We start from the raw sequence: 72,089 nt of genomic DNA, 5'->3' as shown, positions 1-72,089 counted from the left end.
ATGTCAAGCAAGAAATTGCTGCAGCTAAGGTTAAAGAGTTTTGTTACCTGCTTTCTCCTCTAGGGTTTTGATAGTTTTTGTCTCACATTTAGGTCTTCCATCCACTTTGAGTTTATTTTTCACACACAGAGTTTCTAAATAGTAAAGCCAATAACCAGATTGAAGTCTTCCAAATATCAAAAGTCATGCTCTTAGCCATCTCATTATAAGATTAGGGAAGTTCCAAATATCTGACTAAACCAGAGTTCAAAACTTGTTAAGGTTAATTTATCTCCCTACCAGAGCAAAATTTCTCTGTCTTTGTAATTGGTTCCCCATCAATCCCCATCATAACATTCATTCTGAATTTTTTTCATATACCTATCCACATTTATTCATTCGCTCATCACTCTATATTTTTTGAGCATCTATCACACTGTTCTAGCCCTTAAGTTTCATGGTAGTAAGGCAGACATGGTTTCTGTCTCATGGAACTTTATTGTGGGAGATAACAAAGAATAAACATGTAAGCAAATATGTAGTACCAGACAGTGATGAAGTTAATGAGCAAATAGTCTTATACAGTAAACTGGGATATTGAAGGTTGATTTTGGCTAAGTGGTAAAGATAGACCTTCAGAGATGACATTTGAGCTGCAACCTGAATGGGAAGACTATTCCAGCCCTAAGGAAGAATAAGTGCAAAGACCCCACATTTGAAGGTTGTTTGGTGTATTTAATGCAGAAAAAAGAATTGGGTTTTGGGTGGAGCCTCATGAAGAAGCTGAGTTTCAGAAAGGAGAGAGCTATTCAGTAAAAGAATTCCAGAAATCTCCAGAAGGTTCTTCTCTTAGAAACTGCATTTTTAACACCACCCCCCTGCATATACACACATAATTGATACTTGTGTGCACTAAAATTAGAAACCTAAGAAAGCAGAACACTGAAGAAACAGATGTAATATCCTCAAGGGAATAAGCTGTATTTCTTATGACTACCTGAGGTAGTGATGAATATCACCACTGCAAATATACACTAACTTCTCTGTTTTAGCTGAAGATAAAAGGGGTCAGGTTGACTTATTAGTGAGAGTGAAGATTTCACGGTGTAGTATAGTGTGACAAAGCAGCTCTTCTGACTCTTCTTCCATTTTGGAAGCCATCACACTGACTTGGGCTCTCTTCTCAGCTTGGAATGTGTTCTTTGGGGTGGATTTTTGCATTTCCCAGGTATAGGTGTACATTTGTTTCGTTGTTGGTTAGATGTGTGACTCAGTAAGTGAATGAACTAACTTACTGAGATCAGAATCTCAGAATAAGTAATTTCTATCCCCACTCTGGTAAGGTTGGGTGAGGAAGTTAGCCTTATCAACTCTGGTCTTTGGGAACTACCCAGGATTCCCTAATGGTTCATCACTCACTCCAGCCAGCTCTCATAAGGTAGGCAATGACCCTCCATTAATGCCACCTCTATGGCAGGGTACTGTCAGTACACCAGGAACCCAGCATCCTGTCAATGTTTGGGATCAAGTTTGGTTTTGAAAAGAGCACAGAGAACGACATAATTTAAAAATCAAAGAAATTCATTTTAGTAGTAAAAGGTTAACAGCCTTTAGGAGGAACAATTTTTAATCACCCTCGTCTAGACTCTATCACTGAAATCACCAGCCACCGAGTGAAATATGGCCCAACTGCCGCCACCAAACAGCTCCTAAAGACTGTTGTATTTAATCATGTCTGTGCACCACTTATGGATTTTCATTATGATTCCCGATGCTGTTGCGCTGGGTAAAATATTAATATCCATAGTAATGATGCATGAAGCTTGGAGTGTAATTTCTTCACTCTTCTTGTCTGATATTAAATTGTTACCACTTTATCATTTGTGTAGAACTGCACGTTTCAATTAATCTTTCCATATCAGCAGCCCTGATTAATATAGATCATGATTCATAAGCTTATCGTCACCATAGTTTTAACAGATCATTTATAAAGATCTTAAATTTCAGGGTCTGGGAGGTGCAGCTGCTGTGTCCAATGTGCCTCTTTATTCTCTGTTCCAACAGTGCTGCTATACACCGGCTGTCACCTCCTGTTGAATAATTAATTTCAGGAAACCAAATTTACCCAAAGGAAAAAAAAAACTAACAGAATGAGGGGACTGGCAATTGGCAGGGTAATGGACAATGTTTGTTCACCTTTCCATGCCCAGCCCGGATGTTGCCTGCTCTTCATCGGTCAGAACTGCTGCTCTAGGGGATTAACCACAGGTGTGTATGGGCTTCTGTGGGCTGCAGGGGGCAATCCTAGCCAGCACAGCCATCCCAGGACAGTTGTTGAGGTTTGATGCAGCATTGGATAACTTCCCAGGCAGCTGCCACTGCTCACATGAATCTACAGACCTCATCAGACCTGGCATGATGCCTGGGGGCTTACATTGGTCCTGGGATACACAGTTTAAGCTGTGTGCTCTGGGTAGGGTCTGGGTGAGCTGGGGAATTAGTGAGAGGTTTTCAAACATTTTTATCAACACCAGAACCTCTCCGGGCTTGAGCTCTTTCATCAGAAGAGGCTGTTGAGCCTCAGAGTTCTTTGGCCCACAGACACATGGCCCAGCATGGAGAGCCTAGGGAACCATTGCAGGGACTTCTTCACTGACCTACCTCTAGACCAACTTGAGGCCATAACAGGCCCATGCAGAAGGTCCTAGAGAATAGCCCTCTTGTTTGAACAGAACAAAGGAGAGCAGGAAATAAAGCAGAGCTTACTGACTTTCTGGGGTCTGCATCCAAAGCTTAATTCTTATGGCTTGAACTTCTCAAAGGCTGCATGTACATAGGAAAACACCTGGAATCTAAAAACAAACAAGCAAAAATACTGTTTTGGTTAACTGGTCTAGTAACTAAACTGGTAACATTTTGTTAAAATTTTGAATATTTTGTTTCAACCTCAAATCATGTGACTAACCTATTCGGAGTAAACTTGTACTCTTTGTTTTGATCAGATTTGTACATGTTCTCTGTGAAAGGCATTGTGCCAGGTCCTAAGGCTTGGACTTACATTGTATCTTGGGTTCTCCCTGAAGACTCCCCAACAAGAAATGAAGAGCAAGTCATGTATGTGGGAGATGAGCCTAGGAAACATCATTAAGGGAGTAAGGAAGTGAAGGAGAGAAGGGGAGGCAGCCAGTGGTGGCTGCATTACTCAGGAAGTCACCACCTTGAGTAACAAATGGCAACCTCTGGGAGACTGGGAAGAACATGGCTCAGTGGTGGGGCAAGGAAGCCAATCATTTATTTTCCAAGTCCCTATCTGTTATTGGAAGGGCTGATTTCTGAGGTGTGTGAACAAAGTGATTTCTGCAGCCAGAAATAAACACTCTCAGATGGAAAGTACGATGTATTCCTAGTAAGCGGGCTTCACAAGTATAGGTAAGAGCCAAGAGAATATCACCAGGGCCAACAGCATTTTCTACAGCCATCCTCTAAGCCCATGCATTTGTTCACTCATTAACTCAAGAAGTGTTCAGAGATGTTTTCTTATCTACCACTCTCTAGACAAGGGATAGTGGTTACTGGAAAAGTCCACTAAAGCTGCGAAGCTTAAAAATCTTACATGTTTTATTTTGACTAAAGCATACAAATGTACATTTATTCATAATTAATTTGATGTTGGACCACATTCTTTTAATGTACATGAACTACTGGTGCTCTACCTTCCCTTTCTTGTACAAGCCACCCATAGAAATTCATCGCCCCTGATTTCTAGTTTCTGTTAAGCACAGCAAGAACTTAAAGTCATTTTTGGAGCCGTCTAAGTACAGAAACTTTCTAGATGTTTTTGATTTTTCCCTAGTCTTTTATAGTTTTTTTCCCACATCTAATTCAACAGCTATTTTTCAGTGACTTACGCTTACTGAGTCCAAAGCATTCAATTTAATGTTCAAAGAAGCAGCAATTCTTCTTTTTACACTTATCATCAGTTTATGTAACATTTAATTTAATTTCATGGTTACAATATTAAGCACAACTGTCACACACAGATTTATGAACAAAGACAATTAACACTTGGTAAGGTACAGCTTGACTAGAGGATGCCCAAACACATGGGCCTCCTGTTGGTGAGCAATATTATTGCATGCCAGGCACATTTACATAATTAACTCATTTGATCCTCCTAATAACCTAGAGTGGGAGACTGTTATTACACCCCCTTTACAGAAAGTTCTGAGGGATAGTTGGCTCCAGGTTATACAACCAGTAGTAGGTGACAGATCTCAGTTTCTAACCCACAGAGTCTGACTCCAGAGCCCAAGGTCTTAACCACAGTGCCACACTGCCCTGTTTAGAGAGTAGCCTTTAGTGGGTAGCCATGATTTATCTTCCATATGGTGACACTCTTGAAAGTGAGAGGGTCCCTTAACGATAGGGACACTAAAACCACAGAGATTAAACAGCACAGTCCTGGGTGAGCCAGGCTCACCTGGCTAAATAGCCATGAGCTTATTCTGTCATGGGCACTGGCCAAAGGAAATTGTTAGTTCGGGAGGATTTAAGGGGGACTAGTTAAGGGAGTTTCAATGGGTGGGGGTCAAAGGGAGCATAGACATATAAGCTTCATGAGACAGCTTCATCAGGCTTACAAATCAAGTGGAAATAAAGCATGTGTACCTTAGCTATAAGGTACTATAAGTATCTGTAGTAGAAAGGTGTCAAAATACATGTGAATTAAAGAGTTATGAGAGTTCAGAGGAGGGAGAGCATATTTTCAAATCACGAATCCAGGAAGTCTTTATAGAGAACATGGCATTTCAGCTGGCTATTGAATGTGGGTCGGATTTGGAGTTGTAAAGGACAGGACATTCCAGGTGGAAGGAAAAAGCAAAGGCAAAGAGATAAGAAGCCAAGGGTTTAAAAATGTTAAAGGATGCTAAGTAATTGTGTTTGCTTGCTGGAAAGGGAGTTATTGATCACTGTGGGTAGTAGGAGGCAGAACTAGAGGCTGCAACCAGGTTACAAGCTAAGTTTGGATTTACTTGGTAATGAATAGTGAACCGAAGTAAGTTTCTGAACTGGAGAATACAAGAGGCAGCAGATCCTGGCCTGGCCCCTAGGAGTGAAGATTTTGGAGCCAGACTGCCTGGTTTCCCTTCCCTTTCCCTTTCCCCTATGACCTGAGACAAGTCACATCCCAAGGTCTCAAGTGTTGCATTTGTAATATGGAGCTAATAATGGTACCTACCTCTTAGGGTCATGCAGATTAAATTAGTTTATAATCTGTAACTTGCTTAGAATGGTAGAGTAAGGGCTTTGTAAGTATTATCTATTAGTATGACTGAAGTTAAACATTAGGCAGTTTAAACTGGTGGCAGAGAGAAGAGTGGCTGGCAAAGGGAAGAGAGGGAAAAAAGGAATCAGAGTCTGAATGGGTGAGGAAGGCCAGAGAGACAGAAAATGTGTGCTGCTTACAACTGGTAGGGGATTTTGAACCTTCTTCCCCACAGCCACCCTTTCTGCTTGCTCAGCTTCTGGGCTCCCCTGCAGGCCTCCCAGCCAAGAATCTCACACATGGTACATCTCCTAACAGTGTACTCAGCCACCCTGCTGTGCATCTATGACCTCACCACTTCTGAGAAAACAGGAGTGAATGCTGCCATCCTTCTCAGTAAAGATCCTTCTTTCCCAGAGCCTCCACCAGAATTCAACACTGCCAAGAGGTTTCATCTCATAGTGTATTTTACAATTCACAACACATTTATCTATTGAATGTCAACTTTTCCCCATTCACTCTTATGTGTTCAGTGCTTAGTATGGTGCTTGGAAGAAAGGGGCTAGTCTGAGAATGTTTGTGAATGAACAAACAAAATAACTAGTGAATATATGTTATCTCTCTTCTCTGTCAAACAAAATGATCTAGTCCAAAGACTTAGAAAAAAGTCTGATGCATCACAGTTATTCAGTAAATGGTGGCTAGAACTTATTACTCAATTCTACTATACCACTAATCACCGACTGCCTTGCCTAAAAGCTGGTGTGGGGATGGGGGAGGAGGGGAACTGCCTGGGGGTAGAGCCTGGATCCTCTTCCTGGGTGAGTCCCTGATCACTGCAGAGGAAGTACCTGATTCATGTCCATTCAATCAAACTGATTGAGCTTTTAAATACATCTGATCTGCGTTCAATGTTGGTTAACAAATTTGATGATAATTGATGGCCCCATCTCTGCACTGAACCTTTTATTTCTTCATGAGATACCCCTACTTATAATTCTGGCCTCACAGTGTGGAGTGTGACCAGATAGGCCCCAGCATTGGGCCACTCCTTCATCTGCCCCTAAGGATTAATTACCTGGACACACTGCTTTGCTATCACATCATAGCCTTCATTGGGTTAATGAGGTTGTAGAGACAGCCTTATTGGTGATCTACGGTCTCATAGCAGAATGGCCATTATCTTGCAGATAACAGAACAGCATTAAGAATTGGTTTACCTATTTATAAAGTGGGAGAAATTATATCTAATTTATAGGCAATGGGAAATATGCTAATTAGTTACAAGTTTTTCTTGTTTTTTTTTCCAAAAGTAAATAATTTCAAAAGTAACCTTAGTGCAATTGTTATTTAAATTAACTTCCTAAAAAACTCTAGTCTCTCACCTCTTTGGCCACACTCCTTACAGTATGATATTGCAGTTTTCATTAATTAGTATTTTATTAATCCAAAATTGCCAAAGCATGAATGAGTAAAAATTCTGAATCCTAAGGTTTAAGAAGGAAGTATAGCATTTAAATGTAGTTTAAATGTAGACTAAAGGAGCTGGGGGAGAAGAGGGGTGCTAGAGTAAGTGATGTAGGGTATGACTTGGGTTTGGGGAGACTTGGGGTCTTAGTTCTAGCCAACTCCTCTGGGCCTCAGTTTCTTCCTCATGTGAGAATAAGGGACTAGGTTATCTCTAGATTCTCCTTCCTCTGTGATAAGGACAGTAATTCTTGCTTTGCAAGTATGTTGGAAAACTGGAAGGTTTTGGTTTTTTTTAATCCTTGTTTCAATTGATTTTTTTCAGTAAAGTAAGCATTTGTCAGATTTGATTACACTATTGTTTGCTTGATAAATCCATTTTAGATTTATGGAGAAATATTTCTGGGCCTTAACCCAACCTGACACATCAGACACCATAAAACCCACAGCCCACTACTATGAAATGCAAATAGCTACTGATGTTCAAAGCCATGCTCCAGGACACTCATCCCTGTCCATACCTCTGTCCTCTTTGAACACTGCCTGGCTCCATATTTATACTTGCTCTCTCTTTTATGGATTAGAGATAAGATACTGGCTATATTCTGACATTCTGGCCAGAGTCCTAGGAACACTAAAATCCTGCCCTGCCTTTCCACCTTTGCCACAGGGACCGAACAGAAACCACAGTACCTCCTTATTACTAAGGAAGCACCAGTACTACTAAATTCAAGTCTCCTTTATGAAGCTCAGTTGAACTTTTTGGCTGAAAAAATGAGGAAGTAAGTAGGCAGCAAGCTTAAGATGGGCCTTGGATCCTCTATCTAAACAACAGTTTAGATTCAAAGGATAGACTCACAAAGATGGCTGGCTTGCCCAAGGAGGCCCTGCTTGGATCTGAGGAAAGGCTGATGATAGGCATTGGCCTTTGAAGCACAGTAATCCCACCAACCAGGAACAGGGCCCAATCAGATATACTATCTCAGGTTGGCAACTTCTTCTCTTTGATGGAGAAGCTCATAACACAGTGAACCAAAGGGCAGAATGTAAAAGGGAGTTCAAGAGTCCTTCCCCACACATTACCCAATGTTTGCATTTGAGCCTCCACTTTCCCAAATCGATTTTAACTGGTTCTTACCTGTGACTCTCAGAGCCTCCTTCCTGGTTCCACTTCTCACTAGCCCCTTGGTAGGTGCCCTGGTTGGGTCAACCCCATGCACTAAGGTTGTTTTAGCTTTTCATCGATCAGTCATGAGATATGTAACATAAGAGTGAATATTCCTTTGTGCCTAAGAACAGGATTTTAAGGGAGGTTTAATAGCTATATATGACTTTGGGAAAATTTAACCACAATTGAAAATTTGTGTATGCCTCTGTGTGAATGTATGTAAAGAGACTGAATATTTACTTTAAAAAAATGAGAGTATCACTTGACACAAATAAGAATACTATAGCAACTATAAAAGTTTCATGACTGAGAGAACAATTCTCATTTGTTTTCATGCCCTAGGATAAATCAGAACCAATTTATCTACATTCCAGGCAGGTCTGAATTTCTTCACCCTCTCTCCTCCTACTTAAAAGACACCCAACCTCAAGCCCATCAAACTCCAGACCATTTGGGTCTTTTAGAGTTATAATTTTGCTTCTTTATGTCTTTATTGCTCCTTTGATAGAGAAATTGAAAAAAAGAAAAAGATATGAAGGAGAACAACAAAAAGCTATAATTATGAAGATTCAATTTAATTTTAAAGCTTGTGGACAGAAAAGAAGAAGCCAGAAAAGAAGGAACCAAATTAATTTAGCAGGGAAGCATTGCATGAAATATTGTTGAAGTTTAATAACCATGCAAAGACAGATGATATGTGTGGAAAAATTAGTTGTAGGACCTCATAATAGTCTATTAATATTTCCTACAGGCGCAAAACCCTTTCCTGAATAATTGTGACAAAGTAATCTTTTGAAAAAGAGTGAGCTGAAAAAAAGAATCTTCAAAAGGAGACAGTGATGATGAAGGCGCTAGAAGGAGAAGGAGACTCTATGTCAGCCAGGGAATCTGAGGGTGTGTTTGCTATAACTCACCGTGGCCAGACAAGAGAGATAAAGCTCACAGATGAACAGAAGCCATGCGGAGGGCATACGCACACAGGCACATCTGCACCTTAAAGAGCTGGGAAAACAGATAGTGTGGTTCTTAGACATACCTGTCTTTTCATAAGTCTTTACTTAATATTCCTGCCCACAAGGTCAACATTATTGAGCTCCCAGTCAGGCAGATGACAAAAGTGAGATGCACAACAATGGATTGACTTGTTGCAGGGGCCCCCAGAAGATTCAGGCAGAGAGGGAAAAGGGAGGCCTTGCCTCAGGCAGTGTGACGGGCCTGGCAGCCTCCTCCTGGCCCAGAGAAATGGAATCTCCTCTGGCTTTGTCTTTGTAAAATCAGAAGCAGGGTTCAGCCTGTGTAGCAAACTCTGAGCTCCCCAAAGCAAAACACCTGAATTCCTTTATTCTGATCTAACAGAAAGTGTAATTATTCTGTATACTCAAATTCCAGAGATTACTGTTCTAATTGGAATTCAGTAAATACTTGTTGACTGAATTGGAAAAGGAGAAAGGAGAAAAGGAAAGGGACTAATATTTAAATTAGTATTTAATTAAGTGTTTAAACTAATAGCTTATATTTGTTAATAACCTGGAATATTCCAATGCATTAAAATGCATTAATTTCTCTAATCCTCTAAACAAACTTGCAAAGCAGTTGATATCATGCCCATTTTACAGAACAAAAGAGGCTTCCAGCTTTTCATGCACCTGGTAACTGGTAGAACAGAAGTCAAACCAAACATACTGTCTCTAGAAGGTCTTTGTGTAAGGACTGGTGAGGTTTGCTCCCATCCCTTCTCTGCAGAACTTTCTCCTGCCCTTCACTAACTCACAGAGGCTACCTCTATTCCTGGAATCTTGGTCCCAGTTGTTAAATTTACCTCTGGCCAAGGAAATCGCTATTCCTGCCCTATTCCTGCCCTACTGAGCATACTCCTGACTAATCCAGATTCTGCTGCATAGCTACTAATGATCACGGTTATCTAGGACAAGGGCCACCATGATCATCAAGTTCATGCAAGTCTGTCTGTAGAACTGAGAACTCACTTTTTCCACAGTAACAAAATCATGGGACATCCAGGATATGAATACATGAGATGAAATAGTTGAATATCTGGCAGGAAGATTTTTGAAAGGCATAATGGATGGGGTTGGGGACCATTAGGTTATAGCTCCCATCTTTTAGATGGATACTTTGAGGGAACAAAACTGTTCTTCCAGGTTTCCATATGCAGGATAGGTTAATGTTCTATTCTGATTTAAACATACTAAACCAAAATATGCATGCATGGCTGGGACAGTGTACACTTATCAGGGCGTTATTGGGGGGGTGGGGGCACACAGTGATGATGGCTCACATAGTATGGGACTGTGGAAGGTGTTTTACAAAATATGGATTTGTTTGATGTGATCATAGCCAGCACAAAATTTTAGTTTTCACTTCTTTTGCTCCCTATGATGGGCCACACCAAGATCCACCCTGACAAACTTGAGTGCTTCAGTAAGTTATTCTCAGTTCAAAACAGCAGAGAATGGTGGTCATCAGTACTAAGCTTGGAATAGAATAGGATTGTACTGGGGCACCTGGGTGGCACAGTCAGTTAAGCGTCCAACTTCAGCTCAGGTCATAATCTCACAGTTTGTGGGTTCGAGCCCCACATCGGACTCTGTGCCGACTGCTCGGAGCCTGGAGCCTGCAGCCTGCTTCTGATTCTGTGTCTCCCCCTCTCTCTCTCTGCCCCTCCCCTGCTCACATTCTGTCTCTCCCTCAAAAATAAATAAACATTAAAAAAAATCAAATATAAAAACCATACTTGCAGTTCAAGAGTCACCAAAAGCTTCATTTGAGGCTCCTCTTCCCATCCCCCTCTTCTCAGAAATACTAAGGCCCTTGCTAAGAATATACAAAACAAGGTGGGCCCCCATTTCAGAGGTGTTCCTACAAATCAAGAATCCACTGCTTTAGCTCAGGCATAGACAATGAGTTCCCACTATGAATGAGGACTCCCAGAAGCCAGTTGAAATCCCCATGGTGTATGGGGGTGTAATAAAGCTTAAATCCTAGAAGCTTATGATAAAAGCTCAAGAATTTCTCCTAGTGATAAATTTCCCTATATTGTACTTCTTTATAAAAATTTTGGTCATACCGTATCACCATTGAGGAATAGCATATTTGACTAGACTGCTAGTTTCATTTACAGAATTCTAGAGAATTCATTCATTCCACAAACACTGATTAAGCACCTGTATCCTGTGCCTGCTGAAGGTTAAAAAAAATGAGTAATGCACAGTTTCTGGGTTTCAGGGTTATTTACCTGAGGAGCTAAGACTACATTCAGAAAATTAGACCTAAGTAACTAAGATTTTCCAACCCTAAAATTCTTTGTGACCTTATAATACTGTAGAACACACATTAACTTATAAATATAATAAACCTTCCGCTTTTCCTTATTTTTCATTCATTAGTCAATTGGAAAATCCATCAACATTTTTAATTTTTTAATTTTTGTAAAATTGAAGGCCAGATAGTTTGGCATCTGTATTTTACAGACCCCCTACCTAAGTCATAGGTACACAGCCTACCAATATCTCAAGACTCACAAATTTCTGAAGGCACATAAGCACTTAGACTGTGCTCACCTTGATGTGCTAAGTCGCAACCAAGCTGTCATAAACTGATGACACCACCTGGTGGTTGGAGCAGGGAACGGTAACTCTGCACAATTTTAATTCTATCTCTCTTCCCTACTTCCTCCCTCCTCTTACCCAATCTGGAGATTGTGTACATGCAGAATATACTCTTTTCTCTTTCACTGTTCCCTTGGGTTTTTTTGTTAGCTAGTTTGTTTATACATATTCTGATATAAAATATCAGGAAATATTTTTCACACATAGATACCAACATCTGCTTTAACAACATTCCTCATTCTGTTTCCCTATTGGAAAGACCTCCACCTCAATTCTTATCATCTTCTCCACTAATTTTCTCTTTCAATCTACTTTGACCTACATGAGATCCAAGAATCTTCCCCTTGTTATATAATTGTTTTGTATGATACTGTTTCTGCTGATATATCTCTACCAAGAGAAAAGAAACCCAAGAGTTATCCCTCAGGTACAAATCAAAGCAAGTGCAGTACTTTAATACCTTAGCTACCTCTGTTCCTCCCACCAGGAAAGCCCTCCCTCTCCTCCTTATTTCCCTAAACCTTTTTGTTTTGCAGCTTGACCTCTTCTAGGAAGCTCTGCTTTCTCCAGACCCTCTACTTCTCTGACATCCTATGGTTAATCAATGCATTCATTTCCTAGGACTGCCTTGACAAATTACTAGAAACTTAGTGGCTTCAAACAAAAGTTTATTTTCTCACAATTCTGGAGGCCTTAAATCCAGACTCAAGGTGTTGGCAATCCATGCTCTTGCTTTTTCTTTTTTTCCTTTGCTCATTTGTTTGTTTCTTAAATTCCACATTAGTGAAATCATATGGTATTTGTCTTTCACTGACTGGCTTATTTCTCTTAGCGTTACACTCTCTAGTTCCAACCATGTCATTGCAAATAGCAAGATTTCATTCCTTTTTATGGCTGAATAATATTCCAGTGTGTGTGTGTGTGTGTGTGTGTGTGTGTGTGTGTGTGTGTGTACACCACCTCTTCTTTATCCATTCTATTGATGTCTGTTGATGGGCACTTGGGCTGCTTCCATAATTTGGCTATTGTAAAAAAAAAATGTCCTATAAACATAGAGGTGCATGTATCCCTTTGAATTAGTGCTTTTGTATTTGGGGGGTAAATACTAGTGTGATTACCAGATCGTAGGGTAGTTCTATTTTTAATTTTTTGAGGAACCTCCATACTGTTTTCCATAGTGGCTGTACCAGTTTGCATTCCCACCAACAGTGAAAAAGGATTCCTTTTCTGCACATCTTCACCAATACTTGCTATTTCTTGTGTTGTTGATTTTAGCCATTCAGATAGATGTGAGGTAATATCACACTGTAGTTTTGACTTGGATTTCCCTGATGATGAGTGATGATGAGCATCTTTTCATGTGTCTGTTGGCCATCTGGATACGTTTTTTGGAGAAATGTCTATTCACATCCTCTGCCCATTTTTTAATTGGATTATTTGCTTTTTGGTGTTAAGTTGTATACCTTCTTTATATATTTTGGATACAAACCCTTTCTCAGGTATGTCATTTGCAAATATCTTCTCCTGTTTCATAGGTTGCCCCTTAGTTTTGTTGATTGTTTCCTTTGCTGTGCAAAAGCTTTTTATTTTTATGTAGTCCCAATGGTTTATTTTTGCTTTTATCTTCCATGCCCCAGGAGACCTATCTAGAAAAATGTTGCTATGGCTGATGTCAGAGACATTATTGCCTTTGCTCTCTTCTAGGATTTTTATGGTTTCAGTTCTCACATTTAGGTCTTTAAACCATTTGGGGTATATTTTTGTATATGGTGAAGCCATGCTCTCTCTGAAGGCTCTAGGAGGTAATCCTTTCTCTCTGCTTTCCCTATAATTCCTTGGCTTGTGGCAGTATAACTCCAGTCCCTGCCTGTGGATATTCACATGGCCTTACTCCTCTTTTCTGTGTCTCCCTGTCCTCTCCTTTCTCTTCTAAGGACACCTGTACTTGGATTTAGAGCCCCCTATTATCTAGTATAATCTTATCTCAAATTTTACCATCATTACCTCTGCCAAGACCATTATTCCAAAAAAGGTCACATTCCAAAGTTCTGGTGTACTTGAATTTGGGGGAGTTCAACCCACTATAATCTTATACTGTTTGGTTTTATTCTTCAGTTGCCTTGTTTTCAAAATAAAATTGCCGAAAAGATATATTTTTAACCTACCATAGCAACTAAAGGAGAGCACACACTAATTTTAATAGAGATGGGATTTTGAGAAATTTCTCCTACACTTTAAGAAATATGCAGGGCCTTTTTCTTTTTAGTGCCTTCTCTATAGAATATTTAAATTGTTTTCTTATATATAATGAAATCCCTCTCCTTAAAATTCACCTTCATTACTTTGTGTGTTTTACCTCCTATAACTAGATGTTTCCCTCAATAGGTCCCCTACTTTTATACTTTTAGAATTTAAAATATCGTCCTTGTAATGAAGAAAACACCTTGAAATAACCCATGTGCACCATCTCAGAAAATGTCAGTCCAAACTAGCCACTGTCACTGAGACCCAGAGACAACATCTTGGAGGATGTCCCACTTTCCATCCCCTGAGTCTATAATTCTCATTTATTTCATTACCACAACCCTCATCTCCATCTTAGTGACCCTCCTTATCCAATACTTAATGGTAACAAAGACTAAGGCAATGCTATGATCCTTCTCTCTGGGACATAATACGTATTTTTAAACCGGAGCACTAAACTAGAATGTCACATCAGCTCTGCCCTTCTAACTCCCATTTGTCCTCCAAGACTCAGATCAAGTGTCCATCTATTCTGTAAATACTCTCTGATTCCTACAGATGGAAGTTATTTCCTTCTCTTCTGTGATCCTCTTTTATATGGATTTGTGCCCTAGCAGTCAATACAAACCCCTCACTGATAGGCCATTGTGTCCGTTTCTGTCTTTTCCACCAGTCTCTAAGGTCCATGAATGCAAAGGTAGTATCTTATGCTCACTTGCACCGTTAATGTTTGCTGCACACAGAAAGGTTGAAAGTTGAAGCCCTGTCTCTAAGTATCTTTATATGTAACCCCCAAGGATATTAGTGATAGTAACTATTACTTATAGTTCATAGCCAAGTCATGGCTGAGCATGATCCTAAACAGACAATTGTCCCTGTGCATTGGAGGCTATGATAAGCTAAAGCAAATAATTATTTCTAAAACACATTTGAAAAGGCAAAAAAAGAAAAGAAATAACTAGAATGAACCAGTAAATATATAGACCCTAAAGTAAGAATAAGACCAATATAGACAGATTTTGTTTCAACCTGAAAGTTACCCCCCATCCCCCAGAAGCACTGTCCAAGTATGGAAAGATCTATCAAGTAGGATGACCCTGTGTTCCAATCACTGGTCGAACATTTAGTACCTGTGTGAACTTGAGCAATTACACTTAACATCCCTATGTCTCAATTTCTTCATCTGTAAAATGAGAATAATAACCACCACATAGCTGTTTTAAAGATTAAATGAGATACTGTCTATGCAATGACAAGCACAGTGCCTGGTTGCTATAGACTAAATGCTTAAATCCTCCCCAAAATTCATGTGTTGAAATCCCAATACCCAATGTGATGGTATTTGGAAGTAAAGCTTTTGGGAGATGATTAGATCATAAGGGTGGATCTCTCATGAATTGAATTAGTGCCTTTATAAAAGAGACCTCAAGAACGCTCTCACCCCTTATGCCACATGAGGATAGAAGAATGTGGCTGTCTATGAACTAGGAAGTAATCTTTTACCAAATAATCAATCTGCTGGTGCCTTGATCTTGGACTTCCCAACCTCCAGAACTATGAGAAATAAATGCCTGTTGTTTAAGCACCCCAGTCTATGGTACTTCTGTTATAGTAGTCAAAAGTGACTAAGATACTGGCTCTTAGTGGATGTTCAATAAATGGTAACCATGGATGTTTCATCAGTGATAAACCATAAGTAGGCTCCAGTTTTTCAAGGAGAATAGATAAAAACTTTGTCATCAGCACTGCTAGAAATATTTCGTTTTTATGAGGTAGTTTTGTCCTTAGTTGTATCAGAACTATTACTAGGACATGGCACCAAATTTTGTTTTTTATGTAGCACATGGAAGATTTTGTTTTCAGGAATCTCCTTAGAATTCAAAGGTTCAACCATAAGTCAATGATAAAATCTTTAGGTCTTATGCATTCACAAGTTAGAATTATAGTCTAGAGTAACATCCCATCTGGCTACTCATTTCACTAAGATTAAGTGAGGATTTCACTAAGATTAACCAGTATCTTCTAGTCACTGGAGGATATGTACCATGTTGGACACTGCTCTAAGAAGCCCACTATCTAGTTGAAGGGAAAAGAGAATGTACTAGTCTCACATTAAGTGCCTAAAGTGTCTGTACCTGCCTCCATGATTTTGTCTACCCAGAACACAACTTTTCTGCTTCTACTCTAAACTATGTGCTTCCAGTGGGAGCTGCTATCATTACAGATTTCACCTTTATGTCAGTTAGATTTTTTGTATAGCATCTCAAAACTCAGAGGCTTAAAGCAACAACCATTTATGTAGCTCATGATTTTGTGGGTTGGCAGTTTGGTCTGGACTCATCTAATGGTTGTTCTGGTCTCAATTGGTCAAAAGGATGGTACTCATGACTCACACTCAGCATCTCTGCACCTTGTGGTTAGCTGGTTGTCAGAGTAATAGGGATGACTGGGCCATATATCTCTCATTATCATGTAGGCTATCCCAGACTTGTTCACATGCAAGTGGCAGGTCTCTGAGAGAGAAGGGAAATATGCATGGCATCTTGACACCTAGGCTTGGAATGGACACAGCATCACTTCTGCTGCATTCTGCTGACACCAAAGCAAGGTACAAAGCCAGCCAAGATTTAATGGATGGGTTAATAGACTCCATCCCTTTATGGAAGGAGCTACAAAGTCACAGGGACAAGTGAAAGGTCATGACTACTTCTACAATCAACCACAACCTTCCTAGCTAAATTGGAGAGCATATGCCCAGGCTGAACCAATCATAATACCTCCCTTTCCCACTCCCAGCCTCATTTTCTTGGCCCAGGGATGGACATCTGATAACTGCCTTATTAATCAGATATTGTATGCAGGACTTTTACCTTTGGGGTCAGTCAGCCCAAGTAAAGTTTGTCTCTTATGGGAAAAATAAGACACTAAAGCTATCAGCAGTGTGTTTGCCTATCCCACAAAGCCCACCTTTGATGTGGAAGAATCCCATCATCAAATGGAGAGAATTAACTCAACATTTACAGAGCAGCAGAGGCCAAAGTTAATTCAAATATGCCAATCTTCTGGTTGGATTCCTTGAGACCCACAAGCCCCCTGCTTTTTCCATAATTACATTGCCTTCTATTTAGTTGTCATTCTGAGCCAAACTAGGTTCTGCCAACATGAGGCAGTATCTCAGAGGAGGCAAAAGCCATGTCCAACTGAGGGAAGACAAGGCCAGTCAAATGGAAAAGGAGGTAAGTGAGCCAGGGAGGTACAGATTTTGGACAGGTAGAGGTTCCTGGCAGAAAATTTCAGTACAGGGAATAACAATAGTAAATAGATAGAGATGAGTAAATGATAACCATGTCTGAAGCACGTGAACTAATTTGCTGAGGATTTTAGAGGAAGAAGAGAAAAAAAGACTGGAAAAGCAGTTGGATCAGATTAAGACTCTGGAGGGTCTTAATGCTATAATAAGGAATTTAAACTTTTGAGCAGGGAATGTTATAGTCAAAGAAGAGTTTGGGGAAGATCAATCCAGAGTCAGCTGATATGATGGATTTAAAGGACAGAAATAAAATACGGAGATAAAGCCTGGGACAAAGAGGCCTTGAACTAGGACTACAGAAGCGGGTATGGAACAAGAACATGCAAGAAGGAAGCAACGTCCAGGACCGGGACTTGGAAACAAATGGAATGTATTGACCCTGGATGATGAGATGAACAGCAGGAGAAGCTTACTAAAGGCTAGAAAGACAAGTATTTAATTGGAGACAAGGGATATTTATGATGGCAGAAAAATTTACATGAGGCATTCAGCAGGTGCTTGGGGTCAGACAGGTGTTTTGTGAGTTCTCAGTTACCAAATACCAGTGGAGGGAGGGCCTTCTGTGTGTTCTAGTGTGGAGGGTCCCAGGACCACCACCATGCATATAAATGTCTCAAGGACTTGGATTCTAAGGAGGATTGTTGAAACACCAGGAACAAAAGAGGTCTACAGGAAGGTGTCCCTTCTATCCTCGCAAGCTGGCAAGACATACGGGGAGGGGCATGGTTTTATTTCTACTAAGTGACTAAAAAAGTGAGTGAGGGAAAAATCAGTCTTAGAGTAGACTCTAGGTCCCCTACCCACAAACCTGGGCCCTCTCCCATGGCCTGCATCTCCCTTTCCTTTTGCTTCCACCTTGCAATTAATTTGTGGCTACTGTTTTCCACACAATGGGAAAAAATTCAACATGTGTATTTGTCAAGTCAGGAGCCATATTCAAAATCACTATCAGAACACAGTTACAAAACTCTTTAATACCTCCAACCAGACCAATGGTAGTAGTGTGAAGGAAATCCTTTGGCGGGAATAGAAGAACATGATTCACTAAGATTTAAAGCCGAGCCCTGCCTCTTAGCAAGATTTATGTCAGCACTCCCAACTTGGAGAAGGAGCAGATTCCTGAAGCAACTGGATGCCAACTGAGAGATGTCTGCATGGGAGAGGCTGGGAGGCAGGTGGGGGGTACCAAAAGCCACACTGGCCAGGCAGAAATGGAATTCTTGGCTTTAATGTTCCTTTTGCCTGCCTATTTTCATCTTTATAGAACAGCCCCTTCCCTGTCCTTCCCAATTCCCCATTTTCTTTTCTTTTTTCCTTTCTTTAAATGCAGTCTAATCCCGAGTATGAACTGATGTAGTTTGTGTGTTAGGGGGAAAAAATCTCTCTCTTTTTCTGCCTTTTTTTTTTCTTCTTCTTCCCCTGGCCCAGTTCATTATTTTTCTTTCTTGTCACTCAGTGTGATAGGTTGAACAGAAGTGCACAGATGAGCACTGAAAACGGTGTCACAAGGCCTTAATCTAGTCTTTAATGCCTGACTTCAGAGATGTCATTTATCTTCTAACTGCAGCAGGCATCCACCAACTTTATCTCTAATAATATATTGATGGATTAAAAGGGTCGGGCAGGAGACCGGGCTGGAAAAATTGCTTATTGACATCAAAATACAGTGCCCTCAACCTGATAAACATGGAGGGCTCGTGTATCTCCCAGAATAGTTGGCGTAGCTATAATTTTTTTTCTAACATGTTTCCCCCAGGTTCATGGGGTGGTCCAGTAAAATAAACAAATACTAAACATTATTTCTATGCTGACATGGCCAGGGAACACACAAGATATTTTAGGAACACATTTTTAATGTCAGATTTATAAATATACCCCCCTTATTTATGACACCTTATAGCATATACTATGACAACTTGAAACAGGCACCTATAGTCTTGGCAGCATTCAAATATTCTTCATGCAGTTTGCTGGAGCAAAAGCTCCCGCTAGTACCTGATTATGCTTTTGGACGGCCAGTAACGTAAGGCTATTTCAGCAGAGAGATGAGGCTAGTAATCTCAGAATGTAAATGAAGAGAGCCTTTGGAAAGGTTTCCTTTGTTTATTGTTCTCTTCATTTCATTGTTTGGTTGGCAGCTACATGTTTCAAATCAGGGTCCCCTTCCCACCCACCCCCATAGGCTATGCCTATGCAAGTGAATTTTAGAATAAACCAAAAAATAATTGTAACCTGCTAACTCCCACTTAGTGGGTAGTTCCTAAACAGGCTCTTTTCAAAATTACCTGTTGTTGGACTGAATTACGTCTAATTTTTTTTTTTGACCTTAGAAATTAGTTTGCATGTAAAGATACTCTCCTGGGAATGTGTTGCTTTTTAATTTCATAAGTAGCAATGTTGTTGACTTTCACCTGATTTTCAAACGAAAGTGACTTCTTCAGTTCAACTTCCTTTGTCTGGAAAACAAGCTCTAAAAATACCTTCTAAGAGGAGGGAAGTGACCTTATTTTAGTATTTTTTTTATTACTTCATAATATCTTTTTCAGAGTACAAAGGTAATCTCATATAGGTTGTCTGGCAGACGTGCTTTTAAAGGAGATTTGCAGAAATGACACAGTATTCCAGCATTTTATAAATTTTGTAGGAAATGTTTTTATGTTTATGCTCCTGCTGATATGACAAGAGCACCTTATTTGGGATTGCCTGAGCCAGGATCCTGGATGTCAGTGTCTGAACCTAGAGGTCCTACAGAGGAAATTCTCCACAGCCCAAGAAGACCTGTGGCCAAGCTAACTGTTGTCTACTTGCTCCAGCTATACAAGGTACTGATCCTCTCTTGTAGCAGTTTCCCCAACTATAAAAGGGAAAGAACAATAGCATTTATTTCATGGAGTTGTATTAAATGTGTTCATATATACAAAGTGGTTACAGTAGTGTCTGATACATGGTGAACGTTCCATAAATCTCACCTATTACTGTTATCTTCCTCTTTAAAATTACTAGGTTTGTAATGACATCTCTTTCCTAAAGAAGGATGACCTGAGATATGGCCAGGAAAGGAAGGTATCCACTAAGAGTAAATGTTATAGAAGAGCATCAACAGTGAGGGGGGGTGGAGGTTCTGAGGCCAAGAAGGATACTAAAATGAAACAACACAAAAGCTGGCAAAAATCCTAATTGTGTCTTTACCTATATGGTGGCAAAATTCTGATCACAAGATGAGAAGAGAAGATGAGCATTAATATGTACATATTCAAAACAAAGCATCAGTGTCCCTTGACCACTTCTATCGATTTCCTGGCCAAAGAGGGTAATATATGAGGGTGGGAGTGACTGGCATTGTTGCATAAAACCCTGATACTAAAATGACAGTCTTTAAATTCACAGGTCCTGGAAGAGTTTGAGAAGAAAAACTGAATTTGGAAAGTAGAATGGAGCCCATCCCAAAATGACCTTTCAGTCTTCCTTGAATGCTCTGGAATAGACCCTGTATCTAAGAAATGTCTTCTATATTGAGAGCACTGCAATTAGCATGAGTCGTTTGGCTACATGGACAGAATTCAAAGTGCAGAATATAAAAGCTAAGAATCCAAAACTAATCACTTAAAGACTCCTCTACACAGAAACATTCAAAGGAAGATTAAGGATCAATGTGACTGAAGTACACAAGCTGAATCGGGAGTAAAAATAATAATACACACAATTTACAGGGCACTGACCGTATACCAGGATCAGGTCCAGGTCTGTCCTACTCCAAAGACATGCTCTCAATTCTAACATTTACATTCCAAACCACATTCAGGCTCTGACTGCAGGAAGCAAGGGCAAGACCGATTCCCAAGGTTCTGAGCTAGTGGGTTTTACTGGCAAGGAAGGAGGAAACTCTAAGTTTCATGTGCCTATGATTTGGCCTGATACACATGAAGATGATCCCTGAGCAGATGGTCCCCAACCTTAGGAACTCTAGAGATTTACTCCTTCCTCCTCTGTCTTCAGTTGTCTTCTGGGGATAAAGAAATCATCAATTCTTAGTGCTGTCATCAAATGGCATCAACCGAAGGTAAGACAATAGAGGGCCCATGACCCAGAAACCCTATTAAAATATTAAAGGGTCCATCCAGACTCCCATGATTCACTGTATTCACAGAAGACAGATTTCCTTCTTACAACTTCTGTTTAAATTTCTCTTCTTGATATTTCTAAGTTCAACAATCACACTCTTGTCCAACAAATTAATCTGTATGACTTGCTTTATAATCAGTGAAAATCAAACAACAAAGAGAAGAGAAATGTAAGTCCCAGCTCATTCCAATGTGGGTTTTGTTCTCATTGTCCAAAAAGAAGCCAACCTTGTGAGTTATGGGCCAGGTGCCAAGTGTTTCTACATCAATTTCACGTCTAACCTCACCACAACTCTGTAAAATAGGTATTATAAGGAAACAGACTCAAAAAGGGTGGGTGACTTGCCCAAGGTCATGCAACAAATAAACAGCAACATCAAGATTCAAACCCAAGCCTCTCTGTTCATCAAGTCTGACAGTCCTAGCCACTTGTCATTTGGCATGGTATTGCAACATTTTGGATGTGTATCTATACTTGGGGATGTAATAAAACCATAGCAGAGAACACATCATCTTTCTTAATCTCTGTTTATAGAAAGAGGCACAAAGAATATGGGGGTAATATCAAGGTAGTATCAAGGTTCAAGGGTAACTCTATGCCTTTGCTTATGACCTCTTTTAAAACTCAGTTCTCATTCCAGAATTTTCCTTGAATATACAATGTTTCTTTCTCTTAAATTCACATATACTGCCCAGGGACTCCTGATGATGCTAGAATTTTATTGTGATATCCAGATGGTCCTGTCACCATTTTCAGATGCTTCCAAGGACTCAGCTCTCCCTGTAACTAGAGGTGCCACTTTCTTTTGCGTGCTCAGCGGTGTCACTGATGATAGCTCAATTATCAGAGGGTATAAATCACTCTGGAAAAATCGATCTCTTTCTACCTGATTGCACAAGTGTCCCCTTCATTGAAGCACAAAGCACATGTGAGGGCTGGTCATGAGGAGCATCAGGATAGTGGCCGCAGCTGCAAAGGAAGATTCAGTCAGTGCAGAAAGAGGGTGGTGATGGGGTATCTGGATACAGAGAAGGAAGTTGGCAACAAATGCTGGATGGACTAAAGCAGATTCACTTTTAGTATAAAGTATCACATCAAACACCAAGAAGCTGTATGTCAAATGTCATACAGCCTAATGAGGCTAAAAGGTCAGTGCTGAGATTAACAGGGCAAACAAAATGAATAAAAAATAGTAAAGACCAGGGGTGCATGGGTGGCTCAGTCTGTTAAACATCTGACTTTGGCTCAGGTCATGATCTCATGGTTCATGGGTTCGAGCCCCACATCGGGCTCTGTGCTGACAGCTCAGAGCCTGGAGCCTGCTTCGTGGATTCTGTCTCCTTCTCTCTATGTCCCTCCCCCACTCATACTCTGTCTCTCAAAAACAAATAAAACATTGAAAAAAAATTTTTTTAAATAGTAAAGACCAGCAAACAGCAATAAATGTATTCACCCAAATAAAAAAACAAACAAGAAAATGAGTCTACTTACCCTAATGCAGTAGTAGTAAAACTACTCATCAAAGAAAGAAACTAAAGATTCTGGAGAGGAACAGAAATGCAAAGCATAGCTGTGAGTTCTCCAGAACACTCTCTGGGGCCCCTTACCCTCTGTAGGAGAGCAGCTGGTGGTGACTCATCATGTTTCCACACTCAGCTTCTGTCCTGGGAGGTCTATCCCACAGTCTCTTGCCACTATAATCTCCTCATCCAGTGACCCTCCCTCTCAGGTGCCAACTGGCAAAATATTTAATCAAGACTACTCTCCACAATGTCTACTTGATCCAAGTGAATCTCACCCACCAAATAGCAGAGAGGGCTGCTGGCTCCTTTCTGGAGTCCCCATGCTGTTCCACCCTCCCATCTTTCTCAGGTTTCCTCACCTGCTGCTCACATAGACACAGAGGCACACCACCAAGTCTGCTACCCAACTGGGGAATGAGATGCCAATGAGATGTTTGGTGCTTCCCCCTAACACTTGGGTTTTGGGGGCAGAGGAGACCTCTCCAGCACAATGATGGCTTATCATGGTTCCCATGATTTCTTCTTCTCCTTCATGTTCTGATTATATAGTTAAGCTCCTGGGTATTTGTGTAGATAGAAGATCCAGTGAGGCTATCCTTGATAAGCCCCAGTTACTAGGAGGTTCTCTAGAATGTGAGGTACTTGATGTCTCCTTTCCCTCAGTTTTTTACCCTTTAGTGGTCATTTCAGAGGAAGCACAAATCCCAGTGAACACCCTGTTACACACACAATTACTTTGCACTATAAAACAACTTAGTAAAAACATGCATGCAACTTTTTAAAAATGTGAACAGGAATACATATTTAAGTAAATTACTAAAACTGCTAAAATGAGAGACTATAAGAAATAAATATATATGAAAGAGAAATTAAGAGACATGGAAAATAGACTGAGGAAGTACAATTGATAAGAGCATGAGAAGGAAAAGGTGGTGGGGTAAAGGAGTTGGAGTCGAAGGAAGATAATAGAAAAGAAAATGGCTAAGAACTTTTTGCAGAATTAATTAAAGAGAAGACTCTTCTGATTTGGGTACCAAAATGAAGGGATGCTTGGGTGGCTCAGTCAGTTAAGCATCTGACTCTTGATTTCAGCTCAGGTCATGATCTCACCTTTAGTGACTTCGAGCCCTGAGCCAGTTGTCAGCATGGAGTCTGCTTGGGATTCTCTCTCTCTTCCCCCCTCTTTGCCCCTTCCCGCCAATAAATAAACTTTTCAAGTACCAAAATGAAAACCAAACATGGTAAATTAAAATATATCCATGCCAAGCACATCTTAGTGAAACTGTAGATAATCTGGAACTAAAAGAGTATCTTAAAGCAACCAAAAAGAAAAGTTAAATTATGTATAAAGAAATAGTTCTATGTCTTAATAGCAACTGCTCATTAGCAACAATAGAGGCCAATCAAGTACTATCTTCAGTGTGCTAAAAGTAAGTAACTATTAACTTAAAATTCTTTGCCCAGCAACACTATTACATAAAGGCAAAAAATATATTTTCAAACAAATAAAGTGAGAGAATTTACCATTCCTAGTTTCTTGCTACAAGAATCACTAAAGAATATTCCTAAATAAAGATGTACTGACAAAAACAAAAGATATATGCTCAAAGCCACCCTGACAAAAATAATAAAAATATGTATGTATAAGGTTCTTAACTGAAATATTATTTGGAAGAGAAAAGACCAGAAACAACCCAAATGCCTATCAATAGAAACTGGTTGAATTAACTATGGGCTACTATGCGGTCAAAAAGGGAATAGGGAATATCTTAATATACTATTATGAAGAAATCTTCAAGATATATTATTAAGTAAAAAAAAAGCAAGATGAGAAGTATTTACAGTGACTTCTGTTTATTTAAGAAGAGGGATATAAATATGTATTTGCTGATATTAAAAAATCATAAATCATTTAAAAAATTGTTACCTATAGAAGAGGGAAGAGCATTGGTTAGAGGATAAGGATAGACCCTGGACTCCTTTGAATATGACCTGTTTTGTAGATTTAATCTTAGAACCACGTAAATATTTTACATAATTATAAGACAAAATTAAATAAAGCAATCCCCAAGAATCATAACTTTTCAGCATAACAACTTAAAGGAGTTATTCCATATAACTTTACAATATAGTAATTTGACTATATATCCAAGGGATATAACCTAACAACAAAAATGAGGGAAAAATATATGGTCTTTAGTAAACATGTTGCTACTAATAATGTCAATATTGTTTTATTTTTATTTTGAAATGGATCAGTTATTTAATTAGGTCCTTTGTAAGAAATTTAGAACACTCCCATTTGTGCGGATGAACTCCACCTGTGAGAGAAAACTGAGTGGAGGTAGCCCTGAAGCTGAGGAACAGCTTTGATTTTTGGTAGCATTTACAAGTCCACAGCTTTCTGATCAATCTTGCTCTGCTCTATAATCTCATATTTCTCTTTCTCCATGTCAAAGACTTCACCTTCCTGGTGGCTGGGTTCATATAGCTTCTTCTTCTTGAAGTAAGCATCAATGAGATGTCTTGGGATTTTCATGTTGCTTATAACAGTTTTGGTGGAGGTGGCAATCACAAGTTTCTGGTGTGTTCTATGCAAAGAACTTGATTGAGGGCCAGAGATGCAGTCACAAGTGGCAAGCCACTGCTCAGCTGTTTCAGGAAAACTACCCTCTTATTTCTGTGGTGCCCAGTGAGGATGACCAAAATGGCCCCAGGAGTGATGGTAGCTCACAGTTTTCTCACATGCTGATTGAAAGTTTTTTTGCCATGGCCCAACAGCTTTCGAGGCACATTTTCAGTAGGATAATACCTAGGCACTTTACAAAGTTTAACCAGTCAGGTACCAGCATTCTTGTCACCACCATCTGGTTTTGTGATAGTAGCAAGAACCTTCTCCTACTTTTTGTATTCAACCCTAGATTTAGCTGCTGAATACTTCCTCTGGTACACTGCCCTTCTGGAATACATAGTCAATTGGAAATATCTGCCACTTCCTCTAACTAGGACAGGGTTTTGGCTGCAGTGGGGCTTCCCCTTCTTTGGCATTTTAGCCTTAAGTTTACCCTTCTTAACTCTGCCACCAGCATCAGCCTTCTTGGCTTCAGGTTCTTCTCCTTAGTATCTGGTTCTCAGCTTTTCACCCACCATCTTACAAGATGGGGAAGACTCAATATTGTTAATATGAGACAGTTATATAGTATTATAAGATAAATAAAATGAGTGCTTATTCCACTATGGTTAAAAACTAAGGCTTTCAAGGGCGACTGGATGACTCAGTCAGTTAAGTATCTGACTCTTGATCTTGTCTCAGGCTATTATCTCATGGTTCATGAGATTGAGCCCCATGTAGGGCTCTGCATGGGATTCTCTCTCTCCCTCTCTCTGCCCCTCCCCTGCTCATGTTCTTTCTTTCTCTCTCAAAATGAATAAACTTTTAAAAAAAAAGACTAAAAAAAAAAAAACTAAGGCTTTCAGTATTGTTTAAAGAAAACACAAATGTAAGATGAAATAAAAACTCTGGAGGCTTAAAAGTTCCAAATTTGAATAAGAAAGATGCATATGAACTTAGAGTATATTCCATCTTTAAAAGCAACTCTAGCATTGAAAGGGCCTCAGAATAATGATGAATAGCAATGAACACCATTACCACTCAGATTATGTTTTCTAAAGGTCATTTCCCACTTGAAGGAACCAAGTCTCCTTCAAGAAATTGTTGATTCTAGGTCTGGGGCAGAATATGTCCAAGATGAGTTAAAGTATTTTGTCAACCAGCCAGCAAGGAAACTATCTCAATTTACCAGGATTATGCCAAAGAACCTCAGGAGCCAAACCAAAAAGACTCCCACTAGCCAAAATTGGGACAAGTTGAGCATGCAGATAATAACTCCAATAGGTTAAATGTATCAAATATGTTTATTCACATGTGATTTTTATTCATAATAAAACTAAAACCAAACACAACAAAACTCAACAACTCAAACTCCTTGGAGGATGCTAAGGAGTCAACTGATTATTTTGAAGAAAAAAAAAAAGAAGAAAGAAAAAAGAAAACATTTAAGCAAGTTTTCTGCATAACCTGTACCTCTGGGTAACACAATGGTCGATAGTGGGAAGTGTCTTTTTATAGACATTCCAGCTAAAGAACAAAGAGGAAATGATAGAATTAACCTATCAAGTTTTGCAACCTCTCATGAATCGATGGATCTGAAATACAGTCATCTAAACCACTAACCAGAAATTATGTGCCTCCTGATCAAAGAACATACCACAACCTATAATGTAATATTTCTAAAAATAGCCATTTTTTTAAGGAGCCTGAATTTGAACAAGCCTCTAGATTTAAACACTAGTTTGCAGGAAAATCAGAGATCTGAGGACGGGAAACTGTGGGATAAAGGACCCCTTTCTTCAATGGAAAAATATATCCTGTCCTATCATAAAAACAACAACTAAGTTTTAGGTGGTAGAAAAACAGGCCCTACTTCACTTCCACATGTTTAGCTACTTCTTTATGTTTTGATTCCATGTTTGAGTGATGAAGTTATCTGAGGTTGGGAATCAAAGAGAAAATAGCAAAGATTTCTATTTGCTAATGGTATTTTTTTTTCTTTTTCTTTTCAAAAAAAAATTTTTTTAATGTTTATTTATTTTTGAGACAGAGAAAGACAGAGCATGTAGGGGGGAGGGTCAGAGAGAGGGAGACACAGAATCTGAAACAGGCTCCAGGCTCTGAGCTGTCAGCACAGAGCCTAACGCGGGGCTCGAACTCACGGGCCGCGAGATCATGACCTGATCTGAAGTCGGCCGCTCAACCGACTGAGCCACCCAGGCGCCCCTTGCTAATGGTATTTCACTATGGTAATAGTAAGAGAGACATTCATTCATCAAACATTTATTGAAAGCATATTATGCACCTGGCACCAGGCTTCCTAACATGGTGATACAGAGAAGAAAGCCAGTCCCCGTCCTCCCTGGTGGGGACGATGGGCAAGGAACCACACAGGTACAGCACAGAAAGGTTACCACAGTGCTATGTGCAGACCACTGGAGGTAAAAGAGTAGATTTTGGGCAGTACAAGGATGATTACTTTGTACTTTAAATTTTCATAAATGCCCTTTTTACTTAAGATATTTAGTTATGCATTTATTTTACTATGTGAAAAAATGCACAGCTAGCACCTTTCATGGATAATACTCTGTGTGATAAAGCTAAAGAGGGTATTTAAATTCAAAACAAAAGTGTGCCATTTAAAAAAAATTTTTTTTAATGTTTACTTTTTGAGAGAGAGAAAAAGCATGAGCGGGGGTGGGGCAGAGAGACAGGAAGACACAGAATCTGAAGCAGACTCCAGGCTTGTGCTGAGCTGTCAGCACAGAGTCCAAGGTGGGGCTTAAACTCATGAGCGGTGGGTGAGATCATGACCTGAGCCAAAGTCAGAAGCTCAACCGACTGAGCCACCCAGGTGCCCCAAAAGTGTGCCAATTCAAAGAAAAATAGTAGTAGAGGTGTTAGGCATTTGGGGAAAAAAAATTGTGATGGTACTACTCAAATCACTGAAGTTTAGGAAATAAGGTAGATCAATGTGGGTAAATCAAAACAGATGCCATTTTACATAGGTCGGATGGAACTGGCCAGGGGGATTCAAAGGGTTTCAAGAAAAAAGGAGACTTAAGGATGAGAAGTTGTGCTGAAAAATAGTACATTTATTAGGACCTCTCGTGTAGAATGGTTGGATCTTAGGTTTAGGTGGAACCTTAGGAATCATCTGTTATATTGTTTTAACTAATTTTAAAATAGTACTTCTTTATAGTGTGACATTCCATGAATGCATTAGTTAATCTAAACCCTTGGTAGTGAGTTTATGACTGAAGTGGTCTTCAAAAAAAAAAAAAAAAAAAAAAAAAAAAAGATTGCTGGGGACCTCAAAGAGCTTTTGTTTGTGCAGGTTTACATCTGTTGGTATTTACCATGTTGGAAATAAAAACTCAGAAATTTTTTAAATACTTATTAAAGCATTTAATAATAAATCCATTATATTATAACATAAAAAACATATTTCTAAAAAGAAAAAAAAAACAAGAATATGGGGAATCTATAGATTGAAAGACTTAAAAGGTAAATTTTACCTCAAAAAAATAAAATCATCAGGGCACCTGCGTGGCTTAGTCAGTTCAGCACCTGACTTCGGCTCAGGTCAGGATCTCGTGGTTCATGGGTTCAAGCCCGGCATCGGGCTCTGTGCTGACAGTTCAAGAGCCTGGAGCCTGCTTCAGATTCTGTGTATCCCTCTCTCTCTGCCCCTCCCCCACTCATGCCCCCCCAAATATAAACATTAAAAATTTTTTTAAATAAAAATCCTGAGAAAGAAAATTTAAAAACAAATAAACTAATAGCAATTCATGAACCTTATTTAGATTCAAGTTAAACACTATAAAAAGAATTATATGACAATTAAAAAATATAATCACTGCCTACACATCTGATATCAAATTCTTTATACATGTTTAGATGAGATCATGGTTTTGTATAGCTGTACTCAAAATGGTTTTTTATCTTTTTAGAGAGACATAATGAAACAGCACAAGTAAAATAATATGGGATTTGTTTCAAAAAAATCTGATTGGGGGCGCCTGGGTGGCGCAGTCGGTTAAGCGTCCGACTTCAGCCAGGTCACGATCTCGCGCTCCGTGAGTTCGAGCCCCGCGTCGGGCTCTGGGCTGATGGCTCAGAGCCTGGAGCCTGTTTCCGATTCTGTGTCTCCCTCTCTCTCTGCCCCTCCCCCGTTCATGCTCTGTCTCTCTCTGTCCCAAAAATAAATAAACGTTGAAAAAAAAAAAATTTTTAAAAAATTAAAAAAAAAAAAAAAATCTGATTGGGAGCATAAGTATAGATGACACTATGCATTAAATATGAATGGTGAGTACATCAAGTTCATTATCCTATTCCCTCTACATTTGTAATTTTTTAAAAATTTTCATCATATGGGCGCCTGGGTGGCTCAGTTGGTTAAGTGTCCAACTCTTGATTTCAGCTCAGGTCATGATCTCATGGTTCATGGGTTCAAGCCCCACGTTGGGCTCTGTGCCAATAGTGCAAAGCCTGCTTTGGATTCTCTCTCTTCCTCTCTGCCCTTCCCCTGCTCACTCACACATGTGCACACACACATTCTCTATCTCAAATAAACTTAAAAAAAACTTTTATTGTGAAAAATATTAAGTTTAATGTAGATCGTCAGATGCTTCACTTCCTTGACACTTTCTATCAAATGAAGAAGTGTCTATATTGCTTGCTTTGATAATCTAACAGGTGATGAGAGGCAAAGATTTTATTGACAATTTCCCCGTTGCACAAACTATAAAATTGCATCTGGGGGAAAATTATCTTGAAGCTCCAACTGGGAATGGACATATATAAGTACTCTACCAACAGAAACCTGAACACTACTTCCTTCTATTCATTGTTCTGGGAGGATGAACAACCTAGAACCATGAGCAGTTCTTGGACAATGGCCAAAAAGGAACATTCAGAGGCCAAGACAGCCAAAGTAATCACTCACTGCATTATATCCTTTTCGATTAAATCTAGTACACATTCTCTTCCTATGAGGGAAAAAAATTATTTCGTATTTTTTGTTACTTTTCTCAATTAGTCATATAGTATTGAAAACTTTATCAAGAATGGCAAATGGAAGTCACTGCACAGCCAAATAAGAACTTAAGCATTGTGGATCGGAATGGGGACTTTCCCATCAGACTGGCAGGGTTTGTATTTCCTCTAACATAATGTATCCACTACATGGTATCTACCTTATAGGGTTGAGGGATTATAATTTGTATACCTAATAGGTATACTTTATAATTTGGGGGGATTAAATTAGTTAATATCTGTAAAGCTCTTAGAAAACGGTACTTGGGGGGCACCTGGGTGGCTCAGTCAGTTAAGCGTCGGACTTCGGCTCAGCTCATGATCTCGCGGTCCGTGGGTTCGAGCCCCGCGTCGGGCTCTGTGCTGACAGCTCAGAGCCTGGAGCCTGTTTCAGATTCTGTGTCTCCCTCTCTCTGGCCCTCCCCCGTTCATGCTCTGTCTCTCTCTCTCTCAAAAATAAATAAACGTTAAAAAATTTTTTTTAAAAAAAGAAGAAAACGGTACTTGGAACACAGCATGCATTCAATATAGATTTTTTTTAAATACATAAAACATCCAGATGACTATTGGGTTTAGGGTCTAAATACAGTTGACCCTTAAACAACATGGTTTTGAACTTGTGGATCCACTTATATGTGGCTTATTTGCAGTAAATACAGTACAGTACTGTGTATGTATTCTCCCATGATTTTCTTAACATTTTCTTTTCTCTAGCTTATTTTAAGAATACAGTATGTAATATATATACAAAATATGTGTTAATCAACTGTTCATGTTATTGGTAAGGCTTCCAGTCAACAGTAGGCTGTCACTGATTAAGTTCAGAGGGAGTCAAAATTTTATGTGGATTTTTGACTACATGGGAGATCAGTGCCCCTAACCCTCATGTTATTCAAGGGTCAACTGTAATGGAATATTTTGCATTCTAGCCTAGAGGTTCTTGACTGTGGGAGATTTTCCCCCTAGAGGACATCTGGCCATGTCTGAAGGTTTTGTTTTGTTTTGTTTTGTTTTGTTTTGTTTTGTTTTGTTTTGTTTAGGACTAAGGAGAGTAGTGCTGCTGTCATCTTGGGAGTAGAGCCCAAGGATACTAGTAAACATCCTACAATGCACAGGACAACTCCCCTCCCCCAAACAATTATCTAGAACAAAATGTCAATAGTGCCAAAGTTGAGAAATCTCATTCTATGCCCATTCACCTTAGGAAAACAAATTCTGGAGAAGTAAATGTCTTTAAGTAAATGTCTTTTCATGTCAGTTTTACATTAATTGCTTTGATGATTTCTCTATCACTGGAAACATAAATCAGGCATTTGTAACAGACCCATTTTACATAAACACTGGAACATATAGTAAATATCTTATCCATATTAGCATATTTTATTCTTAAAAACAGAATAAAAATATGGTGCAGAAGAGTGGTTAAGGAGATTAGTTCCACAGTCAATTTGGATTCAATTTAAACACACTGAATCTCAGCTCTGCTATTTACTAGCTATGCAACCTTAAACTAGTTATTTAGCTGAGACTTGGGTCTCTACTTGTTAAACAGGATGAAATAATAGTTTCTAACTTGTAGAGTTATTATGAGTATTAAATGAAATAATCCATGTAAACCACTCAATACTATGTCTAGCAAGAAGTAAATGCTCAAAAAAAAATATTATGAACATAGAACTTTAAATGCTGGTTAAGAAAAAACAGATCCTTGGCTTGTTAAAAAAAATGTATATACTCAATACTACTGAATCATACACTTAGAAATGATTAAGATTATGCATTTTATATTATGTATTTTCTACCACAATATAAAAAGACATAATTTGTATTGCCCCATAGAAAGTACCATACTATTGTGTAACAATAAGGAAAACTGTATAATGGTATAGAAGATCCTTGGCAAATAATATATCAATAAACACATACTGTCCTGCTATGGACCAGATTATGAAACCCCCCATTCATATGTTGAAGCCCTAACCCTCTATGTGACTTCACTTGGAGACAGGGCCTGTGAAGAGGTGACAAAGGTTAAATGAAGTTATAAGGGTGGGCCCTAATCCAATAGAGCTAGTGCCCTTATAAGAAGAGGTAGGGACACTAGAGCTCTCTCCCTTTGTCATGTTAGGACACAGTGAGGAGATCTCCATCTGCAAGCCAGGAAGAAAGCCCTTATTAGGAACCATATTGGCCAGCACCTTGATCTTGGACTTCCCAGACTCAAGAACAATGAAAAATAAATTTCTGTTGTTTAAGCTACCAGCCTGTGGTATTTTATTAAAGCAGCCCAAGTAGGCTAAGACAATTCCTAGTAAATGTAATCCATGGGAGAGAAACTTCAACAGAAAATCTGGATGATATTTGGTGTGGTTAGAAAGAGCATGGTGAGATTTTGAGAGAAGAGGGAGTGAAAAAGAAACCAGAGAAAGAAACCAAAATAGGACGTTTAAGCAGAGATTAAGGACAGATGAAAACTACTGAAGGGAGGGGCGCCTGGGTGGCGCAGTCGGTTAAGCGTCCGACTTCAGCCAGGTCACGATCTCGCGGTCCGTGAGTTCGAGCCCCGCATCGGGCTCTGGGCTGATGGCTCAGAGCCTGGAGCCTGTTTCCAATTCTGTGTCCCCCTCTCTCTGCCCCTCCCCCATTCATGCTTTGTCTCTCTGTGTCCCAAAAATAAATAAAAATGTTGAAAAAAAAATTAAAAAAAAAAGAAAACTACTGAAGGGAAAATATTAAATTCAAAGGGGAGAAATAGATGAGAAAAATGTTGTGACGAAATATGAACAAAGAATGGTTTTGAGAAAAGTAACTCCTTCCCCTGCCCAGATATTATACAGCATGGAAAATTTAGAGGGGGAAAAAGTTACCACAACAGTAAAAGGAAGACAAAAGTGGGAAAGCAGTAGATATAAAGGAGGGAAAGGAGAAAGATAAATGCTATACTGAATGGAGAAACCACACTTTTTAATTATTGGAAATGCTTCCACTGTGGCTGGAAGCCTTCCAAATAGAAGATCACTTACTTATGATTCTCTGGGGGCTTTTTTACTATTGTTTAATTTTCTATTTATTGATTATTACCATATCTTCATGGGTAAGTTTGAAAATCCACCATCTGGCCAAACCCTGATTGACCAGTAAGGCATTTACCAATTCAACTCAACTTCACACCATTTTTTCTTTTTTTTTTTTTTAAATTTTTTTTCAACGTTTTTATTTATTTTTGGGATAGAGAGAGACCGAGCATGAACGGGGGAGGGGCAGAGAGAGAGGGAGACACAGAATCGGAAACAGGCTCCAGGCTCCGAGCCATCAGCCCGGAGCCCGACGCGGGGCTCGAACTCACAGACCGCGAGATCGTGACCTGGCTGAAGTCGGACGCTTAACCGACTGCGCCACCCAGGGGCCCCTTCACACCATTTTTTCAACTCCCTTTGCAGCTGGCTTAAAACACACACACACACACACACACACACACACACACACACACACACACACAAGGTAAGAAGTAAAAATCTTGATTTCTGAATCTGTAATGACAGAATCAAAGGATATTATTTAGAGCTGACAAATCAATATAGAAATATAAGCACATACGGCGGTACAAAGGTAAACACAAGGAAAACTAAACAGGGAGGAAAAGAGGGAAAGGAAGAGGGAAGGAGCTAATTTTACCCTTCTGATATCAAGAAATAGTACAGCTTATTAACAGGTGCACTGAAAATGCTCAGGTGAGCTGAGACAGTGACCCCCCCCCCATCTCAGCGGCAGAGCTGGAGTCAGAGGAAGATCCCCACCACACAAGAGTCCTTTAGAGGTGTCTCATCCATTAATCCAAAGGTGTCACACAACACCATCTTCTAGGTATACCATGATGTGAACTAGGTGGAGAAGCACTGAATTATGGAAATAAAGATATTATATAAGGTTATAAAGATAACTTTATAGGATAAAACCACATTTTTTCTATATATTAAAAGAACTAACCACACATACACACAGCAAAGCAAATAGAGTACTTAGTCAAAAATTTGATCCATATAAACAACATAACAAAATAATATGGCAAAAAAAACACCAAAATCATCTATCATACTAATTAATGTAAATGAACTTCACTCACTTATTTTTTAAAAATCCTCAGATCAGATCACAAAACAAAACCTAACTCCAGGATCTGTCAGGAAGCACTCTTGAAACACCAATTCAAGGTTAAAAACAAAAGAAGAGGTAAAGGTATACTAGGCAAATGCAAACAAAGAATACAAGACTTGATCTCATTATCAGACAAGATAGAAGTCAGGATGCAAAGCATCAAACATGGTAAAAGGGCATGTTCACAATGGGTTCAATTCCCAATGAAGATAAAATGTATTTAATATAGAGGTAGTTATAAATATTCAGAAATATACTAGAAGATAGGAGATTTTTAATTCAAGTTTCTCAATTTATGACATATTAAGAAAAAACCCCAAAGATCTAATTAACATAATTAATAAAGCAGATATAAGCAGTCTGTATCAAACTCCGCACCTTGAAAGTCAACTACACCTTATTTTCAACTATTCATGGAATATCCTCTTATATGTGAATATATTTTCAGCCACAAAGAAAACCCCAAAAATGTCTAAAAAGTAGAAAATGTACAGAAAATATCCTCTGACCACTATGCAATAAACTAGAAATTGTTTTCTAAATTGGAAAAGAAAAAATTATTTCCATCTGAAAAATTTTAAACTCTGTCAACTCTCAAGTCAAAAAAGACATAACAGAAACACCTGGGTGGCTCAGTCAGTTGAGCCTCCAACTTTGGCTCAGGTCATTATCTCGTGGTTTGAGAGTTTAATCCCTACATCAGGCTCTGTGTCGACAGCTTAGAGCCTGGAGATTCTGTATCTCCCTCTCTGTCTGCCTCTCCCCCACTCATGCTCTCTCTCTCTCTCTCTCTCTCTCTCTCTCTCTCTCTCTCTCAAAAGTAAATAAACATTGAAAAGAAAATTTTTTAAAAAGAATTAACAGATCCAAATGGGAGAATTTTTAGAAAACAATGATAATGAAAACATTTTTTTTTTCAGAATCTACAGTAATTGGGTCAAACAGGGCTCCAAGGAGAACTGACAACACTGTATACTTTAATAAAAAGGATGAAAAATCAATAGATTAAGAATCTGACTCAAATTATGAGAAAAAGGAATAATAAACCAAAGGAAAAAAGAAGCAGTTTAAGATTAAAAAAAATTAATGTGTCTGGAAATAATAAAAAGAAATACTAATAAACACAAAAGCTGATTTTTGAAAGAAAGATGCTTTTTAAAATAATTAGATACATTGCTATCTGACCTATTCAAGATAAAAATTACAGTTGTAAAAATAAGAAGTCATAAAATGAAAATAATAGCAAAACAAGGGGAAATAGTACAGTAATCTTAGAGAATACTCAACCTTTTTTTTTTTTAATGTTTATTTATTATTTGAAAGAGCACAAGCTGGGGAGGAACAGAGAGACAGAGGAACAGAGGGTCCGAAGCGGGCTCTGCACCAACAGCAGTGAGCCTGATGCAGGTCCTGAACTCATAACCTGCAAGATCATGATCTAAGCTGAAGTCAGATGCTCAACCAACTGAGCCACTAAGGTGCCCCAAGAATACTGAACCTTTTGAAAATGAATTTAAAAATCTGGCTGGATTAAAGGGCTAATTTTTAGGAAAACATAATTTACCAAAATATACCCAGTAAGAGAAAATCTAAATTAACTGATCTCTATAGAAGAGAACGTAAAAGCTGTCAAAATGCTATCTACCCAATCCTCACACACCCAACACACACACAGCAAAGTACCAGGTCCATAAGCTTCCAGGGAAACTCAGCCAAACTTAAAAAAAGAAATCCATTCCAATACCAGAGAAGTTATTTTAAATCACAGAAAAGTTCTAATTATCTTTTTAAATGTTTATTTCTTTTGAGAGAGAAATAGCATGAGCAGGGTAGCAGCAGAGAGAGAGAGAGAATCCAAAGCAGTCTCCATGATTTCAGCACAGAGCCCAACGCAGGGCTCAATTCCATGAACTGTGAGATCATGACCTGAGCCAAAATCAAAAGTCAGATGCTTCACCAACTGAGCCCCCCAGGTGCCCCAATTCCAAATATTTTTTTTTATAATGTGAGCATGACAATATCAAACCTATCAATGATTTCCCACACACAAAACAAATGATCTATCAATCTCACTTACGAATATTAATGGCAAGAAATCTTCAGTACAATCTTAATAGGACATTAAAAGAATAATACTTGGATGCCTAGTTTTATTTACGAAATGCAAGGATAGTTCAGCATAGGAAATCCACTAATAAAATTGATTATATTAATATAGTAATAATGGATTCATAATTCATTCTAATAGTTCTATAGAGAAAATACATATTCAATAAAATTTAAACACTTTACTTAAAAATTTCAAAACTAAAATGTGTAGATGACATGGTAAAATGTATCTATTTCAGCCTAAAACAAAGTACCTGGGTCCTGCCAGCCAGAGATTTTAACGTGCATGATTAAATGTGCAGTCAAGATTGAAAGCCACAGCACTAAAGTCATTCTCTTTACACTCAGAAACAAAGTCACAGATGCCCTCTGTAAGCACCTTTATTTAATATTATTCTTGAGGTACAATTGTGTAATACACTGTACTGAAGGTCAATGCAGTTATATAGGAGAGAATTATAAAATTTGGAAAGAAATTAAACATATTATTTTTAGATTATATGGTATTTGGGGGAAAAAAAATCCAAGAATTGTGTTTAGGTTAAAACATTACTGCAAACAAGAAAATTCTTTAAGACAGAAATATTAAATAGCCATCTATAGCTTTTACAGAACACAGCAGCCAGTCACAAGCTACAATGAAAGAAAATGCTAATAGCTACAAAAATGTAAATGTCTAGCAATAGGCTTACACAAAAAAGTGCAAGATCCATATGAAGAGAACTTGAAAATAAAGAATACAAAAAAAAAAACTTGAACAAATTGAAAGATCTATTTTTTGATAGGAATGTTCAACGTCGTAAATATATTCTCTTTAATGTCATTAATAAACGTAATATCATATCAATAAATACAACATTATTTTTTAAATAGGCCAGTTGGTTCTAAAATTCATATGGAAAAGTAATTAAGATTAGCCAGGAAAATCTGAACAAAAAGAGCAGTGGAAGGTGTGCTAACCTTATCAAAACATATAATAAAGCCTTGAGAATTAAACTATATAATGCATGCATAAACAGAGTAACCAATGGAACTGAAGAGAGACTCCAGAAAAAGACCCAAGTACACACAGAAATTTATTATTAATAAAGGTGGCATTTCAGTGGGGCAAAAGGTGAATTATTCAATAAATGGTATTTGACTAACCGGATAGTCATCTGGAAAAAAAAATAAGTTTTATCTATACCCTACATTGAATATAATGATTAATTCCAAATGTATCTAAGATTTAAATTTAAAAAAAAATTATATCATAAAGGTACTAGAAGAAAATACAGGAGAATTTATTATTTTGAAGGATGACTTTCAAAGACTCAAAATCCAGAAGCCAAAAACAGAGGGAGAGATAAAAATTTACTCCACAAAATAAAAAGAAACTTCTACAGAGAAAAAAAAATCATAAAACCAAAAGACAAAGGACAAATGGGAAAAATATCTTACCAAAATAGTTATAATAAAGACCTAAACTATTAATACATGTACTCCTGGGACTCAGTGGGGAAAAAAACATTAACATAGAATGGGCAAAGGATAAGAACAGACAGTCCCCAGAAAAGAAAGTCAAATGACTTAACTATATGAAAAAAGAAAGCTTAATTCTACTCCTAAGAAATATACAAATGAAAACTACTAGAGAATTCTGACCTAGAGGAAAAGAAATTTTAGAAGAGGAAGATATAAAGATATACAGACTTGGAAAGATTATAAAGGTAAATGTGTGTTCTTTTGAAAGTTTAAATATTGCTATTCCATAAATTTTTACTTTTGTATCTAATTGTTCTTCCTTTTCTTGCATAGAAGTTTCCTTTTGGGGCAGTTTTGAGCCAACCATGAAAAGAAAGAAGGATTAAAGAAGAGAGAGGAGAGTCTTAATACACTGTCTAACAATTGGAAAATAAATTGGAAAATAAAAGAAGGAAATACGTATGTACCTAGCTGGGATGCAGCAGTATGGTTCATGATTGCAGAAAATATAACAGTATGAAAGAATGATATTGTCTGGAGCTAAAATGTCAGTGAACCACAGAAGAAAGATGCTGAGCTGGCCTCAGAGAGAGGTAGGAAGCCCAAGGCCACACTGCTGCCAAGAAGGGGCATTGGTAGTCTGGGACAGTTTGGGACAGGAAAAATTCAAGTTGCTTCAGAGAGCAAAAGGGACTGGCAGGCAGAATATTAGGTGTCATTGCACCTCTAAAGTCAGGGTCAAATCCTCAAAGGGTATCTCCATTGACAATAACAACATCAAATTACGTAAAATGCATATTACATTGCTTTAATAAAAGTTACCATGTGAATAAATATGCATTCTACATTAGAAAGAAAAGAGAAAAATCTCACCAGTCAAAACAAATCACAGTTAGATTTTAATTGCATTGCCTCACACCATGCTGACAGGGAAAAGGCAGAACGTTCCTGTCAAATTATGCCAGGAACTGCCTGATTTCTGTCATAAAAGACAGATTATTTTTAAAACGTGCAACTCAATTATTCAAAGTTCAAAATATCTACTATAGTACTCAATAAATGTTGGTTGACAATCATCATGTTCTGTGTTTCAGATTTGGAATTTAGAGCTATTTTAAAATAAACCTTCTAATGTATAGGATTTTTGTTTCATTGTGATCTTTTCCTTCTATAATTTTAATTTAATCATGGTCTCTTGATTTTAAGATGGGGTTATTTTGTAGGTTTTTTCAAGCTCCATTAACAGCTTAGAATATTGCACTTTTATTTATCTGAATCAGTATTTCCTATATACATCCTCAATTCAGAAGGCTGACAAAGTCTCCAAAGATATACCACAGATCATTTAACCAGGATTTTAAATGAAAATAAAGGTGGTTTTAGCAGTATACAATAATTACAGATCTACATTTATCCTACAATATGTTAATGGGCAACTGATTAAGTTTCAGATGTCCTAGGAGTACTCAGTATTATTTATATATGCATCTGCATGAATTACAACTTCAGCTATTCCTCATTTCCAACATAATGTTCCTCTATGTGTGGTTCTTATAAGTGAAGCACACTTGGCCATTTCATATTATATATATCTTCTAGATTTATCTCTTGTCACTCTACAATTAGGTTGCAGTAAAATTGGTATTATATTTGCAGTGTCTAAATGATGCCACATACTTTAACTGAACCAGAGATATAAATTACTCTGAACCAGCTGAAAACAGAGTCTGGCAGAGGAAAAGGGAAGGACAGGATTATCTTTGAAACTCCTCACATGCTATCTCTGACCTTTCCTTTGTCAACATTTTGAAGGTACTTTCTCTGATTCCTCAAAGATAACTAGCTCCATGAAGACAGGGCTGGTGATCTCAGGCAGATCAGAGTAATAAAGAGAAACATTTGAAATATACTCAAAGGAAATCATATTTAAGCATGAATAATTTTCTGGATTATATAATATTAAGATAGTTTCATGTAGTAAACACCTTCTTGTGATGTCCATGGTATTTGAGCTGCATAAGTATTATCTCCAACCCTTGCCATACTGAGAGACAGACAACTGACATATGGGGAAACAGACTCAGGGCTAGAGAATTTCCCCCAGGGTCACTGCTATAAGGGGTGGAAAAGATGGAAATCCAGACATTTCCTCCTCCAAAGCCTGGGGTGTTACACCCAAACGATGTTGTATGAATATGGAAGGCTAAACCATATTGAGTTCAAAATCTGGGGAGACATTATTTCTTTGAAACAGCTATGATATTCTTTACCTACCATCACCCCTCACAGGACCACCATCAGACTAATCTAGTTTCCCCTCTACCTAACTTATAAATAGTGGCCTTGGGAGAAAGCCAGACATGTAAGACTGGCATATCTGCATTAAATGAAGTCTCCATCTTTAGACAAAGTAGTTACCCGTCAGAGCCTCATTTGCAAAGTGTGGATAAAAACAAAGTGGGGAGATTAAATGAAATCATATTTGTGGACCATAGTCTGTCTTCAATAATGATTTCCAATGTTCCCTCATTTCTACAATAGTTGTTTACTGGTTTATTGGGCTCTAGTTTATCTTCTGTCTCTAGTCTCCATTCATCTTACATCATCATGCAATTAGGTTCTGGAATGGAAAAAGCCGCTGACCAGGGGTTGTTGGAGTGATACCTTTACAGAGTTCTGTGACATTCCACTTCACTTCTCTATGCACCAGGTACAGAAACTGCTTTGCAGCAAATGAATTCAAAAAGCTACCCTGGGCCACTTCCAGCAATCAAGAAACCCAGGGAACCAGTGAAGAAGCAGGAAGGCAGTGGCAGAAAGTAGGAAGTGGTGATGCAGAAAGATGTAGCTTCCTCTACCATTAAGAACTGTCTAGGTTGCAAGAGGCAGAAAATCCAAACCAACTGAAAAAACCCTAACAAAACAGGAATGAATTGGCTCATTAAATAAAATAGGGGCTCAAAGGATATTTTTAGGACTTGGTTTCTCTCTAGCAGGTCAGCTCTCTGTTGGCACTGATCTCAGACAGGTTATTCTTCCCTATGGCTCAAAGTAGCCATAGCAGTTCTATCTATACACTTCCAATTCAGTGGAAAGAGTACACCTGTCTCTGCCCTAAAATTCTCAAAAGTCTCATTATATATTATATTGAGAGTAAGGGTCTGATTGGGCCATATGCCCATTCTTGAACCAACTGCTATGGCCAGGGAAATGAGATGCACTCATTAGTTTAGATCCAGATCATATTCCCAACTCTGCTGCCAATTATTGAGGCCAGAGCAACATTATGTATCATTTAGTTTGGTCCTGAATCACTTCTGCTCTAGAGACTAGGATGGAGCCCCATTTGGGACAGAGGCAGGGATTTTTACCAAAAATCAGAAATACTAGATGTTACCCACAATGCTATCCACAAGTTAAAGGCTAGAGAGGACTTCATGGGACCTTGACAGCTTCATTAAGAGCAAAAGTCCTTTCCATAAGAGGACCATGCACTTACATGCAGAAATGACCTGAGGTAGAGAAGGGCTTCTGTATTAAAGGACCTGAGAGAAGGCCAGTGGGCCAGAGCAAGGTTAGGGACTGGGAAATGGCTTGAAATAATGTTGGGAAGATAAGAGGAGCAAAGATTATGAAAAGCCTTGTAGGTTATTAAAGAATTTTGCTTTTAAGCACAATGGAAAGTCATTGGAGAGTAAAAACATTAAAGCAGGGGTATGTTTTTTAAAAATCACTCTAGTAGCTTTAAAATTTAGAGCAGGAAGGAGATATTTATTTTACTCAAAATTATGTCTATTAAACTATTTAATTGCAGCTTTCCTGATGTATGACTCTAGGCACCTTACTTTTCTTAGGGCAAGAGAAAATACTTAATTCTTAAAGTCCTATTTATATTCATTTCTAAAATACATATTTCTTATCATAAGAAACATGGAAATACCTGACTACATCAATATATAATGTCCACGAATTATTTTCAATTATATTTGAGTGCTGCAAACATCATATTACATAATTATTCTAAAATAAAGCAAATTAAACCTGAAACAAAAGTCCTTCCTATGACATTATCCCTGTTCTCTAACTTCCACACCCAGAGAAGGCACCCTGCCTGCCTGAATCCGGGTCCAGCTGGTGTCCGCATGGTCACTTGGTGCAAAGTCCAAGGGGATGTGCTTTCCTAAGTCAACTCAGGTGCTCCTGGTCCCCAAAGCTTAGGAAGGCCTTCAGCGTGGCCATCAGCAGGGACACTGTAGCAAGCAAATCTGTATAGCCCAGACACTGAGAGACATCAGAGAAGAAAGAAAAGAGCCCTTTCTCACCAACTGTTTCAGGTTGGTGGAGCCTCAGGCTAGTGAAAATGAGCCAGCACTAATGGTTTTGCTAATCAGAAACAGTGACCAAGATAAGATCTTAATTTTCTATTCCCTAGACCTTACAGTACTGTATCATATATTTATGAACTAATAACTTCATAGAATTATAGAGCCATGTAAAGCTAGGGCTAAAAATGACCGCTCTGTTACCTAAAAAAGAAGGAAAGCCCAGAGATGGGTAGATCGTTGATCAGAATCACACAGCAAGTTGAATCACTGATTCAAGAACAATTTTTTTAACTTAAATTCTATAGTTCAGTCTCTTGGGAAAACAAAACTGTGTTTATATATTTGCATGATGCTTTCAGTCATAATTCCATGTATTGTTGTAATTTTAGAACAATATACCAAGCCAGGACCACTTTAAGCTAATTTCTCAACTTGGGGCTTCCTGGGCCATGTAGGAAGTATAAATATGAACCTCAAACATCTCAAAATGTGGTGGCTTAAAACAACAGTTATTTCTTTGCTGGTAGTTATGAATGCTTAGGGGAGACTTTTTTCCACCTATAGACTACATCAAAATTAACAAGTTCTCTGGTTGCCCTGATATGAAAAGATTTATTTTTTCTAGTCTTCCCTTTGACCCAAGAGATGGCATTTTCAGGGCCCCAGCTCTTTACAAGTTTCTCAGCTGTTACTCCTCACCCTACATAAAACCAAAGACTTGTTCCCATGGAGCCCAGCTACTCCTCTGGTTTCTATTTTCTTCCTAATTTTTGATCTATGCAATTTTCTGTTACTTTATTTTTCCTTCTTTTACTTTATTTCTTTTACTTGCTTTAATTTCAGGTGTGCATTTGAAAGGCTGTCTATATTTAATTCAGTAAGTTTAGGTATTTTGTACTGAAAGAATTTATCAGAGTTTCAAGTCTGCTTACAAACCATATCTATTTTCACTCTCCCTATTTTTTTTATTTTTTTTAATGTTTATTTATTTTTGAAGGAGAGAGAGACAGAGAGTGAGCAAAGGAGGAGCAGAAAGAGGGAGACACAGAATCCAAAGCAGGCTCCAGGTTCTGAGCTGTCAGCACAGAGCCTGATGTGGGACTTGAACTCACAAACCAGGAGATCATGACCTAAGCCGAAGTTGGACGCTCAACCAACTGAGCCACCCAGGTGCCCCTTCACTCTCCCTATTTTAATAAAGCTATCATAACCAGAATATACACTGGGCATATAGTGTAATTATCTAAGTCTTTCCTTTAGAGGAAAAGTGGACACAGACAAGGCATGACTGAGTTCCCCATGTTCACCTGAATTTAGAAATGCTTAGGAGGCTGAGTAAGAATCCTGAAGAATTTTGAAGAAATGGTGTGAATGTGGGATTGGCCATTTTAAAGATCTCAGGGAAAATGGTCTCCTACTAGAAGAGTATCTAAGAAACAACTTTGCCCCTCCACCCACCACACAGAAATGGGCCCGTATCAGAGATCCATGTCTGTATAACTAAACACCCCCCAAACTAGTGGCTATAAACAATTATTTATTTACTCACATTTCTGTGGGTCACAATATTGGCTCAGTGGAGCAGTTATGCTGGTCTTGTCTGGAGTCACTCAGGCAGCTGCTATAATCAGGCAACAGACTCAGACTAGGTGGTCTAAGATAGCCTCACCTGTAAGACTGGCAGATGATGGTAGACCTGTGTCTCCATTCTACTAACCCTAGTTCTTCACATGTGAGTAAGCTCCAAACTCAGCAAAAGAGAGAGACAAGGGCCACTCATGAGTGGTTTTCAAGCTTCTACTTGCCTTGCACATGCTAATGTCCTATAGGCCAAGGCAAGTCACATGACCAGACTCAGCGTCAGTGTGGGAGGGGCCTTCAAAGAAATTCATTTACAGGCAGGTGTGGCCCCTTGGGGCATTACTGAACCAATCTAGGTACCTCCGGGCCTAAGAGCTGAGCAAGGCCTCATAGCTTTGCTTTGTATAAGGAGCAAGGGCTTAGGGAAATTCTGGCTCCACCCATATGTGATCTCAGATAAAGGGTAATTCTATCTTCTCAAGGCCTCAGTTTCATCATGGAGAATAATTATTTCACAGTATTGTTGTAAAGTTTAAATAATGTATATAAGGTCTCTGCCCTCAACATGCTTTAGTTGACCTCATCCAAAAAATTATTTTTGTCTTGATCCTGCCTCTGCCTTAAGATTTCACTTTGTTACATCCTCTTTCCCTTGCTGCCGTGAAAATTTTCATTACAGAGACATTCTGATTTGAAAATATATGCCCTCTAAAAAACAAATAAAAAGCAATATAGAACTCTATAGAACTGGAAATAGTGGCTCCTTGTCCACTGTTTGGCCCTCCCTTTTCATTTTGCACTATCCTCCTCAGTGAGGGTCCACACTTTATGTTAACTGCAACTCACTGATGACTCTCAAATCTGCACATCCAGTCCTGTCCTCTCCCATTCATTCACCCCCTGCTCGATGTTCAGTTCCACTTGGATGTCCTAGAGCAGAAGTTCTCAATTTTTTAGCATTTGCCAGAATCACCTGGAGGGCATGTTAAAATCCTGATTGCTAGGCCCCACCCCAGTGTTATAATCAAGTAGATCTGAATTTTTACTACATTCCCAGGTGATGCTGATGCTGCTGGTCTGTAGACCACACATTGGAACCACCGGCCTAGAGTCACTTCAGTTCAACTTGTGCAAAAAACAACCACTCCTCTTCTAAAACCTCCCTCATCTGAATTTATATAATGGGCAATGGCATCAACCCAGTTGACCAAACTAGAAACCAATTGGAATAAAGATGCTAAGCAAAGTACAGATCAAGCTGCTTCGGTTACTATTTCTTTCTTCCTGATTTCCTAAACGGCTTCAGTACTCATCAATTTCATTATCTATTAAACAGAACCACCTGGTGATAAAGTCAAATACCTTTTGCTTTAAAATACTGTCTCCTCATTTTCCATGACTGATGCAGAGGATTACGTAATGTTGTCATTCACCTGGCCTATTGATAAGGTAAATGAAATAAATTTTGCCCCCGGAATCAAGGTGTTTAATAAAGTCTATGGGTAAAGTATCCTAAGATGCCAAGGAAAAGAGAGGAGGGACTCTTCCAAGTTGAAAGGTGAAGGTCACACTAGGAAACCAATTTCTCCTGTCATTTCTTATAATTACACTCCACCTTCTACCATATTGTAAGGGTTGTCACAGTGTTGACAAGGGACTAAACCTTGTATAAAGCTGTTTCAGACTCACTTTTGCAAAGCTAGTCTGGAGGCATTCATGTCTTAGTGCCCATGGTGTCTTACCAAGTGTACAAATCTCCCAGATTTCAGAAGCTGGATTTTTCTATAAGTTTTCCAACTATGGAAAAGGGAGTCCTAGGCCCCTCTCAACTAGCGCATTTTACTAGTTTCGCCTTAGCTACTCTCCCTGTCTCTACTTTGCCTCCTCCAACTTATCTTCTACTCCTTCAGAGCGTTCCATCTAAAACCTGGGTGACATAAGGTCACTCCCTTACTTTAGCATTTATAAAGCTAGTCATTGATTGCCTAGAGGAAAGCACAGCCAACAGTTTGTTGTTAAGTACAAGAGAAGTTGAAGCCAGGGTATAAAAGTTCATTAATGCCATTCACAGATTTTTGACTTTTATCCTACAGGCAATAGGAAGCCATAGAAAATTTAGCAAAGGAATAACACACAGGATTTGTTATTATTGTTTTCATGTCATTGTTTTCACTTTGATATTAGTATAGAAGGTATGCCTGGGGTGGAAAGATGCAGCACTAGCAGACCAGAGATGCGGAAACTAGTTAGGAAGCTGTTTTGATAGGGTAAGTAAGAGATGATAAAGAGGAACTGAGTAGTATCTACTCTTCAAGAAATGTTTGTGGTGGTGGTGGTGGTGGTGGTTGAATGAATGATCCAGGTTAGCAATTTTGAAACTATATAAATCTCAGTTAATACTATTGTTAGGATGATGAAGATATAATAGCCTGTGTCTTCTCTGTGCTCTTGACTGAGATGAGATCATCCAAGGTTGCTAACTGTATTAGCATTTCATAAGCTGTTGGGAGAACTTGGGCCATGAGCTGAGGATGAGCTTCCTAAGTCCCCCAACATCCAGGATTAAATCAAATGCATCACAGTGATCAGCATGGCCTTTGGGCTTGTCACACTTAACAGCATTTCCTACCTCTCTGTCCTGAGAATTAGATCTTCCCCATGGAGGCAATCATATGCATTTAACACTGGTATGATAAATTCTTTCTTATTTGGTTTTTAAAATTAAGAGAACTGAGCAAGGCAGCAATTCCAGATTGTGTGAGGAAATGTGATAATGATTGGCCTTGTGGGCTCTGGCTCATTTTCTCCCGCCCCTGACTCCCATTGCACCCTGTTTCCCGTGAGGTTCTGGGCATCTCAAATCAGTGCAGCTGGGCAGAAGAAGCTGGAGGAAAAAGTCCCACAGGGCAATTTTTTGTTTTCCAGCACTTAAACTCTCAAGACAATTTTATAATATAAACTAAATTAGATTTAAAATATTAGCCCTAAAGCAATTGCACAAATTGTAAAAGAGAAAAAAACCAGCAGAGCCCACAGAGGCCTCGCCTATAGTACATGGCTATTAAATATTAGACAAATCTAAATCAGGGTTCGTAAATTCATAATAAATAATTAGGAATATAACGAATAAATCCCATAGTCCCATGTGGTTCATTCTTTGTACTATATAAACTATTTGAAATTTTATTAGGTGTCTCCAAAAACTAAGTTGTCAAAGGAAAATGTGCAATTTATTTAACGTAGAAAATTTTGAAACTTCTCTCTCCAGGACTGCCTCTTTCAGTATCTTCCACATAGAACACAGACTATCCTCAAATATTTCTCTTTCTCACTTTCAACACCCAACCCTCAAACATGCTGACTGCTATCCGGTGCCCAGTCTCTCTGCTCCCCCACCCCTCCCTCTCCGCGCTCTCTCTCTCTCTCTCTCCCTCTCTAATTACCATTTCTTTAAGCTTATTATGCATTTCCTCTAGCTTCTCTGATTTCCTTCATTTAGAAGGTTTCTCTGCTTTATTTTTTACCTGGATTCTGTACAACAAAGAAGAAAATTCTTGCCAGAAGAAAAAAAGGCAGAAGGGCAGATTGCAAGAATTGGAACTGGGATCATTTTTGTCCCTGTTATACATTAATATTTAATTCCTGGTATAGGAGAAACCAAGAATAATATGAAATACATTACTGACTTTGACTATATCAGAATTAGGTGGTTAGGAACAGGAGCTTCAGAATCAGAAAAGGCTGTGTACAGATTCTGATTGTGCCATTTACTACTTCCGTAGGCTTCAGTATCCACATTGCAAAATGGCAAGAGGGTGCATTAGGATTGAATTGGATAATTCACGTAAAACATTCAATAAAGTTCCTGGAAACTTCTATTATAATTATTAATAAATATTATGAACATTTTATTACAATTATTCGTACAAAAATTATGAATATTTTAGAATAATTATTTATTCTTATCTTGGGGGAAAATAGTCCATGGGGAACAGGAATTCAGCCCAGAACAATCCTTCCTATTGGCATAAGACATTTAACAATCCAGAAAACAAGTTACTTTCCATCCTCAATGCTAAAGAAGTAAATGACATTTTCCCCATTGTCATAAAGTATCCCTGCCTTTTCTTATGGTCACATGCTTAGTACAGTTCCTTGCAACTCAATACACATCAATGGATGTTGAAGCAATGGATATCTTGGGGACACTAGATGAGAACCAGTAGCAAAGAGCCTAAAAGTACACCTGGTGATGGAATGAAGTATGTGCATGTCCTTAGTCACTCTTGGACTATTCTGTCACAGTTGTTTGAATGTGAATAGCTCACATGAGTTGTTCTTTCCTATCAAATGGCAAAATACGTGATTCATTTGGTCACTGATTCACGGGACACTTTTGAGCTCCCACTGTGTGCCAAGTATTGTGCTAGGTGCAGGACTCACAGATGAATAGGTAGCGTCCTAATATTAGGGAGGTTTTCTTCAGCAGGACAGAGGTATCATAGACCAGTGCTTCTTAAACGTGAATATACTCCCAAATCACCTGGGAATTTGTTAAAATTGATTTAGCAGCTCTGGAGTGGGGGCCTGGAATTATACATTTTTAATAAGCTCCCAGATGAAATGCACACTGCACATGAAGTTTGCTACTCCAAGTCTAAGCCTCAGACCAGTAGCATGTGTAGGTTGTCAACTTAAGGACGCTGGTGCCAATTAATCCAGTTGAATTAGCTCCCTTCTGTTATTTTGTAAAGATTCCCTAGCACACATAGCTGTGTCCATCTGATTATATGGAGCTGAATCAGAGGGAGAAATAAGAGATGTATATGTGAGAATGGCCACCATTGTAAGGAGGGAGGAACCCAACCGTATCAGGTTTGTTTGACTTTCTGAAAAACTCCCCAAAAGCTCAGAAATGGCAAATTCCCAATTCTAAATGTTTCCCTGTCTCTTCATGGGCTGCCTTACTGAGAAAGTCTAGATGTGGAGGAAGACAGTGGGAAAAGCGTGGGTACCATACTGTAGCCAATTAGATGCAGAACTAGGCTCTGCCTCTTTCTACCTAGTCACTCAGCTCAAATAAGGAAACCTCATGCTTTAATCTCTAAATATCTAAAATGGGAATGCTTATCACACCTACATCAGAGGCTTGTTGTATTTCATAACATGATTTGCACAGAGCACCTAGCACAGTGTCTGCAGTGACCATTAAATGGTATGTGTCATTATTATTGTTATTAATAAAACTGGGAGCCATGATAAATATTCTTTATCAGTGCTTTGTCAAGGCACACTGGAGAAAGATAAATCTAAATTAGAGCCCATACTCGGACTCATGTGGCTTTAAATCAGACCCTTAATGTTGTGTGAGCACAGGTGTTTTTTAGTTTGGTTTCTCTGTTAACATGAGGGAAAAAAAGATCAAAAAGAAGAGAGAGAGAAAACAATCACTATTTGAAAGTGAATGAAGGGCGCCCCCCCTCCTCCCTAGCCCCCCCCCCTTTTTCTTACTTTGACATCTCAGTGTGTTTTTTTCTTTTAGCTGTGAGTTCTGGGATAGGTGATAACTGCCAGTAATAGGATTAGCATTGATTTCTTTAGCAAGAACAGAGATGTGGCAGTTCCAGCCATTTCCTGAACTGCCAGCTTTGAAATATCAAAAAAATAGAGAGAAGAAGAAAAAAGAAAAGAAAGAAATGAAAAGAAAGAAATCTGGGGTGGGGGGGGCAGATACAGCTTTTAGAGAAAAGGAAGTGTGTGTGAATTCACCCATGCATGTCTGTGTGTGGGTATATGGACACATATGTGCACATAGAAGGATATAGGAACACTCAGACACGTGGAGATCATGCGAATGTTTTGTTGTTCCATGATAAAGGATCAAAAGCTCTGTTTCTGTTCTGCTTCAAAAAAGGTTTTAACATTCATTTGGCTTTCTTTTTCTTTCACTTGTGAACACATTTACCAGCTGATCTTTCATAGTTATCCTTGAATCCTGACTTTTGTAACCTTGAAATTCAAACAAAGAAATGTCTCAGAGAAAGACTGTGCAGCAGGCCCCACCAGACTCACACCCTCAGAACTCCATTTCTCTAAGTCCACAGGAGACCAAAATAAGGGTCAATTTCTCCAATTCTCAACCAAAGCATCTCCTTAAAAATAGCTGGTGGAAGTCTTCACCTCCCAGCTTGGGGGGAGGGAGGGAGTTGACGGTCTGCTGCTTCTCCAATGTGTCAGACACAAAGGCAAACAGGATGACACCCAGCCCACCAGTTTCTGGGGCTAAAAACAAAGAGAAGGAAGAGGGGGGCAAAGGGTGGACTTCATTCACAGACTTTGAGCTACTTTGAAAGCAAAACTAGTGTAAAGCAATGCGAGGTCAGCCTATCAGGCCAATCCCATAAATCAGAGCTTGAGGATCAACAATTTAGAAATAGGGAATTTTCTGGCAGAAAGAAGTAGGCGAAGGGGTAGTGAGAAATGGGTCTCTTTGATGTCTCTTTGGTTTGGATACATATCTGACTCAATACAAGTAGGGAGGAAAAAAGGAAATCACTTTAAGGAGGAAACCCATTAAATCAGTTGATTGAGGATTTTACTTAGCAAATTATCTTATCAATTATGATATCATTTATGATGATTATCATTATCAGCTACTATTAAGTGAATAGAAATTATGTACCAGGAACTGTATGAAGTCCTCTGTATGTACTCATTAGATCTTTTAATCTTCATGAAAGAAGACAGTATCTATTTACATCTTACAGATCAGGAAACTAAAGCTCAGATGAGTTAAGTGACTTGCTGAACAGTACACAGCATCGAAGTAATAAAGCCTATATTTAATTCCAAATCTGAATGATTCCAATGTCCAGTATCTCTTTAATTACACTATTAACTCAGCATAATTTAGTCACTACCTTTCCTTCAAGGATACTGTATTTCTACTTGCTGAGACACCATCTAATGAGAGTCACTTCGCCATATTCATTTATTCCTTCACTAACCATCCAATCAGCATTGTTTGGGCACCTGCTATATGTCAACAGATTCAGGCCACTGAATTCAAGGATGAGTCAGTCAAGGTCCCTGACACAAAGTGTTCAGGGCCACGTGGAACAGACTAAGCCAAGGATAGCACAGAGGAAAAAATAACTTGAATTGTATCTTCACAAAGATGCGGTTCTACCTGAACTTGGGCATTTAGTACAAATGCATAGTACTATGTACATCATAGTAAGCAATTTTTTGGCTGACTCTAGTCAGCAGCCTCAAAACGCTCAAAGAAAAGAAATCCTATTGAACCATGTATATAAAACACCTTATAGCAACCAGTTGAAAAGTTGAATACTAACTTAAAGAGTTATCAACCCAAGTAATTATTTTACTTGTTGCTTTTTCTCACTGAAATAATGTTTAACAGTATACATACACTTTTTAAATAGCATGTATGCCTTTATTTCTGATTTTTAATACTTTTCTTTGAAAATAAGAAGGAAAAATTAATATATTACTCAGATTTACCCAGGGTTAACATCTTATATATTTCCTTCAAGTACATTTTGTTCGAGTATATTTCTATACAGTTATCTATTTTGTTCATACAACTAGATTTATAATATGTATACTGCATTTAAATGTTTTTACTCACAATTCTGTCTTTACAATGAACCTTTAGCATTTTCCTAGGTGATTAAACATTCTCTGACATTATAACTTCTAATGGTTCTCCAGCATTCATCTATTGCATGCCCCATTCCATCTCTGCTCTGTAGAGCATGTAGATATTTCCCTTTCTGTTGTTGTATTGTAAATTATACTGCAGTGGATGTCCTTGTATATGGATCCTTGTGTGAATCTATAATTATTTCCTAATGATAAATCCCCAGGTGTGTTATTATCTCATCAAAAGTTTGAAACCATTTTAAAGTTTTTGATATATATTTCTAAATATATATTCAGAAATACAGAATCAATTTCCCCTCCCAAAAGCAGTGTGTAAGAATACCCATTTCTGCATTCTCACCAATACTGAGTATTTCCATTTAAACCACTTTAAAAGTATTTCCCAATTGAGTAGGCAGAAAATTGTATCTTGTTTTTATTTGCTTATCACTGAATACTGATGAGGTTAGACATTTTTCATACATTTATTATCCTCTTGTATTTCTTCTTTTGTCATTTATTCATGTCCTTTGCCCATTTTTCAATTGCTGGGCTTATCTCTTTCTTATTGATTAGTAGGCGTTCCTTATAGATTAAGAATATTAACCCTTTGTTTGTCAGAAGTGCTGACACAGCCTTAAATACTAGCTTGAGCACATCATATTTTCCATTCCTTAAAGTTCAACTCAGACTTCCCCAAAGGTAAATAAGCCAGCTACACCCTGTGTCCTGACTTCCAAGCACACAAAGCCTATTCTTTCTGTAGCCTTCCCAGCCTATACATATAGCTCAGAAGCATGTTAAAGATTTGCATCTTAGTTTGCTAATTGTTTCATTTGTGCTAAGCTTGTCCCGCCCTATCCCTCCCAAGCTCCTTGAAAAGTTTATTGAAGATAATAAACTATCTAAAGCTTCTAGCTATCTCCTTGCTATCTCTATTACAGGTTTACCCCACTGTCCAAAAGTAGAGTGTTTCTATGAAATCTTTTGTAAGCTGAAATTGTATAAACTGAAGAATCAATTACCATTAATTTATATGGAAAATTTGGGGGGCATCCCCAGATCCAAAAAATAACCACTCTTACGCCTTTCTGATACCTTAGGACACATCTTGCTAACAGATGCACAAAATAAATGGAAATAAAGTTCACAAGCTAACAGACACAATTCAGAGCTACGGTAGCTTGGTGCTGAGATGCTGAGGGTAGTTCCTGGGGAAAGAGCTTAGTGGTATCACTCTTGCTACTCAGGTATGTGCTGCCTATGTAATGGCTCACTGCAAAAGAAATACTGGATACTATTTTTGTTTTTTGCCTTTTTTCGGTAAACACAAAAATCTTTGGATTTCTTTCAGGTTAGTGAAAACAGGTACTAATGTAGGTCTTTCATAAAAGCAAATTGGCACAATAGGAACTTTCAAAAAGCAGGGCATACCTGTATTTACCAAACAACCACTTATTTCTCTGTCTTCACACTATTCCCTCTCTAGCCTACATAAGAGAGACCATGATTTCTAAACACTCTTCCAAAAACGTGGCTCTTATTTGTGCCTAATATACAATTTTAAAGTAGGATCTTTTAAGAATGATATCAAGGCCACAAAATGTAAGCATGATCAACTGAATGAAGCTTAATACTTATTTTTTTGTTAGCATAAATTGGACCACCTGTGACTGCTCTGAAGTTATACGATAGAGATTTTACTCTCTTAAAAAGAAGGAGACAGGAACAACCTGAAGATTGTGGCTTTTCATGAATTCTCTCTGATCATCTTGTTATGGAGATAAATAGAAGGAATGGGAAATGATGCTATTTCATTCTGGCCCAATCACACTGGATTGTGGTTGCCAAAAAATATACAGGTCATTCAGCTGAATTTGAATTTCGGATAAAAAATGAATTTCAGATCATTTTTAATCAAAGTATGTCCTATACTTTTGAAGTTCAAATTTAACTGGGTGTACTGTATTTTTATTTGCTGTATCTGGCAACCCCTGGATAAAAGCCCACTGGGCACTAGCAACTTGAACAGAAGACACCTACATCAACTTGCCTCTGGTGCAGATTTAAGAAGAGAATTTGAGGAGTACAAAAGCCATTTGGAATTTATGTATTGTATCTATCCACAACACTAGATTTGAAACATTCTTCCCTTGTTAAAGGAGGAAGCTTAAAAAAAAAAAAAAAGCATCCTGAAGATCCAAAGTAAGAGGAGACTATAAAAATGATTTCCTGTAGGACCTAGAATACATTCCTAGAAAATTGTTCTGCATTCTTAATTGGATACAAGAAGATTCGCCCTCTACAGAACAGGAACAGAAACCCATGAGGTACAAGTGAATCAGGAAGAGATCAAAAGGGAGATAGGTGGGGTGAGGAATTATTGAAAAGAGACCAAAAATTAATTAACAGCACTAAAACCTCCTTTGACACAATAAAAAAGTAGAACTACTTTTAAAATATGAAATCTTTCATGTAGGAGAAAAACAGGAAGCTTTCTTAGAATGTAGAGGAAACAGACAACAACAAAAAAGGAGAAAATAAGTGCTACTTTGAAGCCAGAGGTGGGATAAACAATATTAGAATTACAAGTACTTTAGAAATTATAGGAACACGTCATATAAAAATAGGGCTGGGGCGCCTGGGTGGCGCAGTCGGTTAAGCGTCCGACTTCAGCCAGGTCACGATCTCGCGGTCCGTGAGTTCGAGCCCCGCGTCAGGCTCTGGGCTGATGGCTCAGAGCCTGGAGCCTGCTTCCGATTCTGTGTCTCCCTCTCTCTCTGCCCCTCCCCCGTTCATGCTCTGTCTCTCTCTGTCCCCCAAAAAATAAATAAATAAAAAATAAACGTTGAATAAAAGTCTGTTGTTGTTTTAAAAAAAAAAAAATAGGGCTGAAGTTCTGGTTTGGGATAAGATTAAGTAGGTACACACTGTCTTGCTGTCCCAATGAATGCAGCTTTAAAACCTGGACAGAATAAATGATAAAACTGTCGGAAAACTGAAAATTAAATAGTAGTAAGCAGAAGAGACTTCAAAGTATCACTGAAGCAATGGTAAGGTTACCCTTTTTTCCCACCAATATCTCCCAACCTTATCTCAATACAACCCAAAACCCATGAGTTTACACCTAGATACAGAGAATGCACAGGAGTGGCTTTAGTAGTTCTGGCTCCAAGAATGGTAAATGGAACTCCCAATGCTCAGATAGAGTATAGAAACACCAATTTGTTTCCTTTGCTCCATTCTTGAGCACCCCCAGCCTCCAAACAAACCCATAGTAGTAGCAGCAACAGAAGTCCTCAGGAGCCAAAACCCTGAGGGGAGGTTAAGTTTTTTCCAACAATGTCACTGCACATTCTCTCTCTCACACACACCTCTCTCTTTCTCTCCTGTCCTTGTCACTTTATTTTGGACATAGGAGGAGTAGCAGAGGCAGCAGGTAGAGTAGCTAATGCCTTTAGATTTCTGGATAGAATACTGAAAAGGGGAGCCCCAGAAAACAAAACAAAACAAAAATACAAAGAAGATGGCAAAGAAGGGGGAGCTTGGGGACACAAACCCATAAAGTTATTTACAAACTCTTGAGCTCAGCTTTGATTATGCTTGGGTCTTATCCTAAATAGCATACCAATAATTTGAAAACTAAGCAAAAAAATCATCACTCAGCTTCCAGATTGGCCATTAGGTGGCACACACATTGGCCAAATCCAAAGAGTACTGGCAAGGCTCTGAAAATTTAACAGATATTGGAATCACTGCTCACAGAAGACAGATTGAAACTCGCAGCCTAAACCCAACCAAGTGAACTTCCTGCTAAAACAAAAATATCAACATTCTTCACAGTCTTTAACAAGACTGTGTCTCATAGTAATCAAAACACCCAGGACACAATGCAAAATTACTCAGCATGTGATAAACAAGGAAAGTATCAGCTCACATGGGAAAAGACAATCAAAGATACCAACCCCAAAATGACACAGATGTTAGAATTATCTGACAAAATCTTTAAGGTAGCTAATTTTTTAAATGCTCAAAAAATAATACCTTAAAACAAATGGGAAAATAAAAAGTATCAGCAAAGAAACATTAGAAAGAAACAAATGGAAATTTTAGAATATAAAAATAACGTAAGTGAAATTTGAAACTCAGTGTATAGACTCAAGAGCAGAATGGAGATGACAGAGAAAATGATCACTAAACTTCGAGGCAGTTCCATAGAAATAATCCAATCCGAAAATAAAGAAAAAAATAGATTTAAAAAAATGAAAAGAACTTCAGCACCTGACAGATAATAACAAAATGTCATCCAAGTCCTAGAAGGAGAGGAAAAAGAGTACAGTGCTAAGGAAGGAATCAAAGACAACCAAAATAAATAGAGAGACATACCATGTTCATGGATTGGAAGATTCAAATAGTAAAGATTTCAATCCTTACCCAAATTGATCTATAGATTTAACATAATTCCAATCAAAATCCCAGTAGTAGTCTTTGTAGATATAGACAAGCTGATTCTAAAATGTAGAAAGTCAAAGGAGTCAGCAGAATTAAAACAATTTTTAAAAGAATAATACATTTGGAGGACTCATACTAGCCAATTTTAAGATTTGCTAAAGACTATAGAAGTCAAGACAACATAGACTGGCAAAAAGATAGACATATGGATCAATGTAACAGAATAAAGAGTCCAGAAAAGCACCTATAAATATGGTTCAATGTAACAGAATAGAGTCCAGAAAAACACCCATAAATATGGTTCCACTCAACAAATTTTTAAAACAAGACCCAAAAGCATCAAACTGTTTTCATGTAACTTAACTGAATTCCAGAAAAAAAATTTAAGAGTATATCCAGTATCCAGCAAAGAAAAATCCATGATGTCTATAATCAGATCAAAAATTACCATGCACGGAGCACCTGGGTGGCTCAGTTGGTTAAGTGTCTGACTCTTAATATCAGCTCAGATCATGATCTCAAGGTTTTTGAAATTGAGCCCCACTTTGGGCTCTGCACTGACAATAGGGAGCTTGCTTGGAATTCTCTATATCCCTCTCTCTCTGCCCCTCCCCAACTCTCTCTCTCTCTCTTTCTCACTCTCTCTCTCTAAGTAAATAAATAAGCTTTAAAAATTACCATGCATATAAAGAAGCAGGAAAATGCAACTGCAATCAGGAGAAATGTCCATCTATATTAACTCAGACTGGTTACAGATATTACAGATAGCAATCTAGTATATTAAAACAATTACTATAACAATTCTCTATGTTTAAAAACTTAACTAGAGAGATGGACGAATTTTTTTAAAGTCCCAAATCAGATTCCTCAATATAAAAATCACACACACATACACACACACACACACACACACACACACAGAAGAAGGGATTAACAGCAGATTAGACATTGCAGAAGAAAAAAATAGTAGACTTAGACATAATACAAACTATCCCAAATTAAATACAAAAAGAAAACAATAATAATAATGATAAAAGAACAGCACCAGTGCAGTGAACAATAAATTCAAGAGCCTATTTATACATGTCATTGGAGTCCCTAAGGTAGAGATGAGGAAAAAAAAATGTTTAAATAAATAATGATTGAAATTTTCTACATTTAATTAAAACTGGAAATTCACAGATTCAAAAGCTTAAGGACTCCAAGGACAAAAAAATAAAAACATGAAGGTAACTACACCAAGGCATACATAATAAAATTGCTGATAATCAGTGATAAATAGAAGCCATCAAAACACCCAGAGGAAAGGGGCACCTGGGTGGCTCAGTCAGTTGAGTGTCTGACTTTGGCTCAGGTCATGATCTCACAGTTCATGAGTTTAAGCCCCACTTTGTGAATTTGATCTCTGCATCGGGCTCTATGCTGACCACATGGAACCTGGAGCCTGCTTCAGATTCTGCGTCTCCCTCTCTCTCTGGCCCTCCCCTGTTTGCACTCTCTCTCTCTCTCTCTCTCTCTCTCTCTCAAAAGTAAACATTAAAAAAACTTTTTTTAAACACCCAGAGGAAAAAAGGACTTGTACAGAGGATTAAGATAAGGATGACAGAAGGTTTCTTATCAGAAATAATACAAGAAGACAAATCAATCTGTAAAGTACTAGAGAAAAAATTAATCTAGAATTCTATACCTAACAAAAATATCTTACAAAAAAATAGTTGATATGAAAGGGAAAAGTGGGGGAGAAATTGATGTTTTGAGTAAAAGCTGAAAGAACTGAGGTAACCAATAGACCTGCATTGCAGAAAAAAAAAGTTAAAAGAGATCCTTTACACTGAAGGAAAATAACACCAGATGGAAATATCGATCTAGACAAAGAAATAAACATACTTCCATTCAAACATTTGTACTTAAATGTTCATAGTAGCTTTATTCCTAATATCTAAAAACTAGAAACAACCCAAATGTCCACTAGCACATGAACAGATAAATACATTCTGATATATCCACACAACGAAATATTACTCAGCAATGAAATGAACTAGTAATACATTTAACAACATGGATGGATCTCAAAATAATCATACTAAGTGTAAGAAGCAAGATAATAAAGGAGTAAATACTATATGATTACATTTACATTAAATTCTAGATAATATAACTAAACTATAGGGACAGAAGATCAATGCTTTACTAGAGATGGGGGCGGGGGATATGGGAAGAAGTGAAATGTAGGAATTACAAGGAGGCAGAAAGAAACTTATGGGGGCAATGAATATATTCATTATTTTCCTTGTTGTGATGGTTTCATAGGTGTATGCATATATCTAACTTATCAAATTATAAACTTTTAAATATGTGCAGTAAACTTTAAATATTGTATCTAAGTTAAACCTGAATAAATATATTTTTAAATAGGGAGAGGTCTGATATTTCCCACTGAGCGATGGTGCCTAGTCTTTCCCAGTTAACAAAACACTGACATTGAGATAATCAAAATTGACATTAAAGATGGAAGCATATCATCATGCAAGATCCCTGACAAATGGTTCCTCTAAGGAGTCCTGCTTTCTTGAAAGGTAGAGAAAAAACTTTTTATTCAATAATTTTTAGGCATGTAATCCTAATTCTATAAATATAGAACTTTTTAAAACCAAATTGTTAGTTGAAATAAATCACTAGATAAATGTCACATAATTAGGAAGCACAACAAAAGTCTATACCTACACTATGAAACAAACTCATTATTAGGGTATTAGACTGATTCTACCTCTGAGGAAATAGAGGCTCAGAGGCCTTGAGTTGGCAAGTTAGCTCAGGATCATATAGGAAGTAAAGGGCAGAGTTGGAACCATTGTAGCCTCCCAACTCCAGAACTACTGTTTCCTACACAACACATATCTGATTTTACCTCTTGGCTAAAGCCATTCATCCATGATCTGGAATGGCAAGGCCATCACCTATGGCTATTTCAGTATACTCACTGAAGTTTTATATTCCTAGCATTCATAGGGGAACAGTTAACATACTACTTCTCACATTTTCTTTTCTCTTATTTGGAGAATTGCCTTTTTTCCAACAATTTTCCTAGAATTCATCCCTTATTTGTTCTCCCCCTCCTGTCTTAACTCTAACCCATCAGCAAGTCCTGTGGGAGCCACTTCTGCAATATATTCCAAGCCAAGTCACTTCTCTCTGCCCCTACCACACAGTCCCAGTTCAAGCAGCAGCATCTCTTGCCTGATGACTGTCCTTTGTTCATAATATGAGTAGTACATTTTCCCTTAATTTGTTCATTTGCTTTTAAACTTATTTATGTTTTGAGGTTTTCTTTCTTTCTATTCATATACATGTATTTTATTATTATGTACTCAAATTTATCGGTCTCTTCATTTATGACTTCAAGACTTCATATTTAGAAAGGCTGTTCCTAACTCTTGATTTTTTTAATGATTTTATTTTTTAAGTAATCTCTACACCCAATGTGGGGCTCAAACTCACAACCCTGAGATCAAGAGTCTCATGCTTCACCAACTAAGCCAGCCAAGCACCCTCCTATCTCTTCATTTTCAATAAACAAACTTACAAGACTGAGCAGGATTTAGATCTGTGATACTACCTGAACACATACTTCAAGTTTTCCCCAAACTTGGAAGTTTACTTACAGCTTATAGACTAAGGTACCTCAATGCACAAAGCTGCTCCAAAGGAATATACCCACTTTCCAATCTCTTAACCCTCAAGCTAGACTTTAGGAAGCAATATCAAAATCTAGTAGACTCTTTACAATATGATTGTTTTTGTACAGTTATTCAAACCTTAGGCTGCCATAATAGATTTTGACTTTTATAAGTACTTCAAAATACTTGAGTGCATAAACATTTGTCTACAATCAGAAACAATCACTACTATTAAGTACATAAATTTAAAATTTTTCTACAATCATGAAAATAATAGAGAAAATGAAACATTATATATTGATTCAAACGAGCTGCAAAAACTGAGATAGTTGGGAAAATGTGAATACTAACTATATATTTGACAATATTAAAGAATTTTTGTTAATTTAATTTTGGAGTGATAGTGGTAATATGGCTGTTTTCTTTTAAAATAGTCCTTAACTATTGGAGACATATACTGAAATACTTATGGATAAAATGATAAAAGTCTAGGATTTGCTTTAAAATATCCAGAGATATGTTTATGGTAAGGATATATATGAAACAATACTGGCCATGAGTTAATATTTATTGAAGATGGGTGATGGGTTCATGAGGATTTACTATATCATTGTCTCTACTTTTGGATTTGTTTGAAACTCTGCATAATATATTTTAGAGATAATATGTTAATTATATAGATTAACTGCTTTTGGAATAAGATTTATGAGTGCATCTAGGAGGCCTCACTGGAGGCTAAGTGACTCAATATCTATTCCCAAACCCCCTTCCCCTTGACTCTACACAAAGGCTGGGACATATGAATGCTCACTTTCCTAGCATGCTTTGCAGCTAGCTGTAGCCACATGACACAACTTTGGACAATGGGATGAAACTGCAGTTTGCTGGGATTTTTCAGAAAAGTTTTGCTCTTTTATATAAAAGTAGACAGTGTGGCTGGCTTCCACCTCTCTTTTCCCATCTTTGAATGGAATCTAGGTTCTGGCTTAGTGAAGCCATATTGCAACCGGGGGAAAACTAAATTGAAATACAAGCACCAGGTCTTTTTTTCACTGAAACATTGAAGTAAAACCATCAGCTACCCATCTCTGGGCATCTGAGACATCTATTTATGTTAAATGTAAATATATTTTTTAAATCCCATTTATTAAAATCACTGTAAGTCTGACTTTCTTTCACTTGCAACTAAATACCTTTCTAACTGACTCAATCTGTTATAGAGATTTTCTTATACAACAAAATTTCTGGTCTCCACTATGAAGTGATGGTAATATCCTTTAGTAACTGAAGTTTTCATTAATTTGAATTGGATACTAAAATGCCACTTTAAAAATTCTACTCATATTCCCTAAGCTTAGTTGGGTCATCTCACCAAGTATCTGAAAGCTGTTTAAAACTATTTTAAAGTAACTATTACAAAGTGAAATGAATTATTGTTTAATTAATAAGTTCATTAATTAATGACTAGTTAATGATAAGTTCTTTCCCTGGCCCTAATTTCATCACTGTCAATTGTACTTTTATTTAAGCTCTTGACTTCAGGGTGTCACAAGTCCCACCCTTCCTCAGATGGATGATAAATGTGTATGTGTCAAGGGCTCTAAGGAGATGCCAGGATGCCAGGCACAGGACATAGTCCCACAGCTGAGACTGCTCTTCTTCCCCTGAAGCCAGCTAAATGCTATGGTCAAGCCTTCACCCCCTTTAAGAGGTCCCCCCCAAATTAGGCAAGATGTAAGACTTCACCATCTGTCCCAAATTCAACCAGTTCCAGTTTGTGTTTAAACAGAATCATAACTACAGGTCAAAACTAAGTATCACCCAATTATTCATGGGAATGAAGAGCAATCACCAATTTCTTGGTACTTACTTTCTTTTTCTTTTTTAAAACATGGAAGCTTCATGAATTTGCGTGTCATCCTTGCACAGGGGCCATGCTAATCTTCTCTGTATCGTTCCAATTTTAGTATATGTGCTGCCGAAGTGAGCACTCTTGGTACTTATTTTCATTTAAAGGCTAAACATCTGTATGTTTCAGGTAAGATAGTCTGACTTAATTAAAGACAATGGTTCTATGATAAACACCTATCAGAGTATCTAGTACACTAGTAGGCCCTTAACAAATGTTTGATAATTAATTCACTAAATCCATTAATTAGGTAGTTAATAGATATTTAGAGTTCATAATAGATTATATTTCACATCAGGAGCCCCAACTTTGCCAACACTGCTGTACAAATATAACCTGTTTTCAAAATACAAAATATTATGAAATGTGTATATGATTATCCTTCATGAGATCAGGAATACATCCTTCTCTGGTGATATATCTAGAAACAACTTCATTCATTCATTCATTTCCACACAACAGGGTGACTGCTCCTTATGTTAGTCACATTTCACCTCCATCAACTATCTCTTAGCACACTATCTCCAGTAATAGTGAGGACACCCAGCCCAATCAACACAAGCTAGATAAATAAATTATGTCCTGTTACCTCCAGGCAACAAACTCTGTAGTTAGACTGTCTGAATTAGAATCCTGACTCCAGAATGTTCACCTATGTAACCTTAGACAAATTTCTTAATCCCTCTCTTCCTTGGTTTCTTCATCTGTAAAATAGGGATGACAATCATAGTACCTACCTTATAGGATTATAGTGAGGATTGAAGGAGACTATAATGTGCTGATAGGTATTTCATGTCCCATAAACTGTTAACTGATTCTAGTCATTGCATCATTTTCAAAACTTACTTTCCATACGATCTGTCACAGTGAATCCAAAGGACATTACAACAGCAATTATTAGTCACCACAGTTTATAGGCAACTGTGTACAGGTCCTCTGGTTCTACTGGGAGTCAGCCATTATAACACAACATCTTATCACAGCCCTCCCAGCAGCCCAACACATGACTCATCCATGCCAAGATCTATGAGTATGCATCACAACCCAGCTGGTGTAGAACCAGGACAGAATTTGCAACAAGATGATCTGGATCCAGTTCAGCCTGGTATGTATTTAAGGGACATCATTACTCCTCAAAGAACCTGTTTCTTCATTTATAAAGTAAAAATGATTTTTACTTACTTTAAAAAAATAAACTTTACTTACTTTAATCCTCTACGTACCTCATTGTAGAGGATTAAACATCATAACGTAAGTAAGAATACCTTTCAAATGTAAAGTGCATTGTATGCTGGGTATTATTATTCATCTTTGTATCACAGCTTCATTAATTCAAAATATGCTTAATTCATTTCTGGCTGTTCCAGACACTGTGTTAAGTTCTAGGGGCATGGAAATAAATAACATACAGTAGCCAGAGTTGAATATATATTTGTTTGGTATATTATTTGTTAATTGGTCAACTAACATTGTTAAAAAACATTTGGACTGGAGAGCTTATACCCAATTTGAAAGAGACACAAGATGCCATATTGCATTTTATCATAGCAGACATGTGTCTTCCTCTCTTTGTGCATTCCCAGTGAGCATTTACATCTATAATAACATCGAAACACTCGACTATAACCAAGTTTAATTCCCATAAATTCCCCTTTCTAGACTGTGAGCTTCTTGAGGGTATACCTATGCAGTTTTTCTTCTTTGTATCTTTGGTATTTATCTCAGAATACTGCATAAAGTAGACACTTAGAAAACATATATTTTTCAGTACCTAAATATGACCAACTGCCTTTAAGTGTCAGGGAAAAATAATGTCACAATTCAATCAAATCCTTTCAACCAGAAACCTTATGAATGCAGTTCTTTTTTTTTTTTTTTTTGTACCAGCATTGGGTGTGCACTACCTCTCTCTATGTACACAAGTATACACATCTGTACATAGGTAGGCTAATGGACAGCCCTTGCTGAGAACATTACGTTTTAAAATACTCAGTAGCCATTCAGTAAATGACAACTTCTGATGGCCTAAGCTTTCAGAAAGAGTTAATGTACCTCAAAGAAGTAATCAGTGTAACTTTCCAACCAGTAAAATCAAGCCCCTTATATTCTATTTAATTTTCTAGGAGTTTTTATATACATATATATGTTCAGCATACATAGCCCCTCACACATATACCAGCACTATATATTTTTTTACAACATAGGGTTTTCTAGGATTGAGTAGTTTTAAACAACAGTATTTTATTATTTTAAGCACACCCACTGTGGAAACATTCTCGGGGCTCACTGCTTCTGCTATTGGAACATTTGTTTTTTATTCTGAATATTTCAGCACATCTATTTACCTGGCACTATATTTAGTACCACAGTGCCAAGATGGCATATATAAAGATTCAATTGCAATTCCCATCTGATGTCCCTTCCCTCTCCTTTTTACCCCCTTTTTTATGTCCACACTCTGAATTCAGCACAAAGTTGGTGTGTTTAATTTAAAAAGAAGTAAAACGCTCCAGGAGACGCCTCAGACCACTGCAAATCACCTACTTTATAGAGGCAGTAAAATTGTGTATCGGATTAGAAGTGATGCTGATCTGAAATTTATGATAACTTTTAATGGCATTATAATTTTTTTCCCTGTGCGCTCCATAACTGCGTCGTTTCGATGCACAGTGCAGTGAGATGAAATTTGTAAGGGAAGAACATTACCCAGGCAAGCCCAGGGGAAAAAAAAAAAAGTCAGCAGAATAATGCAACAGCCCCACACGGGCGGATGGAAGCTATTCTTTCCATACACTATGTAGAGGCACAAACTCCAAACGACCCTTTGAAACTAAAGGCAACCCAGAGTACAGATTTTGTTGATAAAACTAGGAAATGTGGCAAAAGCAACCTCTTAAAAAAGCAGATACACGTGGCTTCCGCACACCACCTTGCCACTTTGGGGACTCTTCATGTCTCCTGGCTGAGAGAAGCACACTTGGGTGTCCTAAAGTAGTTTTCTGGAACAAACAGCTCTTTCCTAAGCTGGGTCTGTTGTCTGGTTTCCATGGAACAGCTCAACATCCCACTGGTTTCAAGAAAGCATGAGGGAGTATCACAGGGTTAAAGACTTGTGAAAGACTTAAGACTTGTGTCTTAAGTTTGCAACTAAGAAACTGCTGAAAGAGATGAAGAACTCAATGAGAGGAAGAGGGAGACGTGAAAGAACTTTTGAAAAATTCCACAATTAATGTATATATTAAGTTCTAACTTGACGTGTAAGAGAAAAACTCTCCAGAAAAGCCACCAGAACCAAAGGAGAAGACTTCTCTTCAACTCTTTTCTTCAGGGATAATCCAGCCTCTGTTCAAATACTTCCAAGAACAAGGGGCTCATTTCCAATTTAAGCAGTTCATGAATTCATTTATAAATTCATTAACAATGTATTCAGAATAGTGCAGGCACTGCATGCTATTCTATTGTTTATTGTGTGTAACTTCTTGCCCACACCCTGGGAAGCTATGTTATCCATGGCCCACTTCACAGAGAATTAGAATAAAAGAAAATTAGAATGTGTCACAGCAAAGACTCTTAATGGTCATCCAGCCCAACCCCTTCATTTTACAGAGAATGAAATGAAACTGAGATCAAGAGTGGAGAAGTCAATTATCCAAGGTCACATAACTAATTCATTGCAAAACCTTAGTTAAAACCCACATCTGATTCCCCATCATATACTTTTTCAGGTGAGCCATGATGCTTTTTCTTCACAAATCATACACGTCATTGTCCCATGTGTCCAGCTTCTCAAGCTTATCTAGATGTTTCTCTCTCCTACTCTGGCTGAAAGGCTCTATAGCAAGTGTATGAGTCTTTAATCAAACAGTCTGGGAATGTGTATGTGGTCATTATCCTTCAGTTCTTAAGTAGGTTGGGAAGACAAATCCTTTTCTTCAATACCATCCATAATCTATTTTTCACTGACGATGGCCTCTTTTAACAGACTAACAGGGAAGAAGAAAATTCTCCCTTTACTCCCAACATTTTCAACTTCCTACCCAAAACTGAAAATCGTTTAGAGGACTTGATTTCTCCTTTTCTCTTCCCAACTCTTCTCTACTTCTCCTCTTCTCTACTTCTACCTAGTGCTTGTCTTTATTTATAAATATTACATGTTCTGAGGGACTTCAAACACTACCCCACATAGGGCTGACCTCTGCCTCTTCTAGGTCTGAACTTTGACATTTTTGTCAAATCATAATAGCATGAATCATAAGTTTCCTCCTGCTGAGATTTTTGCTTTTATATCTTTTCAAACTTGAGCTTCTTGGAGGCAAAGTTGCTACCTCAATTACTTTTGTCTCCCTAGTTCCTGACACACAGTGGAGGCTAAATTAATATTTTCAAATGAAGGTATGCAAATCAGCAGAGCTGGAAGTGAATGTGTGTTTTCAGTCTTATAGTCTATTTTGCTGTGTTTTAGGTTTATGGTCCCAGAAGGCAGCCCACCTCTGATTGAACCATATTTGGTTGCACATGTCACTGTCTTCCTTCTTCTCCCAACCTACAAGATACTCCTCTTTCCTGGGAGATTATCTGGATTCCTGTCATGTCACCCCATGTGCCTCTGGAGGGGTCTAGTTGGAGGGGCCAGATTTACCCTCTGTGTGAAGACAATCTCACACTTGTGTAGCTCTAATGATGCAGAAATTCTCCTTTCTCCATGGTGTCATGTGTCACCACTATTAATGTTGATTTCCCTTCATGTTTAAGGACTTTTTCTAACTTTCTTACTCAATCTTACCTACCATTCCCTCTAGGAACCCATTATTTATTCCTTTAATACTCTACCCCCAGAAAGATGTTCTCTAGCAGTGAGGCCAACTTGGATGACTCACAGCAGATGTAATTGGTGAGCAAAATAGTAGTCAGACTGGCTTCATCCACTTGCCAACGCTGTGACCTTCTGTAAATTCCTTAAACTCTCTGTGCCTTAGTTCCTTTTCTGTAAAGTATCTTGTGCGGTTGCTGTGAGCATTAAAGAAAATAGTGCCTATAAAACGCTTAGCACAGTACAGGGCATACAGTAATTGCAAAATAGATGTCTGCTCTCATTACTGTTATCATTCTAAATTAGGAATGCAAAGGCAGTACACACCCTACTGATGCCCACAACCTCTTTTAGGTTGTGCTCATGTTCTAAAGCTTCACATAAACCTCATATTCTCTCATAAACAAACATATTTTTGGCCATGACTCTTTTTTTTTTTTTAGTCTTCTTGTCTCCTCCTTGTTCACTTGACTGCTGTCATGTTCTAACTGCTGGGAGAGCCCTTGCCCAACAGAAAGTGTCCTTCTAAATCTGCCCAAAAGGGAAAGCAAAGACACATGAGGAGGAGAAAAGAGCCCCACATTAGAAAGGATGATCTCATGTTGAGATCAGGGATCCTCCAAGTTCATTCTCTACCACCCCTCTGAAGGCAGTAGGCCTGAGCAAACTGACCTACCAGGGTGCATAGCATTTCTTCCAAGTGACGTGTAACCACAAAGCTAAAAACCTCAGCATCCAGGCCCCTATGGTCTACCCTGGAGACTTAGGTTAATGATGAGCCAGCACCTTGGGTTTACTCTAAATCACTCCTCTTAACCTAATTATATGCCAAGGGGGAAATCCAATGTATTTGATCAAGTCTTGCTAGTATTTTCCTTGTCTAATTCCATTAGTCTCATTGATGCAAAGGGTTCCTAAAGCAATTAAAGCAAGTGCTATCCCCTGAGAGCTGTGGGATGAATATCTCTTCCCTACTCTTCTCAGAACCTGGTTTTCCCTGGTGAATGGCATAGGCAGGGCTGGGCAGAGGACCCTTAAACAGGAATGGTGTCCTTTGGTGCCAGCAAATTAGGATCTGACTTCACTTCAATTAAGGGTGTTCTCAGATATAAAGTATATCAGCTGAGAAATGTGGAGGGAGGGGTGCTGTGTTCTTGGTGAGATTGTTCTTCACAGTTCTTTCTCCCAGATGTTCATTTCACAAACTATATACATTTTATTCAGTCTCATTACAATCTATCTACCTAGAACTTCAGTGACCCACAAAATGCCTTCAAAGTCATTGGCCCATTTCAGAAGCCTCTAGTAGCCCATTAGAAATGTCAGTGCACACTCAACAAGCAGCCAGATCCAAATACGCTGAGGCTTAACCTCATTAAAATGTTTCCACGACACAGGGTCAAACTTATCTTGCCACGGACTCGTTTCCTCTCGCCAAACGCTGAGAAACCATTTTCTTTCTAATTAATTTCATCTAGATGAAACCTGCACAAATGTCAGTTCAACAAATTAAGACTTATTGATTATTGGCTTTTTAAAAATAGTTAATGGTTCTGTCCAAAGATGGAATATTTTAGGGACATCAGCAAGACATGTTAGCTTAGGTTGATTTTGGTGTTTTTGAACAATGAAAATAATGTTGTAAGCATCTTCCATAATCTTATTGCTCACTTTTCACCTAAAACTTTATTCTTGTTTTATAGTCATAAAATTTAACTAGCTAGAAAACCATATCTTCGAATTTGCTGGAAGAACAAATGCTACATTTATACTTCATACATGGTACTCTGGAGGTTGTCCATCTTGTTTCCCCTTTTTCTCTCCCTTTAAACACTGCAGAGTGTTAAGTTTGTTCACCAGGATTGTTGATAGCAAAAGGGGGGGGCAGAGTTAAAAATGAGATAAAACTGGGACGCCTGGGTGGCTCGGTCGGTTGGGCGTCTGACTTCGGCTCAGGTCATGTTCTCATGGCCCGTGAGTTCAAGCCCCGCATCGGGCTCTGTGCTGACAGCTCAGAGCCTGGAGCCTGTTTCAGATTCTGTGTCTCCCTCTCTCTCTGCGACCTTCCCCCATTCATGCTCTGTCTCTGTCTCAAAAATGAATAAATGTTAAAAAAAATTTAAAAAAATGAGATAAAACTAAAATTCCTTATCAGAAATCTTCCTTTCCTTTCCTTCCTGCCTCCCTCTTTCTTCTTTCTTTCCTTCCTTCCTTCCTTCCTTCCTTCCTTCCTTCCTTCCTTCCTTCCTTCCTTCTTTCTTGGTTGATACTGGAAAAGGGTGAATGCCTTGACCTAGCCCATGAGTTTCTGGCATACTGTTAACGACTCACCAAGCCTTACTGAATCCTACTGTATGCTAAGGTAAAGGTCAGAGGGGAATGCTGGCCTCAACTACTATTCTCAAGAGGATGCAATCTAGTTCAGAATATCTACATGCACATAAAAAGCTGTGACCTACAAAACTTTCTGAACTATACATGTGGTGGAATTCAAATCCAAGACTTCATTTGGTTTACAAACTTCCTGTAAAGTAGCATGTGATCCCTATTTACAGGTAGAAAAATAGGCAAAGGTAAATAAATTGCACCAAAAATAACATTGGAGCAGGAACTAGACACAAGCTTCAGTTCTAAAGTACTTAAAGTAGACCATTCATTAACATGCTATCCAGCTCATCAAGAGCTTTTATTCTATCAATTAAGTACATCCAAGGCCTACAAGTAAGGCTTCCTAAAAGAGTGGAAATCAGGTGCATACTCCACACAGGCAAATTGCTTCTAGGAAAGAGATTTATAACAAACCTTTTTTCTTCCATTCTATTCAAATGGTTTGATTTGTGAGGGAATATCTGAGTACAATTACTTTCTATATTCACTTTGAGAATATAAGTATTTAGTCTTCATCTATCAGAACAGATCCATGAAAAGTTCATAGATATCATCTAGTCTGACCATCACTTTGCAGAAAATAACTGGATCCCAGAGAAGTTGTTACTTGTGTGAGGTCATGTAACTTGAAGGAGTGTGTACATGTGTATGTGTGTTAGGGTATGTATGTATGAAAGGATTTTTATCTTGCTATTCGATACAACAATATGCTATTATTTTGTCCCTCACCACACATCAATTAAAGGTAAGCATGGATGTTTTGGAAAAGGTGCCCAACTAGGTGACATCAATGACCAGAGAACTAGCAAATTCAACTTTGGAAGAGAGCTGAAGAAAAGTCCTCATATTCAACCTGGGCCTGAGAAGACTAGAGGGTGTGAAGTCCATAGGGAGACATGCCCCACAGCCTGCAACAGAGAGGTCTCAGCTGAGGTGTGACAAACTTAAGGCAACTTAACTTTAATTAAGTAAAATTACTTAACTTAAACCTAAGGCAAACTTAAGAACCAATATCTCTTGGGCCAGATAAAAGAATAAAACCTAGTGAGCCTCTCATGGAGGACTTTCATCTTAGAGGAGACTTTAGAAGTGAAGACTAGAGGATAGAGGTAAAGAATCTGATGACTACATCACTGCAACAGGGGATTGGACCAGTTGACCTTGAAGTCCCAGGCAGCTCTAAAGGACTTTGATTGCGATTTATTTTTATGTTTGTATTTATGTTCTGTCAACAAACCCATAAGCTCTGGGGCTGCATTAATGAATAAATGATAAGTTTAAAAATTATAATGGTGTCATCAGGAGCAGAAACCAGTGCTGGTTTATGGCTAGGTCTTAATCTATGCCACTGAATTGGACACAAAGGACAGGTTCTCTCATTTCAATTTGTCATGACCAGCAAATGTGGGAGCCTCAGTCTTCACCTCAGGCAAAGCAGGCTTCACTAGTTGTGCTGGGTCAGAACAACCAAATCTCTCGTTCACATCTTTGTGTGTCTCCTGTTAGGCACTGTATGCATGATACAAATAACACATCTTTTTAGCAAGTGTTTTGTAGCTATAGGGATGGAATTATTGGCACAAGGAAGGGAACTGATGTCAAATATCTTGACAAAACATTCACTATAGTTTCTCTTGAAATTTTAAGACCAAAACCAGGTTCAAATTCACCTGCTGTAGGTGAGTATTGACAAAAAGACAATAAGTTTACCATAAACAAAAATTCATTCAATTTTCAAAGAGGATGCTCTGGCATGATGCTAGGTTCAGTTGTACCAATATGTTGACTGAGCACTATTATCAGAAAAGGTATTTGCCATCAGTTATTTTCCCAGATCCAGTAATTTCAGCCTGCACCTACTATACTCTTTCTCAAAAATGCAATTTGTATAATGCAGACAATCTCTAAAAGGAGATAAATAAGAATGCAAACAAGAGATTTGACCAGTGGTACTAACTAATCAGTGGTACTAACAAGGTATGGTCCATAAGAATAGTGATAGAGAAATGTGTTTTTCTGGTATTTAGTTCCCTAAATTATGACCAATAGATAACATCCAGGCATATAAGCAGGAAATGGAGATCCACTAATTAAACACAGTACCACCATTATCTTTGATTTGAAAAGAGGATAAAATTAACACAAACTTGTGTGGACAATCTGAAAATGAATATGAGGTATAGGAAGTACTTCATAAGGCTTCTCAATGTGATATATTGATAACTTGTAAATGTAAGTTAATCATAGGCAAATGGCTATATTTTGCCTCTAGTAAGAATTAAAAAATTTAGGATTTTTACTGAATAGAATCAGAAGTCTCCTTATTGGGAGCAAGTCAAAGAGGTGGAGTATATATTTTACAAGGCCTTTTGCTCTTCCTGTGTAGTGTGCTGAAGAACACTAGAGAGTTATAAATGAGGCTTGTGTCAAACAACATATGCTGAAAGGAGTTGGGAGTTCTCTTCTCATATAGAGAAGAGAAGTCAGGGAGTGGTGGCGGGTGGGCAAAACTTATTGCAAAGTTTTGCCATCTCTGTTTTAAGCCAATGTTATATTATGTTGTATTGTGCATCACTCTAGACTGTCTGGATGAGTGCCCCTCCCATTGGTAAGAAATGGCCCTTGAGAGCTTGTATAAGCCTTATATGACCAACTACTTACTTGGTTCCCATGTGCCAACAATGATAGATTTCTGTTTGTTATTTATCAGTGTTTTGTTTGGGGAGGAAAAGGGGAGTTGTTTATTTTTTGCTAATAAGTCTTTTCATAATATAACATTACCTGCATCAGTTACCTGCACTATGCTTTTGGTGTCACAAGGAACAGAACACTGAACCCAAATTGGCCTAAGTAAGAAGGGAATTTGTTGGCCCAATAACTGAAAAATATCTGAGTTCAAATATGGTTTGGTTCTGTGGCTCAAATAACCAGTAGGATATTTTCTCTCTTACTTTCTCATGGCTCTGCAATTGGGTCCCATTTTTAGAATGGCTTTTCTCTATAGTGGCAAGATGCTTAGTTCAGTTTCAACCTTACCTCCTGTTGGGTTTAAATCAAGTGGGAAAAACAGCAGGGCAGCAAAAGTCTAATTGAGTCTCATTGGCTCCGACTGAGTCATGTGCCCATCCGTGAACCAATCATGGTGGCCAAGCAAAGGCAATGCACTGATTAGCTGAGGCTGGTCCAAAGGTCTATCCAGGA

At 38.2% G+C, this 72,089-nt stretch overlaps 1 non-coding gene and 1 pseudogene across 1 annotated transcript; both read right to left on the bottom strand.

The window, feature by feature from the left end:
• Positions 1-24,964: 24,964 nt before the first annotated feature.
• Positions 24,965-62,573, bottom strand: LOC124527131 (60S ribosomal protein L6-like; annotated as a pseudogene).
• LOC124527486 (U6 spliceosomal RNA) lies at positions 61,666-61,772 on the bottom strand. Its single transcript, XR_006965909.1, has one exon. It is a non-coding gene; the product is annotated as a U6 spliceosomal RNA (small nuclear RNA).
• Positions 62,574-72,089: the final 9,516 nt, after the last annotated feature.

This window comes from Lynx rufus, unplaced genomic scaffold, assembly GCF_022079265.1.
Source record: "Lynx rufus isolate CCGP_SWC_20201006 ecotype Redwood Valley unplaced genomic scaffold, mLynRuf1.p SCAF_5, whole genome shotgun sequence".
Lineage (NCBI taxonomy): Eukaryota > Metazoa > Chordata > Mammalia > Carnivora > Felidae > Lynx > Lynx rufus.
Note: the sequence above shows the minus strand (reverse complement) of the source record. Positions and strands in the feature narration are given on the sequence as shown.